The sequence below is a fragment of the Macrobrachium nipponense genome, chromosome 6 (genome assembly GCF_015104395.2).
Source record: "Macrobrachium nipponense isolate FS-2020 chromosome 6, ASM1510439v2, whole genome shotgun sequence".
NCBI lineage: Eukaryota > Metazoa > Arthropoda > Malacostraca > Decapoda > Palaemonidae > Macrobrachium > Macrobrachium nipponense.
In genome coordinates this window covers 117,239,710-117,311,798 of record NC_061108.1, presented here as the reverse complement: position 1 = coordinate 117,311,798, position 72,089 = coordinate 117,239,710, and the positions used below count along the sequence as shown (strand labels likewise).

Below are 72,089 nucleotides of genomic sequence, written 5' to 3'. Positions count from 1 at the left end.
AAAGCATTCGCATCATGTGGGCGAAAGGCGAACCCACTGCATTGCTCGTTAAGTGGTGTAAGGCAGAGTAAGCTCTCTTTCCCACCATTACCCCTTCATTAAGGAGTCGCTTACCTGATGCATCTTCTCCACACCCTTCCTCACAACATCCGGCATGTTTTTATTTTTGTCAAAGGGGTTTTTACGACCACATGCCCTTGCTGTCATCAACCACAGTTTTTGGCGGCGGTGGGCCTCGCCTTTGACTAAAAAGTCCACCTGCAAGGCAGCAGTTTCCACAGTTATTGGCAGCAGGCCAAGCTTTTTGCTAAGAATTAAGACTGCAAGGCAGCAGTTTACACAGTTATTGACGGTGGACCTAGCCTTTTACTAACGAGTAAGACTGCAAGGCAGCAGTTTCCACAGTTATTGGAGGTGGATCTAGCCTTTTACTAACAAGTAAGACTGCAAGACAGCAGCTGTCCTTTTAGTCACCTTTACTACTTGCAGGACCTATGGGTCGTAAGGCAGACTAAACGAGCTCTAAATACTTGAACCTTGACCCGAATAGGCAGAGTCAACTGTAGGTGCTACACAAAACTCAGAGAGCTAAAGGCAAAGATAGGGGCTGGATCTCTTCTCAGTGGAGACGAAACATCGTTCGCCTGACCAAAAAGTCCCCTAAGTCAATTGAGGGAGACAGAGAAGCAAAAATAGTAAACAGGCAAACAAGGCAGACACCAAACCAAAGCTCCGCTCAACAATATGAAAAAGAGAAAAACAAGCGGGTAAAATATAAACTATACAAAAGTTTATACCAGTAAAGGTGAGTTTACACTAGGCTTCACCCCATGCTGCATGCATAAGATTCATCACCAACTCCTCCCATCTTGTTAGCCCTGCCTACTGGACTGTTCATCAAGAGTCACGCCACACCACTAACTCACCTTAATGAGCACTCCAGGGCTAACAAGAATTTGGGAGGAGTTGGTGATGAGTCTTACGCATGCAGTGTGGGGTGAAGCCTAGTTTAAACTCACTTTAAGATGCCCTAAAGTCGATAACTCAGGGGAACTTACTGACACCCCAAGCAGGGGTGTAAGCCAACCTCCTACGACGAGTGACTGCCCACCCCAGCTGGCTAACCCCTCATCTACCCAATTGATCAATTCTTTCATCTCCCATCTTTGTGAGTTACCATGGATACATCAGATATAATCTCTTGGAATATTTTTGGCCTCAAGCAGAACACTCATCTCCTAAATATGTTCTGCAAAAACTTCAAAGGCATCATTGCACTGCAAGAAACGCTCCTCTGGTCACATGACCTTGTCATCTGCGATTCAGTGCATGAAGACTTCCGAGCTTTCTCGATCTCATCGATGCAAGTTACAGATCGAATTGTAGCCCGTCGCCCGAAAGGGGGCCTTTCTTTCCTGTGGCACAGATCGCTAGACAATATGGTAAATGTGATGACCTACAGGAGTGATGCATTGCTGCGGCATTAAGTGACAGTAGGGGACTATAAGATCCTAATAATTAATGTTTATACGCCCTGGGAAAATAACAATAACTTTGATCAATACTGCATGATCGTAGGTGAGTTACACTGTATTATTCACGATTCTCCTGCTGGTCATATTTGTATAATCGGGGACCTTAATTGTCACCCCACAGAACAATTTGATAACGAACTTACTCGCTTCTCTCAAAATCATGCTCTCCAAATTAGCGATGTAAGCTCCTCCCTCACTCCTCATATTCTTATGTACAAAATATGAACCCAGACCAGAAATTCACAACCTGCCCTGGCTGGACCAACTGCATCCACGATCTCCAGCAACCTTCATGATTCCATTGTGACATGCAGCATTCGCTACGATCTTGCAACGAGCTACAATCACATCCCTTTACAGGTGTCATTCAGTACCCCATCCCTCCCTGCCGTGAACCCCCGTAACTGACCGCCCACCTGCTGTAACTGGGATTTTGAAAACCAACAGAAAACCTGATACTTTAGGGGGACCACGGAAACCAGGTTGCGATCTATAATTCAACCAACAGACGCCTGACTTTGTACTAACACAAAATGTAAAAATGACCCCCACAAGAGAGATCTGAATGAATTCTATTCTAACATAATTTCCGATATGCTTGCTTCCGGTAGCCCTACCTTTAGATTTCGTCAAGGTAATTCTCGTAATATACCTGGCTGGAATGACTTGGTTAAAGATCTGTATTCACATTCAGAAATTTAGAGTCCGGTGATTATACTCGTCTTTGGAAAGACATTCAATCCCTAAATCCCACAATTAAAAAGCTATCACAGAGAATAGGAGAAGCAGTCAGAGGCGAGGCTATCGCAAGTACCATGTGGGACGATCACTTCAGCAATATCCTGAATTGCATAAATGATCAAGACTCCCGAAGGAATGTAGATAACCTCCTTACTGATAACATTCAATTTCATTTTGCAGATCGTATTACGCCAGGTAGGTAACATCAGCGATGCCATGAGCAACCTATCTAATAATAAATCGGCCGGCTGCGATGGTCTTCCTGCAGAAGCTTTCAATTTCTGCCACCCGATAATGTACATTTTGCTAGCTGCCCTATTCAGTGCATGTATAATTCACCAGTTTCTTCCAGACTCCCTACTCCTAGTTCACTATATAACTTTAATCAAAAGCAAGCCAAAGGATGCAGCTGACCCTGGCAATTACCGCCCGATTGAAATCACTACGATCGCGTCGAAAGCACATACTTGAGTCTCTCCTTTCTGCACCACTGACAACCAGTTCGGATTTAAAGCAAACCCCTCAACCGACACTTGCATCGGTCTTGACCTGCCACCTCGGTGGCCACAAGTTCGATTCTCGGGCATTCCATTGAGGTGTGTATTTCTGGTGATAGAAGTTTACTCTCGACGTGGTTCGGAAGTCACGTAAAGCCGTTGGTCCCGTTGCTGAATAGTTCCATGCAACGTAAAAACACCCTACAAACAAACAAACTTATCATCAACCTCTCCTGTTTTCCTGTTTTGTAGATGCGAGAAAAGCATTTGACAGAATAAACTACCTGAAGCTCTTCCTGAAGCTGCAAGAAAGAGGCACACCTCTATATTTGATTAGCATTTTATATCGCTGGTTCTCCACACAGCAATTCTGTCAAATGGGATAACGTAATGCCATACACCTTCTGCTCCCTAAACGGGCTTCGGCAAGGGGACATTCTCTCTCCATACCTTTTTAATACGTACCCAGGTGCCCTGAATGTCAAACCGAACTCACTCCCAATCGGGTGCACTGTCAACGAAACTATAAACAACCTCTGTTACGCCGACTATATGGTTCTTATTTCCCCGTCAGTGAAAGGTCTCCAGCGACTCATCGACACTTGCCGCAAATATGCTTTGGAGTTTGATATCCTATATAACGAAACAAGACTAAATACATGTCGCTCCTCCCGAGTTCGCTTAAGCATATTGCAGAACCACAATTTTTCCTCGGAATTCGTACACGAACTTCCGGATTTGGGTCACATTATCACGGACGACCTAAAAGACACGACAGACAAAGAACAGAGGCGTCGTAAACTATTTGCAACTGGCAACATGATTGCAAGGAGGTTTGCCTTCTGTCTCCGAGGCATGAAACTGCTGCTTTTCTGCTCATATTGCCGCAGTATCTATGGGTGTTCCCTCTGGACGAACTATACCCGAGAGTCCATCAGACTTATTACTGTTGTGCACAATGACCTTTTGAGACGCCTCACAAACACTCCCCGCTACCACTCCGCCACACAGATGTTCATAGAAAACCACCTGGACAATTTAAAAATCATTATTAGGCGAACAATGTCCAGTCTGGTAACCCGAGTGAGAAACAGCAGCAACTCGCTCATACAAAGCATCCTAAGAAGTGAAGCAAGAAGATCTAAATTTTGGGAAAGATGGGAAAATGAGGCGTTTGTTCCCTTAATGACTTAATCTCTGTCTTTGGAAAGTGTTATATGCAGAATCTGTCATTATTATTATATTCCTACGGTTACTGTTATTACTGTATTTTACTTTTTCATTATTACTGTGAATATTATCAATTTAAAGTTTTTCTACATTCAGTTTTCTTATTAAGCCCACTGGACTTGACTACTGTAACCGCCGAAGGTCTTTAGCTGGAATTTAATTATATACAATCTGTTTACTAATTATTCTAACTTTTAATTCTTTTTTTAACTATTCTCAATATTATTACTGTTATTGCCATTATTGTGATTACCATCTTTTGTACTACCTCAGCAACTGTGTGTATATTGCCGATTATTATTCTTTTTCTTGTCATGTTATCTCATGTTTCTAGATTGTGTATGTTACTGTCTGTACTTTGTACATTCCATGCATATGGCATTGAGCTGAAAATAAACATTATTATTATTATTATTATTATTATTATTATTATTATATTATATTATTTTAATTATTTTTTGAAAAATTAAGCGTTAGGGCCAGGCCGGGCCGCCAGAAATGAGCCCGTTTCCAGTAATGACTTCACTTACCTCGTATCAAAACCCTTGAAGAAGGGGAAGCAGAAAGAGTCTTCCTAAACCAGTTTCTGTTTGTGGTGACTTACGCAAAAGAAAAGTAAAATTTACTTTACGACAATAATCATGAAATAATCTAAGCAGTTATAACAATATATATATATATATATATATATATATATATATATATGCATATATATATATGCATATATATATATATATATATTGTAACGATCTCCTATGAGTTAGTCTAGGAGTAGGGGAGGAGTCATTACACAAACACCCACAGTCACTTTATATCAAACCAGAATATTAAGGAACGTAAATTAAATATGAAAGAAATGCTAGATATATATATAATTACACAAATAACACAAGTTACTAATAAATAACAGCAGTACAAATCATACAAATGAAATAAGAAAAACTTACGAATACTTAATAATTGTAAATAATCACTTCACAAACACTCTTCAAGTATGTAAAACAAACTAAATGTAGTTACCACCACAGATCAGCTGGAGAGAGGTTAAAGGTCCCGTAGTCTGAAAGCCAATCATATATGCTTTTATAAAGCCAAGGAGGTTAACAGAAAACGAGACTCAGCAAGGAGTCTCGAGACTGAAGGACAGGTGGTAGCATACTTAATGATTATAGCTACAAGAAACAATTATTCCCCGGACATATGATTAATGCAAATCATATTCTACAAAATAAACATAATCGTAACAGCTCCCCCGTGCTAAAAGGCGGCTGAGAGGTTTCACGATGATCATCCATTTATGATGGATGGGAGGGATGCTTGAAGATGCCTAAACGCGAGACAATGCATCTGCTACTTTATTTTCTGCTCCAGGAATATGCTTCACTTTCACGTTGAATTCCTGGAGAATTAAAGACCACCAGAGCAGTTTCTTGTTATGGAGCTTGGCCCTTTCAAGGAAGGCCAATGGCAAGTGGTCTGATAAGACTGTCACAGGAGTATTTCCATGCAGATATACGCCGAAATGTAGAAGTGCAGCTACAACACCCCATAGAGCTCTTGCTCTACAAGTAGACCAACGCTGCTGAGTTGGGAGAACTTCCTGGAAAAGTATGAAACAGGAAGCAATGGGGATTCGTCAGATGGCTCTTCATCCTTTGACTGCAGAAGCACAGCACCAATACCTGTGTTGCAAGCATCAACCTGCAGATAAAAAGGCTTGTACACATTTGGGCATTTTAGGATTGGATGAGAGGTTAACATTAGTTTCAACTGATCAAAAGAAGTTTCGGCATTCTGGGGTGAACAGATGAAATTTGCTTTAGCTGATGTGAGTTCATAGAGAGGTTTTGCAACAATAGCAAAATCTTTACAAAATTTACTGTAATAAGCAGACATCCCAAGGAAAGTCTGTACTTGCTTACGGTTAGAAGGAACTGGGTATTCTAAGACTGCTTTAAGTTACTATATTTAGGTTACAACAGAACCACTACCAATTACATGACCTAAATAGTTAACTTTGGCATTGCCAAACAAGATTTCGAAAGATTAATGGTCAGATTGTTTTGAGTGAAGTTTGTGGAACAATTTTTCCAATGTTCAAAATGTTTTTCCCAGCTGCTTGTTGCAACAACCAAGTCGTCCAAGTAGGCATAAACATCTTCAAGATCTCTGATCAACTCATTCATCACACGCTGGAAGGTTGCAGGTGCATTACACATGCCAAAGGGAAGAACGTTATACTGAAACAAGCCAAAAGGAGTAATGAATGCACCGATTTCTCTAGCCTTTTCAGTTACCTGAATCTGATAATATCCCTTTAAGAGGTCTATTTGAGTTAAATAATTGCAATTTCCTATATTGTCTAAGATATCTTGTATTCTAGGAAGTGGGTAAGAGTCCTTCTCTGTAACACTATTCACTCTTCTATAATCTGTGCACATCCTTACTTTCCCATTAGGTTTGGCAACTAAAATGCAAGGCGAAGCCCAAGGTGAGCAACTAGGGGAAGAACGGCTAATCCATTGTTTAATAAATATTAAACTTCACTTTTCATTAACTGTAGTTTTTCAACCGCCACAATACGATAGTACTGTTGTCGAATAGGAAAGGTATTAGGGAGAAGCTTTATATCATGTTAAAACAATATTACAGTTACCAGGAATATGAAACACACACATTTCATATTACGTAACAGGCTCTGCAATTGTCGCAAGTCACGTGTTCAAAATACTTATCTAAGGAAGCAAGAATATCAGAGTTGGAAAAAATCTGTCCATGAAGTATTCATGTCTAAGTGGCTATCTTTTTCATCGTAGTCTTCAGTACTTCCTCCACAAGGTTGCACACTTACTTCACAGGGTTGCACACTGCTATCAACTAACACTGGGGAAATCTTATGGTAAGGTTTAATTAGGTTGACATGAACTAGCTGGGTAGACTTCTTCCTGTCAGGAGTAGAGACAACATAATTAAGTTTTAATTTCTACTCACTTTTGATACCGTTTATATGGTCCAGAGAACTTATGTTTTAATGGAAGATCCTGAAATTGAAAATTATACAAAAAAAAAAAACTAAGGTTGCGAAAGTTTACAGTTGGTGACAATGTTCTAGTATATTTTCCAATTTCAGGATCTCCATTAAAACATATATTAAGGAACGTAAATTAAATATGAAAGAAATGCTAGATATATATCAATTACACAAATAATAACAAGTTCTAACTAAATAAAACAGCAGTACAAATCATACAAATGAAATAAGAAAAACTTGCAATACTTAATAATTGTAAATAATCACTTCACAAACACTCTTCAAGTATGTTAAAAACAAACTAAATGTAGTTACCACCACAGATCAGCTGGAGAGAGGTTAAAGGTCCCGTAGTCTGAAAAGCCAATCATATATGCTTTATAAAGCCAAGGAGGTTAACAGAAAAACGAGACTCAGCAAGGAGTCTCGAGACTGAAGGGGACAGGTGGTAGCATACTTAATGATTATAGAGTACAGAAACAATTATTCCCCGGACATATGATAATGCAAATCATATTCTACAAATAAACATAATCGTAACAATATATATATATATGTATATAAATATATATATATATATATATATATTATATATATATATAAATACATACATATATATATATATATATATATATATATATATATATATATATATATATATATATATATATATATGCAATATAAAAACACTGTATCGTGCTTCTAAGAAATCAATAGAGGGATCCACAGTAATATCCTTGTATCTAGATATAATATGTTTATACAAAGCTTAAAGCTTTCGTCCATCCTCCTGTGGATTTTGCTTAGTGATCAAGTCCACAGAGGATGGACGAAAGCTTTAAGCTTTGTATAAACATATTATATTTAGATAAACAAGGATATTACTGTGGATCCCTCTATTGATATATATAATTATATATCTATATATATATATATATATATATATCTATATATATAATATATATATATATATAGATATATATATATATATATAATATATATATATATATATATATATTATATATATATATATATATATATATAAAATGCGTTTTTTTTATAAGCTTGTGCAAAATTGCCATAAAGAACGAGACAAAACTTGTATTTTTATTAAAATAACTCCAGCGCGTTTACCATATCCCCATTATTCCGATGTGGGCGTTGACCTGCAAAAGTTTAGTTCTCCGTTAACGAGTAAGTGATGCGCACCATTCATCCGATTTTGAAACTCTACGCAAAGGTTTGAGGACTTACGTAACAGACCTCCTGCACCAGGAAAAAAAAAGGCTTCAAAATTCCAACAAATTATTCGCATTTTAATCTGGGAAAGATTTACAGAAGGTACGATGACTACAAAGATGTGCCATTACGTAACGGTCACTACTGCGCCCCACGTAATAATTTGGAAGGACTCCAAGGAGAAATAAGCCCCGCCTAGTTTGTAGCTACTATATATAAAACCAAAATCCATCGCTTACTCAGACACACTTCTAGCCAGTCCACAAGAAGGCAAAATGAACGGACAGGTGAGTGTTCTCACAGTATATGAGAAGCAATATCATTTCTTGCCAGACAAATAATTTCATCTTGTTCATTTTCTGACGTAATTTTAAGCTTTCAATGTTAACTCGAATACTTTCTTGAGAATATCAGTCTTATCTCCAAAAATGTATGATCTTTTCGTTTAAACCTTTGGCTTAACCTTGTTTACTACAATAGATTAAAAGTACGGTGAAATTTTAAATGTCCCTCATCACAAAAAAACTTCCTATTAACCCCAATTCTTGTCAGGGTGAGACCAGAGGTCTGCACCATGGTCTCTCATTTACTTCCCAATTCACCATCACTTAAAAGCCACCATATTGTTAGGGCATGTGCTGGCATAAGGCTGGTTTAATTCATATCCACCCACCACGCCCCCAAGTTGTTTTTTGATGCTTTAGACTAGGTATTTTTTCCAATCCACGTTTTTATTCATTCACCAACGAGATTTTGTCATTTATCCACCAGATTGTCATCTTGGTCGCTTTGGTGGGCGCGGCTTGCGCAGCCCCAACGGACTACCAGACAGGGGCGGTGCACCATCCGCCGACGGGCGAGTATGGCTATTTGGACTCCCTGGTGGCAGAGACGGTGAACATCCTCCCTGAGATCACTAGCGTGTTCGGCCGTGTGACCGGGGTGGGCCGCTCCACAGACCCCTCCCACGTCCAGAACGTCATGATGGAATTCATTCCTCTGACTCGCAGGGTGATGCTCTCCACCGAGAGAGTCGGAGACAGGCAGTTCAGCCCCGGAGAATGGCAGAGATTCAACGCCGCCGAGGCCGTGATGCCCACAGTCATCACCTTCATGGACAGTCTCAGGAATATGGATTTCTTCGGCGTGGCTCCCGCAGTCAGAACCGTCTCCTCGCAGTAGACGAAGAAAATGGCTTGAATCAACAGTCACCACAAGCCGAATTTATTGTTAAGTGATTCTTTTTTTAACCGATACTGTAAGCGTAAGTTGAAATAAATGTAGTAAATCTAGAAATCGTCTGAACGCCCTTTTTAGCTACCTTTCTCGTCTTCCTGATCTGTGCGGTTGTAAGTAATGTTTGGAGAATTGCAAACCAAAACAGAACTTATACATTTTAGGTACATTGAGTAACAGTTTTTGGTTCAGTTTAAAAAGACTTTTTCAGTCATTTTCAACAAGGCAATCTAAGACTATTAAATAACCTGCTTTATGTTATGGTGGTCCAAATACTTCAGGAAGAGCCACTGTTACATACATATATATATATATATATATATATATATATATATATATATGTGTGTGTGTGTGTGTGTGTGTGTGTGCGCGTGTGTATAGATATGTATGTATATAATAAAAAAAATATAGTATTGACTAGGTACTACATCATCGCGAAAAATACCCAAAGAACAAATACACACAATTATTTAGCTGCTGCCTCATGGAGGTTTCTTGGCTTCAGTACTGTGTCCCACCCATAGTCCACCGCCTTTTTTTTTTTCTTCTTCTTCTCTTTTTTGGTGGGGGGGTCAGTTGTGGTAGACAAGGACAGTATAATTCTCCATTAAAAACAATAATAATAACACTAGATGCAGCTGTAACTGAAAATAAAACATGATTTTTTTATGGATAGGGAATCATTAGACTTGGGAGTCCGAGGAAAAAGAGAGAGAGAGAAGGATCTGATCTTGAGAACCTTTGGTTTCGTACTACCAGGACCCACTGCGTACGTCTTACTTGCTGAGGTTTTATGAGCTGCATTCGAAGTCTCCATACTCTTTATTATTATCAAGGTCGATAACTGAAAGTCAAAATTTTTCATAAATTCCCAAAGAGCAAGAATCAAAATGAAAAATCGAGAGACGATTATATCCCATTGATAACGAAAATACGAACACGCGAACTCACGCCCACACCTAAGACATAGAATCCAAGATGGCGACAGAAGCGAAGAACAAAAGTAATTTTGAGGGTCAGGGCTGTGGGAGGAGCTACTCAGTTGCCAACCAATCAGAACGGTCTCTGATAAGCAGAGCTTCTATTCTCTAAGTTGGAGTTTAGTTCACAAACAAACGAACGTATTAAGAAAAGGAACATGTACCTGATTACCGGGGTATAAACTATTTACCCTTGAGAAGATCCAAGGATATCTAGTTGAATTGGTTAGCGTGATGAATTTGTACTTTGAAAAGTGTTTCTATAGTTTATATAAGAAAGTCGGTAGAACTTGTGAATGTTTGGAGAGCATAAACGTCCAGTATGTTTTAGATTTCATTTTATACTTGATGTTTGTGCTAGGAATTACGGGGCCCAATTAAAAAGTTATAGAACTTACGGCGAATTTCCAAGTGAAAATTTTCTGTTAATATTATATGCATAATAATGTGAGGAATACTGCTTCCTCATTCTTCACTTCATGTAGTGGTTCATTCCTTTTAGAATACAGAAAAGGCTTTAAACGGTAACTCTGGCGTGGCGCCCCCTTAAGGCGCCGAGCCTAATTCGATCCGATTGGGTAAATGGGCTTACAATCAGCCCAGTGTTTTATGTTGAAACGAATAGAATTGTAGAGAAAAGCCTAGGAGGAGAACGTAGGCCAGATCGAATTAAAAATGCAATCGTCAGAAAAGAATAAAGAGGCCCCATCTGACAAACAGCCTCTTAGACCTTAATGGCAAATGTTAATGACGACTTTAAGTAAAGGACAAATGTCAACGGCATCTTCGTGTCATTTTTGTTCTTCCTTTCCCAAAACGCGTGGAAAGAACGGAACGATCATGATCTGAAAACTTATATATCTAAGTTTTTATTTTTTCCTCATATGTCCGTTTATTCCTCTCGATTAAAAGTTAGCTCTAGAACATTTATAAGGAGTTTTAGTATCAAAAATTCATACAAACCCTTTTATTGTCTTTAGGTTGTAGAATAATTCGGAAGTCTGTCGGATTTAAGTATTTACGTAGTTACTTGGTAATAAACAGCACCCACTTTACTAGGGAAAAGTAATTATTTGGCGTCCGTAGTGAAGTTGAATAACTACAACGCAAGAGCAAAGAAGCGGCGGAGAGAAAAAATGGCTTTTAAAAAGGTTTTAGACGCTGGGCATTACTTGGACACTGAAACAGTAAATCTGCCTCTTTTGCGTAATGTCTACAGGTTAATGAGGACAACACTTCCGCATTTGTATCATGGTTACGTAACTGTCACAGAAAATGAAGAGCGTGGCTAAGTAGCAAAGTTATATCGGCTTACGCTGACCAAGTGGCTTACGCAATGCGGCCTCATGTTATCTCTCCGACCAGCTGATTGCGTAAATGATATTATCGTAATGTAGCTTGACAAGAACACAGAAACGCTTTTCTAGACTCATAAGGATGGCCTGCAAGATTCATTCTCTAATTCAGGTGGCAAATTCAAGCAAGTCAAAGTTGAAGAAGATGGACAGCCAGATTGGAAGAGGTCAAAGGATCCGCTGCGAAGTCGGAGAACGAAAACCAAACAGCTGAGTGGGAGGAACACTGCAAAAAAAACTTCAAGAACCACCTACATTGTGACTGCCAGCCAGGCTGCTATCAGTTACCCCCATAAGGAAAAAGTTCATCAAAAGCGCGCTAAATATAGCTGGTGGTTTTCTTCGTCATGTAACACACCATCATGTGAATGTCACATTGTCAGCTTAATATTTCAGAACCACTTCTTCGCTTTTTCTCTTATTTTCTGTTTCACTGACGACCATTCTGCGGAAGCTCAACGAGTTAATCACTTCTGAGGCCCGAGCTCCATCTCATTTTTTTATAAGGGTGGTGATAATGGCAGTGATTGACGTCTTCTTGGGACTAGTGGGAGATTAAATAATTTCTAATGGTCGCAATTTGTTTTCGACAATGCTTTAATGGCGGCTTAATTGGCATCAAATGCCAGTCTGTTGATCATCAGAATGACGGTTTGGTAAACCAGCTTTCCTTTCTTTTTATTTTTTTTTTTTTTTCTCTTTTTTCGGGGCTTGGGTCGTGTGTGAAGTCTTAAAAATAGACGTCTCGGCTAATTCTCCAAAACGATTAGAGTGTGAAATCGGATGCTCACAAGACCACCAGGATACTGGACCTTTTGATATTTTCTTTGAGGTAGTTGAACCCATCAGGTGGAAGATGCTTTTAGATGCCATAACTTTACGCATAGAATACTGCAAGAGAGAGAGAGTAGAGAGAGAGAGAGAGAGAGAGAGAGAGAGAGAGAGAGAGAGAGAGAGGGGGGGGGGGGGGGGGGGGGGGGGGGGGGGGGGGTGATTATGCATTGCTTAAGAAGTTGTTTTCAGATTTGGGTATGGGCATTCCTCTTCACTTAAAAAATGGAGATTCCAAAGTATACTTTCATATCTTCTGAAACATCAAGTGCTCGTATTCTTTATTTGGTAGAACACCTGTGCATTCATTTTCCTTTTAGATGAGAGAGTTCTTGACCAAACTCCCAGGTTGATAATTCATTGCTTACGTCAGCATACGCGCATGGGATTTAACGAGGGTCATCCTATCGGCTTTCATCTGTCATTTAGTTATAACCTCCGTATTTGTCAAAAGTTTGCCTTCTACCTCTTTGTTGCAATCTTTCTAAATTAACTAGTATTCACTCATTACCTTACCTGTAAGTTTAAACACCAAAGCTATGTGACACGAGGTCTAATAAGCATCCCCATTTCATTCGCTTTACAACAGTGTTATTCAAAACATTTTTTAGGTATTTCTCTTTTATTCACAGCCGGTGAGGGTCGGCTGTACAAGCGGTGCCATGTTGCGAGAGGTCCATTCATTCTCAATTTAAAAACATTATTAAATCATACATATCAATTTTTAATACGTCACATGGCAGCTAAGGTCATGAAGTCTTTTTATTACATAATTATTCATGACCATTTCTAAAGCAACTATGTTTAAATATCCGTATGAAAAAGAAAGATACATTTATCCGATGCTACGGTAGTTTCACACCATATGGTATCTGACCTTTAAAGTTCAGGCAATCATCAATTATTATTGTTCATGGGTCTTTCATTGCTACCTCTGCCCACGCAATTTAAATATGCCCCTGTTTTGCCCTCGTTGAAGTCTGTCTTTTTTTAATCTTGAACCCTTTTCGTCCTTCATCATGGCAATTCCCTTGCACCTGACATCCTCTTTGTCGTCAGAAGGCTATACAGATCTACCCACTTTCAAGAAAAACAAAAAATATACGACGTACTTCAGAGCTCCTGATTGTTCTAAAGTTTATGGGTTGAATATTGTTGGTTATCATGCACGTACTATATATATATGCATATATATATATTATATATATTTTATAAATATATATTATATTTATATTATTTTTATCTATTATATATATATATATATATATTATATATATATATATTTATATATATACTTATACTTCTAGGGCCAACAAGTTTTTTCACGGATACAACATTCATTGAATAGAAGGGCTTTCTCACTGTTAACAAGCTTTTTTGAAATTGCTTCATATTTTCTAATTATTTTATTTATTTCATTGTTCAGGTTACTAATGGACACATAATGAGTTCTTCCATTTACTCCAGTATTTTTACACGCGACAGCTGTTTCGTCAACCTATACGTATTGACGTTATCAAGCGTACTGATACAAATATGTTGTTGTTTAAGATTAAGCTGGCCTTGTGCCAGCACGGGCTCTTGCTCGTAGAGCAGCCCGTATGAGAGTACAAATATGAGCGTACATGCGTTTTGTGACGTCATGAGGACGTAAAGGTAGTACAATTGCCAGATACCTAGTTTTAAGTATTTACAAAAGACTATGGTGAAACATAAAATAAGACAAATAAATAAATATGTTAATAACAGAAATTATATAAAAAGTTGAAAGCAAGTTATTATATACACATTATACATGAATATATATTAATTACATTATATGTTTAATTCACTGACTGTCAGTGTGCGCTCCTGTCCGCGTGTGGTGGTTTTGTTCCACGCGGTTGAAGGGCTGCCTCCTACACGAGGGCAAGGATCGGTCTGCCATGCAACGCCCCAACCTTAACATCCAACGTGAGGCAGACCGATCCTTGCCCTCGTGTAGGAGGCAGCCCTTCAACCGCGTGGAACAAAACCACCACACGCGGACAGGAGCGCACACTGACATTCCGTGAATTAAACATATATGTAATTAATATATATTTATGTATAATGTGTATATAATAACTTACTTTCAACTTTTTATATAATTTCTGTTATTAACATATTTATTTATTTGTCTTATTTTATGTTTCACCATAGTCTTTTGTAAATACTTAAAACTAGGTATCTGGCAATTGTACTACCTTTCCGTCCTCATGACGTCACAAAACGCATGTACGCTCATATTTGTATCTATACGGGCTGCTCTGTGAGCAAGAGCCCGTGCTGGCACAAGGCCAGCTTAATCTTAAACAACAACATATTTGTATCAGTACGCTTGATAACGTCAATACGTATAGGTTGACGAAACAGCTGTCGAGTGTAAAAATACTGGAGTAAATGGAAGAACCCCATTATGTGTCCATTAGTAACCTGAACAATGAAGTAAAGAGAAATATTAGAAACTATGAAGCAATTTCAAAAAAAAGCTGGTTAACAGTGAGAAACCCATTCTATTCAATGAATATATATATATATATATATATATATATATATATATATATATATATATGTGTGTGTGTGTGTGTGTGTGTGTATGTGTATAAAAATCAGAGGGCAGTGGAAACAGGCTATTACATAAATGCATCTTTATTGGTGCAGACGTTTCAAGACAACTAGTCTCATTTTCAAGGGTGTAATAAAAGAATAAATATTGTAATTGTAAAAGCAAATAGATTATACAAAAACCTCTTCAAAACCAAATTTACATAAGGATAGATTCATCATCGACTGATTAGCTGTATACCTGTATCCTATATATATATATATATATATATATATATATATATATATATATATATATATATATATATATATATATATATCTATGTATGTATGTATGTATGTACATAGATATATATCTTTTTTGGAAAATACCATTAATGTCAACATAACGATTGCAGGATATATAGGTGTGAAAGTTTTAAGCTATTTTCCCTTTAATCTTTTTATTGGCTATATTAAAATTCATTCAGTCTTATTTTTTATTTATTTATTGACTAAGATAAGGAACCACAGCTTAATACTTTCCATATCTAAACACATCTAGTTGTTCATCAGTAAATTGAAGTTGCTAACATTTATTGGATGAGGTTCTTCAGACGTACCTTCTAAAAGGTAGCGTTGAATGTGAAAGGTAAGTGTGGGTTATATTGTGATAATATATTACCTGTCAAAAGTCGTTACATATCTGATATGAAACTGCTGCATAAAGAAGAGCATGATTTCATTTGTTATAACTTGATGCTTCGTGGTCCCTCTCAAATTGCGATGAAACATCTCAAAACATATATTAACAAGTATCATTTCAATGGCGTGGGTAAGTGATAATTTCATCAGCTAGGGTAATCAAAATAAGCAAATGGAAAAAAAGTGTAAATCAACGTAACAGCGGGAGATTATTACCCTGCAACGGTTGATGCCAAAGCCGTAAGATTTATCATTGGGATGATATAATTAGGGGTGTTTTCCCCTGAATTTTCCTGGGGCAGGAGACCAGCGTGGTAAGCAATTTACAGACCACTCAGAACCGTCCTGTCGTCCATAAAGGTGATGATATAGTTAAAGACATATGATACGTAATTAGCTGACGTGCCTGAACTGTATTCTGGTTTAAGACTTCATATCCCGGAAGAACCCACCCGTTACGTAACAGCGTTCTCGTCTAATTCTCTTTGTGCCTGAAGCTAAGCTATCACTTTTTGATCAAAGATTTTTTTCTTTCACATCTCCATCGGCGACCTATTTTTTTTGATAGGTGCACAATAAGGAAAGCCAACAAGTAATTGCTGCGTGAAGGTCTTGTTTCACATATAGTCAAGAAATCTTATGAGACAAATTATAATAATAAGGAAATACAGTTTGTATATAATTATTTTTCATGTAGTAAGGATGGAGACTGAAGTTCTTTCGCTCTTGCCATACCCTGCCAACAAATTTAACTGGTTTGGTACAAAGTATATTAATAATTGGTATTAATATTATTATTATTCTATGATGATGCGCGTTTATAATTCACTATATACAAAGTTCTTTAAGCTTTAGTATTTTCAAAGCTTAGTTTATAGGTATAATCTTCTTTAGAAGATAAAAAGAAACTGGAATAAAATATGGCCAAAAGAAGGCAGACTTTCCAACAATACCCTTGTAGTACAATCCGGTAGACATAAGAAACTCTTGGAGGTATTAGTCGGAATCAGACGTGTATTTTCAGAACCCAAATCAAGACATTATCTATGCTAACTTCGAAAGCCAAATCTAACATATCTCTGACCCTTAAATTCTTATTCTCTTGCATATTTTGTCATTAGTAGTACACGTGCTCCCATTCCATTTTACCCTTGCAAAACGGAGAGGTTTAAGCATAAACACGTTTATTTCAGTTCGGCTACAAATCAGCTAAATAATAATTGCATATAGATGCAGATCAAAAAAGCGATTGTTATACCATGAATTGGTATCATAACTGATTTTAGATTTACTCGAAATACTGACAATATAATGGTTGACGGTAGTTTAGCAGTAAAGCACAAAATTCTAATACCTTAGTTAATGTGTTTGTTCAGACCGGGCAAGGTGTGGAGAGAGGGAGATTTATATTTTAACTTGCACTTCTCTGCTTCGGATACGGTTGGTTGGTTGGTTATGATTTAGCTGGCTTTGTGCCTGCACGGGCTCTTGCTCCTAGAGCAGCCTATAAGCTTCGGATACCTATTGTCATATTTGTTGTTACTCTTTGTTCCCTTAAAAAGAAATTATAGATGAGAGAGACTTATGCATGTCCTTCATTCTTTATGCATGTTTTCTTACCAATATAAAAAAAATGCGGAGACTCAAAGGATTTTAGTACAAAATGAATTATATCTCAGTTAACAGTTAAGCCCCTACAGTGTCATTTTTAAGTTAAAACAAAAATGTATTGTAACTGTCAACTTTTTAGAAATAAGTGTTTTGAAGGATTTCTCGATTAAAGTATATTGAGGTATACATTTATATGTATTTTGATAGTTTCATCATTATTTCCTTCTTATTTTCATTAGTGGATTGTTTTCATAACATTTTGTTTCTTTGTCGCTTTTTTGTTGGAAACTTGCTTTGTAAGTCCGTAACTTTTTTACTTTTTGTTTTTCTCATTTGTAATAATAATAATGATTAAGTAAAAATAACTGATTTGTAGCGGTGAATTCCGACAAAATTTGGAAGGCTTTAGGGAAGAGAAATACGAACATGACGGTCAGTATTTTTACTTCTTATAATCAAACATGGTTACTGATTTCTTGGTAAAACTACTCGGACGAACTAACTGTAAGAGAGCGACTATTGAGTAAAGCTTTGTTCCTCTGGATCCACTTTATTTCACTAACTAGATCCTTCGGTTGTTCCGATGCCGAAGAAATCCATATCCCTCAGGCTGTCCATGAAGGTCAGTACAGAGGGCATGACGGCTTCGGCGGCATTGAACCTGTCCCACTGGCCCCGGCTGAATTTCTTTCCGTCCACCCTCTCGGTAGACTTCATGACCTTGCGAGTGAGCGGCATAAACTCCATCATGACCTCCTGCACGCGCGTGTGGTCGGTCGACCGATCCTCGGTGATGCGATCGAAGACGCCGGTGATCTCGGGAAGAATGTTGACGGTCTCAGCCACCAGGGTGTCTAAGTAGCCGGAGTTGCCCGATGCCTTTGGGTGCACCACATTGCCGGCTTCGTAGACTTGAGGGGCGGCGAAGGAAGCAGTGGCAAACAGGCCAACCAGGAGGACCACCTGAAAGAAGGACATCTGGCTTTATGTCTCGCTGGGATTCATTCCTGCTCTGTTATGGGAACCCAATTCTAATAAACATTCCTCTTGTTAAACATGAGGATAGGCATTCTGTAGGAGTTTCTAATAAACAAGCGTTTAGAATGTAACATTTCTCTACATATTTCTTATTAACAGGGGAGTAAAACGTTATCATATACTAAAGAAACCTTTGAAATATGCATTCATGTTTTAAGTACGATCGCTAAGCGCTTATTCAATGCCTTATGGAAATGAGATACGAACCTTCATACTCATGATGCTTCGAGGAAGGGCAGTTCGATTATGCCCGACTAAGGCAAGTGCCATGGTATGTATACCAGAGGTAGAGTGGGGCGTGGCTTCTTCTCCGCAGTGTACTTCGGTCTCAAACTGCACCTCTCTCTCCGTCTCTCTCTCTCTCTCTCTCTCTCTCTCTCTCTCTCGTAAGGGAACCTGAATAAGGTTTTATAAATAGATTCCTTCGTTATTTCGTAAGTGCCCGTCAGTCTTTACTGAAGCGTCTAACCACCCGCCACCGGTCCCATACTCCCCCCCCCCCACTCTCTCTCTCTCTCTCTCTCTCTCTCTCTCTCTCTCATAACCTAATCTTGGCTTCCTCCAGTTTTCCTTATGGACCTCCAGGCTTTTACTGAAGCTGCCCTCTCTCTCTCTCTCTCTCTCTCTCTCTCTCTCTCTCTCTCTCTCTCTCTAACTATATATATATATATATATATATATATATATATATGTATGTATAGAGAGAGAGAGAGAGAGAGAGAGAGACGACCAGCGAGAGAGAGAGAGAAAGAAAGAGAGAGGGCAGTTTCAGTAAAAGCTTTGCGAGTTCCATATATATATATATATATATATATATATATATATATATATATATATATATATATATATATATATATATATAAAGGTATGGAAAGATACGCATGTGTGGCGAGTTGGTCTTTTGTGCTTATGAAATTAATTTCAGGCGTTCGAATTAGATTGATCTTTATATTTATTATGTTCTCTTCCTTCTGGACGTTAACGTTTGGAGTAGGGTATTGAATAGACATTGAAAATTAGGTTGGTGCTCTTGTCATTGCTACTGAAAAATACAGGAAAGGTTGCTTGTGTCTTTTCAAGCTTTTTCATGCAGTATTTTTTTCGTGAACTTTCATGGCTAGTTCTATAAAAGAATCATTTACTCTGGCCTTTCAAAGGTCTCTCTTACCCTAACAAATGATCCTTGACAAGAGAACAAGTAAAATAATTTTGGAAACTTCAGTTTTGGTGGTACAGACCCTAATATAACTCAGGATGGTAATATTCATCATATAAGAAACAACTAGAACCACTTTCTCTGGTATTGAGGGGAACTAAGAGGAAACATATGTTGCTTTAGATGTCTGGAATTATTTTTTCCTACAGCTGAAACTTTCCCAGATCTAAGTGTAAAGTTTCCTTTAGGTGGCAGTCATCAGTACGAGTCTGTTTTAACAATATCTTTCGGTGAAAGTACTGATTTTAAATATTTTTTCTTGTTTTAACAAAAACTTTCAGTGAAAGTACTGAAATTGAATATTTATCTTATAGTCAGCCAGATAAAATGGTTGACGTACTTTAGGACCAGCATTTACCTAGAAGGGTAACAAAATTAGTGAAAGAGAGGCAGAGTACAAAATCTCAAAGAACTATCCATTAAAAACATAATTGCCAAAAAATGACAAGGCGCTTGGCCAAAGAACGTGAGGACATAACTCGGTTGGTATGCCCCTTGCAAAGAAACTACTACACCCCCTGCACATTCTGTAAGCTCCATTCATGTTACAGAGTAAAATGATTAAACTTGTTTTCTCACTCAGAGTATATACCACCCCAGTCTACTCAGGAAGAGGCTATAGTTTACCTGGGATCCATGAAGTGTTTATCTAGAGCTGTTGCTTGCGACTGCGCTCTTGCTCTTTGATGGTCTGACAGTGTTCTACAAGGGAAGTGAATTTAGTGCTGGCGAGCACTGATGCAGCACATTTCATAATCAAACATTTATAAATAAATACATTTTCTTTAAACTGTTAGGGTGCGGTAAACAAAAATACCCAACACGTAACATACCACTGAAAAGTAAAACTCCTTTCTGTTTGCTCCCAAATGACCGTTGAGTGCACACATACAGCCATTATATATATATATATATATATATATATATATATATATATATATATATATATATATATATATATATATATATATATATATATATATATATTATATAAAGTAGAAAATCTTTTTAGACAAATAAAATTATAACTATGTTGGCTATGTTTTTTTACATTTATAATTACATTATCATGCAGCATAATCTTACTAAGAAAATGGAAAATGGAAAAAAAAGAAACCTACAAAGAAATACTTTCCTCCTTTATATTTACACGTTTTCGTGAACACAAAATATGACATCTGATATCAAAATTCATATTAGTCCTAAAATTTTAGTGTTCGGTACTTAAAAGGATTAGTTATAATATAATGGCAATATAAACTAACTATATTAATCTACTATTTAAAAATGACTACGAAAAAAGGATATTTGTTGCTCTCGTTTGGAAAAAGAAACAATTGGTTGCTCTTGCTGCTTAAAAGGTTCTAGAGGCTACCTCGAAGTTTTTACACCTTCAGTGCCACATGCGAGATGATGTCACTGATCAAGTGTACAGTGAGCTTATGCACTTTGCTGCCTTTCTGTATCGAAGAACAATAGAACAGACTCCAATAAATATAATTAAACAGGTACATAAGGAAGCAGAGAAACAGTCTCCTCATTTTTATAGTTACTTCAACAATATTAAATAAGTCGCATATCAGACTATCTGACTAAGGGGTCAAGGACACATGGCACAATCAGAAGTTCTACACCAGGAAATTTGGTTGAAAGTAACCGAAAGATAGATGGAAGTCTTTATGGTTGCGTCCTTTTGAGGTTTGCAAAGCAGTTGCACTAGCGTTGTAAATGCTCTTTTAAAAATATACTGTGTTTAGCATTGTGTATCAGCTTGCAACTTTGTTGCGCCAAACTAATATCCCAAAAAGTCATTAATATCTTTTCATTTCATCGTTTTACTACATAATGTGTATTGTACTTCTTGTTATATGCTCTAGGACACGCTGAGTTGAAATTTAAGTGGCATTGAATACAAGAAATATTATTGCAACAATTATTAAGGTGCCTTGTAATCAGATATTGATAACAATTTTCCTTATAATTGATGAAGGAATTAATTAGCATTTGCTTTTAGTATAAGGCGTTAATACTGAGATTATAATGGGCTATTTTAGAAAAGATATTAAAGCAGGAATTTTTTTAATAGCCTTTTAGCAACTGGTCATGTATGAACCGAGTGAGTTGTTGTGACTACATTTTTATAATTATTTTTTCCTCAGAAATTTAATATCAGTATAACTGATATCGTCATCCATTTAGACACCTACAGATCTGTACATTTCACATTAGTCCAGGTCGTTCTCTTTCAATATAGAAGAGGCTTCGGTAAGAACCTCCTGGTTTTACTCTACGTTTATTCATCATTTAACCAAATTTAACATTTCATGAGTAAACCTCAGGGATTGAGGCATCCCCTTAAACGAGATTTATACTATTTATACAAATAAGCTAAATGCCGCTTAAGATTTAAGTTTTGATTGAAACTGCAAAACTTAAGAATTGCTTATAGAGGCCTTGTTTGTATTCTTATGTTTACTCCAAGAGTAGGTCGAATGTTGCATCTCAGTAAATAAGTATTTTTAAGAAGACCCAAACATAATTGAGATGGAGAGCTGCCGTAAACGTTGTATAAAAAAATGCGCAGTGATGACAACTGTAACACTGGAACTGGATTTGCAAGTTGGGCTAGGTTAGGAGAGATAAACGCTCTCACAACTCCGACTGTAATCTCGTAAGTTTATAAAAAAAAATGTTGAAACGGGTGCTGTATAGTGTGGGATGACGGGGAAGTTTTGTGATCTTTACGCTCATTAAGACGCATAAAAACATTATGCGTTTGATGGCCAGTAAAACGTGAGTTAAAAAAAACTTCCTCCAGAAGCGATAAATCATGTTTAAATGCTAAAATTCCGAGTTACCTGATCTGAGTGCTCGCTAATGTTTTTCACTTGCAACAAATTTAAAACTGCAGATGTGGTTGGCAAAGGGTAGTAGGCTGTAATTTAGGATAGAGTATGTGACTGAATTGTTACTGTTATTATTAAGGTTCTGATGAGCTTCTAACAAAGATTATGTAAGCATACATATCAGTGAATCGTTTTTTCATTCATAATCGGTAACTTTTAACGGTCATCTGCTATCGTGAATAAATAAGAAGAGATGAGAAGGGCGTTTGCATGCATCCTCTTGCAAAGAACTGCTACTCAAGCGTGACGGGGACCCAGTTTTCCAGAATTAGTGTCATGAAGTTCAACCGAGAATTTGGTGTTATCCTATGCAAGAGCTTTTGGGATTTATGTGTTTGAAGCTACTGTCATGTAACATCATGAAGAAAACTAATAATTTATTGACAAAATATATAAAATAACACTTTCAACATTATATGTATTGAAAATGCATTAGGACATGCGTTGTTGCAAGTTACGGTAATTTTCTTTTTTTATAATTGGTTGACCCACTTTCCTCAAGCCCTTGGGAAGGAGTGGTAATCCGGAATCCTTTTCCTGCTCTCACACAGAAAAAACATCACTAGCCCCCGACCCCCCCATTTTTTTTCTTTTTTTTTCTCCGGAGCGGGGTCGTTGGCGGGTATAGACCATCACACCACTTCCCTTATTAATGACTTCTAATTTCAGCGAGCAGATGAAACCTTGAAATTTAGCCACATAGAGCCTTGAATTGGAAGAGGTGCAGTAGAAATAGTTGTTCTCTTTTCATTTCCCAGACATCATTTTTTTGTGTACCTTTACTCCAGGTAATGTTAATTAGTGATTTGTCCATATGTTATTGTACTTATCGACTGTATTTTTAAATGCAAGAAGTATGTACGATGAAAGTGTTGCAAATATTATTATTAGGCTTCAGTTCAACACGAATAATCCCTTATTTTTTTGCCAAGATTATTTATATCTTTTTTTATTTGTGTTTCTTTGTTTTACCGCAAAATAAGATTTTCTGGTATTAGACAAATATATATTTTCCAAAACTCGGTAATATTTGCCCTGGTGTTTATATAAAAAATAAATAAAAAAAAAACAACAAACAAACAAACTATAAGCTTTGCTCAGGCCACTTTGAAGAAGTGCCGCCTGCTCTGGATCTTGAACTGATGACTTCCGTATTACATGAAAAAAAAAAAAAAAAAACTTCGTATCTTGTCATTTGTTAGTTTGATTATGGCCACTTTCGACTTCATCATGGGAGACTCTTTACCTACCTTTACCTAAATCGGATTGTAACAAAACTTCGTGAAATCTTGCTTAGCTGTGTACATGACTTCTTTCAGTGATGTTAATCTGGTTCCTGTCTTGGAATGTCCAGCGCTGGTATCTCAGATACCTTCAAGTCAGTTTCATTTGCTTCCATAAGTACTGAGGGTGATAGACAATTATCCTCGGTGTAGCGTTTGATATGCACTCCCCCGGAATATGCATTTCTCAGTCATTATTATACGTATGCTTTACACTCACCCAGTCGTTATTATGCGTAAAATATAGACTCCCAGTCATTATTATACATGTCATTCCCACTCCCCTCCCACCCGTTAATGCTATAAAGTATTATGTACTCTGCATTCTATAGTTGCTTTTATACATAGGGTTTAGACGTAATTGTATACTTGTTTATATATTATATTTAGAGAGCTTGGCATGGGCATGGTATGGCTAGGCTTTTAAAGTTCTTGGCATATCATGGCTTCGCTTCGCTTGACTTTTAGAGTTCTTGGCTTGGCTTGGTTTGGGTTGGCTTGGCTTTTAGAATGGTTGGCATTGCATGGTTAGACTTCGCTTGGCTGGGGTTTGCTTGCCTTTTAGAGTGCTTGGCATGACATGGTTTGGCTTTGCTTGCCTTTTAGAGTGCTTGGTTTGGCATGGCTTGGCTTGACTTGGCTTGACTTTTAAAGTGCTTGACATTGCATGGTTTGGCTTGGCTTGCCTGGCTTTTAGAGTGTTTGGCATGGCATGGTTTGGCTTGGCTTGACGTTTAGAGCGCCTAGCATGGCATGGTTTGGCTTGGCTTAGGCTTGGCTTTGCTTGCCTTTTAGAGTGCTTGGCATGGCATGGTTTGGCTTGGATTGGCTTTGCTTTGCTTGCCTTATAGAGTGCTTGGCATGGCATGGTTTGGTTTTGATTGGCTTGACTTTGCTTGCCTTTTAGAGTGTTTGACATGACATGGTTTGGCTTGGCTTGGCTTGGCTTTTAGAGCGCTTAGCATGGCATGGTTTGGCTTGGCTTGGATTGGCTTTGCTTGCCTTTTAGAGCGCTTGGCAGGGCATGGTTTGGCTTGGCTTGGCTTTTAGAGCACAGGGCATGGCATGGTTTGGCTTGGCTTTACTTGGATTTGCTTGCCTTTTAGAGCGCTTTGCAGGGCATGGCTTGGCTTGGCTTGGACTGTTGCTTTGGGCGTTAAAGGGGCTTTTTGCCTTTGCCTTTTAAGAGTGCTTAACCATGCATGGTTTTTGGCGCTTGGCTTGGCTTGCCTTTTAGAGTGCCTTTAGCATGGGCATGGTTTGGTTGGCTAGGCTTGGCTTGGCTTGGCTTTGGCTTTGGCTTGGCTTGCCCTTTTAGAGAGCTTGGCAGGGGCATGGTTGGCTTGGTGGACTTGGCCCTTGGGACCAGAGTGGTTTAGCTGGCTGGTTTGTTTGGCCCTTGCCTGGCTTTGCTTGCCTTTCAGATTTGCTTAGCATGGCATTGGGTTGGTTGGGCTTTTGGTTCTTGGCTTGGACTTGGCTTGCTTTCACGAGCATGCTTAGGTATGGCATGGTTTGGTTTGGCTTGGCTTGGCTTTCCAGTGGCTTAGCATGGCATGGTTTGGCTTTGGGCTTGGCCTTTTGACTTTTGAGATGTTTCTTGGCGGGTTCTTTTAGGTGGCATTGCTTTTAGTTGTTGGCTTGGCTTTGGCCTTCCTTTTCAGAAGTGGCTTACATGGTCTTGGTTTTTGGCTTGGCTTGGCTTGCCTTTTAGAGTCCTTGGCAGGGTTATTTTGGTTTTGGCTTGGCCTTTTAGGAGTGCTTAGATGGCATGGTTTGGCTTGAGTTGGCTGCTTTTAAGGGAGTGCTTAGGCATCGGCATTGGTTTGCCTTGGCTTGCGGTGCCTTAGATTTGCTTAGCATGACATGTTTGTTGGCTTGGCTTGGCTCGCCTTTTAACAACGCAGGGCATGCATGGCATGGTTGGCTTGGCTTTGGCTTGGCTTGCCCTTTTCAGAGAGCTTAGCATTGCTATGGTTTTGCTTGGCTTGGCTTGCTTGGCTTGCCTTCAGAATTGGCTTAGCATGGCATTTGGTTTGGCCTTTGGTTGTTTGCCTTTTAGGATGCTTTAGGCATGGCATGGTTTGGCCTTTGCTTGGCTTTCGCTTGGCTTCTATTTAGAAGTGCTAACATAGCACATGGTTTGCTGGCTTGCGGTGCTTTTTAGTGCTTAGCATGGATGGGTTTGGCTTGGCTTGCTTTGGCCGCCTTACAACGCAGGGCATGGGCATGGTTTGGCTTGACTTAGGCTTGTTTGCTTTTAGAGCTGCTGGCATGGCATGTTTGCTAGGTGGCTTGGCTTTGGCTCTATTTAGAGTTTATTAGCATGCATGGTTTTGCGGCTTTGGGGAGGGGCTTTTGGGGGGGGGCTTTTAACTTGTCTTTTGAGGCTTAGCAGGGCAATGGCTTGCTTGGCTTGCCTTTTAGAGTGCTTAGCATGGCATGGATTGGCTTGGCTTGGCTTAGCTTGGCTTGCCTTTTAGAGAGCTTGGCAGGGCATGGTTTGGCTTGGCTTGGCTTCCCTTTTAGAGTGCTTAGCATGGCGTGGTTTAGCTTGGCTTGGCTTGGCTTTGCTTGCCTTTTAGAGAGCTTGGCAGGGCATGGTTTGGCTTGGGTTGGCTTGGTTTTGCTTGCTTTTTAAAGTGCTTTGCAGGGCATGGTTTGGCTTGGCTTGGCTTTGCTTGCCTTTTAGAGCACTTGGCATGGCTTGGCTTGTTTCCTTTTGCCTTTTAGGGAGGAAGCTTTGGCATTCTTTTAGAGCGCTTTGGCAGGTGGCATGGTTTGGCTTGGCTTGGCTTGGTTTGGCTTGCCTTTTAGAGCGCTTGGCATGGGATGTTTTGGCTTGGCTTGGTTTGGCTTGGCTTGGTTTGGCTTGGCTTGGCTTGTCTTTTAGAGCGCTTTGCAGGGCATGGCTTGGCTTGGCTTGGTCTTGGTTAGTTTGCCCGGCTTTGCAAGGGCAATGGCTTGGCTTTGGCTTGTCTTTAGAGCGGCTAGTGGCATGGGCATTTGGTTTGGCTTTGGCCTTGGCTTGGCTTTTAGAGCGCTTCGCAGGGCATGGCTTGGCTTGACTTGCCTTTTTATAGAGCGCTTGGCAGGGCATGGTTTGGCTTGTCTTGGCTTGGATTTGCTTGCCTTTTAAGGCACGTGGTACGGTTTGGCTTGGCTTAGCTCCGCTTTGCTTGCCTTTTAGAGTGGTTTGAATGGCTTGGTTTGCCTTGCTTATGCTTGACTTGGCTTGGCTTTTAGAGCGGTTAGCAGGGCATGATTTGCCTTGGCTTGTCTTGTCTTTGCTTACCTTTTAGAGCACTTGGCAGGGCATGGTTTGGCTTGGCTTGGCTTTGCTTGCCTTTTAGAGCACTTGGTAGGGCATGGTTTGGCTTGGCTTGGCTTGCCTTTTAGAGCGGTGCAGGGCATGGTTTGGCTTAGGCTTGGCTTGGCTTGGCTTTGCTTGCCTTTTAGAGGGCTTGACATGGCATGGTTTGGCTTGGCTTGACTTGTCTTGGCTTTTAGAGCGGTTGGCAGGGCATTATTTATTGCGGCTTGGCTTGGCTTTTAGAGTTCTTTGCATGGTATGACATGGCTTGGCATTGCCTGGCTTTTAGATTGGCTGGCATGCAATGGTTTTTCTTGGTTTGGCTTTTGGAGTTCTTTGCATTGCATGGCTTGGCTTGGTTTGGAATTACCTGGCTTTTAGATTGGCTGGCATGCCTTGGTTTGGCTCGGCTTGGCCTTTAGAATTATTTGCATGGCATGGCTTGGCTTAGCTTGGAATTGCCTGGCTTTTACATTTGCTGGCATGCCTTTGTTTGGCTTGGGTTGGCTTTTTTACAGTTCTTTGCATGGCATGGCTTGGTTTGGCATTGCCTGGCTTTTAGACTGGCTGACATGGCATGGTTTGGCTTGGCTTGGCTTTTAGAGTTCTTGGCATTACGTGGCTTGGCTTTGCTTTGCTTGCCTTTTGCAGCACATGGCATGGCATGGTTTGTCTTGACTTGCCTTTGTTCTGCTTGCCTTTTAGAGCGCTTGACATGGCATAGTTTGACTTGACTTGGCTTGGCTTGGCTTTTAGAGTTCTTGACATGGCCTGGCTTGGCTTGGCATTGCCTTGATTTTAGACTGGCTGGCATGCCATGGTTTGGCTTGGCTTGGCTTGGCTTGGCTTGGCTTTTAGAGTTCCTGGCATATCATGGTTTAGCTTGACTTGGCTTTTAGAGTTCTTGGCAAGGATTGGCTTGGCTTGGTTTTGCTTTTAGAGTTTTTGGCATATAATGGCTTGGGTTGGCTTGGCTTTTGGAGTTCTTGACATGGCTTGGCTTGGCTTTTAGAGTTCTTGGCATGGCTTTGCTTTGCTTGCCTGTTAAAGTGTTTGACATGGCGTGGCATGGCTTGGCTTGTCTTTTAGTGTGCTCGGTATGGCATGGCTGGGCTTGGTTTGACTTGGCTGGTCTTTCAGAGTGTTTGGCATTTCATGGCTTGGCTTGGATTTTAGAGTGCTTGGCATGGCATGGTTTGGCTTGGCTTGGCTTGGCTTATAGAGTTCTTGGCATATCATGGCTTGGCTTGGCTTGGCTTTTAGTGCTCTTGGCATGGCTTGGTTTGGCTTGGCATGGGTTTGCTTGGCTTTAAGAGTGCTTGGCTTTAAGAGTGCCTGGCATGGCATGGTTTTTCTTTGCTTGGCTTTTAGAGTGCTTGGCATGGAATGGTTTGGCTTGGCTTGGCGTGGCTTGGGTTTTAGAGTTCTTGGCATGGCATGACTTGGCTTGGCTTGGCTTGGCTTTTAGAGTCCTCGGCATACTTACAATTCACATAAAAACTAGGGGTGTGTTTATTATACAAAGGGAGTGTTTATTGCACGTATAATATGGACTGGGGAGTGCAAAACATACTTTTCGTAACGAATTGGGGTTTACTCTTATACGTATTATAATGACTGGGGAGTCCAAATTCAAGCGAGTGCAAATTATATGTGACACCGGCACCAGTATAGAATCGGCACAAAATATGACACACTTTTTCGAGCCAAGGCCTAATAGAAGCATTGAGTTTGCTGTTTTCATTCTGTTTACACATTAGGTTATAGATGTAATCAGAATCGCAGGATATTTGGCTTTCCTTATTTCGGGAAAAGTTGTGTGGTTAATGTGAGAGTTTTTTTCTAATTTCAAGAAAAGCTCTGTAATTTATGATAGGTTTTTAAGGAATGTAGACTTCATTGTAGAAATCTTGTAACCTAATCACATATATAAGTAGGTTTCGATTACACTGCATTCAGTGGAACAACTTTTAATAGGATCAAAAGATTCCATCATGCAGATCTAATATGGCATCCGGCAACCATCTAGAAATTAGAGCCTTTTCCAGTGTAGAATAAATGCGTAGATTCCTGAGAGCCCTGTTCGCTCGGACCAGTTGTTATCACCGTTTCCAAAACAGTTATTATTATTATCAGTAGTTTTTTTTTTTTTTTTTTTTTTTTTTTTTTTTTTTTTTTTTTTGCTCTATCAAAATCCTCCAATTCGACTGGGTGCTATTTATAATGTGGGGTTCCGGGTTGCATCCTGCCTCCTTAGGAGTCCATCACTTTTCTTACTATGTGCGCCGTTTCTAGGATCACACTCTTCTACATGAGTCCTGGAGTTACTTCAGCCTCTAGTTTTTCTAGATTCCTTTTCAGGGATCTTGGGATCGTGCCTAGTGCTCCTATGATTATGGGTACAATTTCCACTGGCATATCCCATATCCTTCTTATTTCTATTTTCAGATCTTGATATCCATTTTTTCCCTCTCTTTCTCTTCAACTCTGGTGTCCCATGGTATTGCAACATCAATGAGTGATACTTTCTTCTTGACTTTGTCAATCAACGTCACGTCTGGTCTATTTGCACGTATCACCCTATCCGTTCTGATACCATAGGATCTTTGCCTGGTCGTTTTCTATCACTCCCTCAGGTTTGTGCTCATACCACTTATTACTGCAAGGTAGCTGATGTTTATTGCACAGGCTCCAGTGGAGGGCTTTTGCCACTGAATCATGCCTCTTTTTGTACTGGTTCTGTGCAAGTGCCGGGCATTCGCTTGCTATGTGGTTTATGGTTTCATTTTTCGTATTGCACTTCCTACTTATGGGAGAGATGTTATTTTCGTCTATCGTTCTTTGAACATATCTGGTTCTTAGGGTCTGAGCTTGTGCCGCTGTTATCATTCCTTCAGTTTCCTTCTTTAACTCTCCCCTCTGTAGCCGTTGCCATGTGTCATTGCTGGCTAGTTCTTTAGTCTGTGTCATGTATTGTCCGTGTATTGGTTTGTTGTGCCAGTCCTCTGTTCTGTTTGTTATTGTCCTGTCTCTGTATATTTTTGGGTCTTCGTCTACTTTTATTAGTCCTTCTTCCCATGCACTCTTTAGCCACTCGTCTTCACTGGTTTTCAGATATTGCCCCAGTGCTCTGTTCTCGATGTTGACGCAGTCCTCTATACTTAGTAGTCCTCTCCCTCCTTCCTTTTGCGTTATTATTATTACTATTATTATTATTATTATGCATGCACACCTATTTTCATTACACAGTCTCAGAAAGCCATTAACTTGCGCAAAGCAAGCTTCCTTAAGGGGGGACTGATCACAATAAAAATGGAAAATAAAATTAACAGAAGTTGCTACAGCAAAAGGAACTGAAGGCACGGAGAACAGAGAGGGTTAAAAAAATTATTTCTGAATTAAGTTAAAAAAAAAAAAAAAAAAGTCCACCTTCTTGTTTTTTAGTAAAAAAAAAAAAGTATTGTCTGAATGGATTATGAAGAGAAAAAATAACGCATACAAAGACATATCTAAATAAAGTATGGTATTGGTGCAAAATTGTTTAAGACAGTTGCAATTTCCCTTAAATTAGCAACTATAGCACAGCCGTAAAGTCGGTTAGGCTATTAAGAACACTGAAACTGATTTGCAAGTTATCTTGGCGCCTCAACGAAAAGTTAGCTGATGTCCTGCAACATAATAACATTAGTCTCGTTAACAAAAAACATTTACTATTATCCTGCAGAGGGGGGAGAGTCACCTACTAAGATAAAAGAGTCATCAGACAAGAAAGATGCTGATTTCCTGCAAGATGGGCAAAAAGTCCCATTTATGTGTTTCAGTCGACAAAATAAGATTCTGGGACTTCAAAGTCCTATCGAAAGAATAAAGACACTGATGCTATGAAGAGATTCAAGTAACTTGCGAGTCGATACAGTGGTCAGGGCCGAGGGCAACCCTCCTTGCCTGGGGCACCTTAACCTTCGGTACATCTCCCTACCTGTTTAGTCCCTTCTCTAATAGTGGGGGAGTTATTTCTCCAACACCACTTTTTTCAGTGTTCCAGATACAAGGACCCCCCGACTGGTCGAGTGAAGGAGTCAGTCTGTTCTTACCTCTAGAAAGCAATAATTACCAGATCTATGAAAAAGCGTAACAGCTCAACCCTTAATTTCCTGATGAAACTTTCTGTTGTAGCTAAATGCTGTATCTTTATTTACTTATTTATTTTTTTCATTTACCAGGAAAGAAAATTTTTGGAATCTTTACGTCTAAAAAACATGAATATCCTTCTGATCGCTACACTTTCTGCTTTTGTTTCTTCCTTTTATACAAAATTACAAAAGTGATTCTTGTTCCAATGGTAATTGAATTTCTTTTTAAATCTGCAGTGGCTTGTCCTTCTCCTCTACAGCTAATTGATGATATAAACTTTCATACCCACTGAAAGTGTTAAAGGCAATACCCATTTAAATTCTGTGGTTTAATACAAGATTCCAACCACTTTTGCTACAAGATGAGGTTGGCCATTTTGAGGCTTAATAGATGGATTCTTTGTATAAAGGTTTTTCCCCACACCATTTAATGCATGTTCAGTGGAACAAGATGCGTACCAGTATATTGTAATAATTTACCTTTCCCAGTAACTTGGCCATAAATGAACTCTGTCGTCACTTCACCAGTCTTCCAAAACTTTCCCAGGAAGATATGTTGATCAACGCCTTTTGCGCTAGAACCCAGCTGAATTTTGAGAAGTTTCTTTGTAATGTGAGCTGCGCAATATCAAGTGCCCATGAATTTGACGACTGTACAGGTTTTTTTTCTATATTCAAGGTGACTGAGGGTAATTGTAGGTTTTTTCCGTTTATTTATTAGCTGGACCTGTGACAGTTATAAAGGCAAGATTCGTCTCATCTTCATTGTTGTCGTCTTACCGCTTATTTGGATGGATTATGGGGAAATTAGTTATGAATTTCCGCGGTATTTTATGTTTTTCTTTGTATTTTTATTTCATTATTTTTTTCGCCTTTTCAGAACACTTTAGACACAAGTAGACTCAGATATGTTATTTATATTCTCATTAGGAACTCAAGTCCTAAAGATCAATAATGTCCTAACTGTCATAGCTTTTATAAAAAAAATTACTTCTAGAGTAGTTACAAGGGTGGGTCAGGGCAAAGTGCAACTTGTGTTGCAGGAGTTGATTCATCCTCCCGCTCGTCTTCTCAACCAGACTAGAAATCCTCCTTTTTCTAATGGGGGATATATTTCCTAAACACCTTCGGATGGACAGCGTACAGTGCAAGGACGTAATAATAATAATAATAATAATAATAATAATAATAATAAAATAATAATAATAATAATAATAATAATAATAATAATAATAATAATAATAATAATAATTAAAATACCAACAACGTTTATCAATAAAATTTTCGATGATAGTAGGTAACCCATAATTGCAGTTTTGTCTATCATGTATGCGAATGATTTCAAAGAAGCATAAACAACACAAAGTTGATTTGGATAAATTATGTTGACGACTTTCCATGCAGTCATTCCTGCTGGCTTTGATTTAAACATCTCTTTACTAACATTAAGTATAATAAACCAGAATAGAATTTCAGCATAGTAGAAACAGAGAAAAGAACCTTGGAATGATGTGCATGTGGTAGTACTAAAGTGATTTCTAAATAAACTTTTTCTAAGAAGATGTATTTAAACTATGTACGTAAAAAAAATATCGCCTTTTTAAAAAAATGAGCAAACGACTGCACTGCTATGACTGTAAGATTTAGTTAATGTAGAAGTTAGTAAAATAAAAAAATAAATAAAAATACTGCCCTGTTAGAAAAACAAGCAAATGGTAGAAAAAGGGGAATTCTGGCAAGGGAGATTTTGTCCTAGGGGGGATTTTTGTCCCACGGAGGATTTTGTCCTCAGGGGATTTTGTCCTACGGGGGATTTTGTCTTCCGGGGGATTTTGTCCTGAGACCATGTGAAACAAACCGATGGATAGATATAAAAGAGGAAATATTTGTTGTCATAGATGAACAGCCTTGCACAGTGTATCAGAAAATTCTGATAAAATTATAGTTACGTGTATAATTTCATTGTAGTTCGAACTAATGCTGAAGTAGAGAGAGATTGAAGCACCTAAGATTTCATGGAATGATGACATTTCAACATAGCGTCTATCATTCTATCACTTTCTAATCAATTTAATATGTCTGGTTTTAGTATATCAGTAATGATAAGTATTTATGATTAATTTCAAATTTACAAATGAGTAGCTGACTGAACAGATTTTTAAAACTTATTACCCACCTTCATGTTCTTAATGATAATTATGATGGTATTGTTTCCGCTATTTAATGCTGCAAGTTTTTTTTTTTTTTGCTTAATTTTCAAATCTAAATTTTTGGCGCATCTTTCTTTTCTACGGTGTCTTTTCTCTTGTTCCAGCTGGGATGTGTGTTTCTCTGAGCTCAAGGGCATAATAATAATAATAATAATAATAATAATAATAATAATAATAATAATAATAATAATAATAATATAATAATAATAATAATAATAATAATAATAATGTCGAATAAAATGGCAGAGTTCAGCGAATTAATCATATATATTATCTTTTCTATTTTTCTTATTACTCGCTTCTCTGCATCAGCGATACTTCTTAATAATTGGCCAATATTCATATTGGGAGAAATCTAAATAATGCTTAATGTCATATTTTATTTAAAACAGGATTATGCTGTCAATACCGGTAGTATCAGTATATTGGTGTACTGGAATGGCGTATCCCAGGTCCAGGTCCAGCAGTGGTTGTCGTCGGTGTTGGCATTATTCCATAAACGAGGTCAATGTCAGGCTGGGGTCGTCTCTGGTGTTCGGCTGGTATTATTGCTGGTGTAGCGGGCTTATCCGCCATTCCAGTACACCAAAATGCTGATAATACCAGTATTGACAGCAAAATCCTGATCTAGATAAAATACCACATTCAGCAATATTTAGAAGTATCGCTGAACCATAGAAGTGAGTAATAAGAAAAATAGAAAAGCTAATATATAAGATTAATTTGCTGAATTCTACCATTTTATTCAACAGAATTTGTTTAAAAGAGTGTCTTCTTCCAAAATAATAATAATAATAATAATAATAATAATAATAATAATAATAATAATAATAATAATAATAATAATAATAATAATAATAATAATAATAATATATTATTATTATTATTATGATGATGATGATGATGATGATGATGATGATGATGATTATTCACCAACAAACAGTGTGTTAAGTATAGCTATCGCATTATTGCTGTGCTGATGTAACATTTTTATGAATAGCACAAAGGTTTTCATGTAAACATCTCTTTAAAAACACAAAGTGGATCAAAACAGAACAGAATGTCGACATAACATCGGTAAAGGATGAAAAACAAAGATGAAATGATTAAATTGTTTGCAAATGACAGTGCCTGTTCAATGAATATATAAAAAAGAAAATATAAGTAATTATTGGCATAAATAAACACCCTTGTGCAACGTGGTAGCAAAGTCAGATAAAATTACATGTAACTATATACTGTTATTTCAGTTAGAAGTAATGCAAAAGTAGAGAAACTGAAGACAACATCACACAAAGCACCTATACGCGGAAGCGTTCGAAATCTCATTTGCAATTCCCATACTGTTGAGACACGCACGTGAATCTACACTTAGCAACTAAGTTTTGTAGAGGGCAAGGGTATTGCATCATATATATATCCAGTATTAACTCCTTTTATCACATATACGATTGTTGCGAAGACTATATACGAGAACCGATGATGATCTCTGTTATTCTGTATGGTTTTTCGACTTTAGTATTGCTTCTTAAGGATCTAGAGCCACGTTATCGTGGAATGTTTGTTATAAAAAGGTTCTTATTTTACCCATATTTGTGATGTGGGGGAGGAGATGGTTCGCCTTGAGGGGCCTTGGGAAACCTTCTGCTGTCGAGTTCACCCCTTCAGTTTTTTTATACCACAAAGGAATTCTCGTTTATTTGTTTGTATGGATAGCTTTATTATTTCTCATTTTTGTACCTTAGGACTTGCTTTCTGAGATTTTTTCATGTATCCTAAATCATAGATATCCTTCATGGAAAACCTTTTTCTGAAGAGGCATGTGGAATTCTTCAAAATCTTTCGAGATTTTTCGTACATAGTCTTTTACCTTACCCTATTCGATCTCGCCCTAAACCACACATTCTTAGTGTTCTGTACGTGATAATTAGTGCCTTGCAAGAATGAAGGACAGGTCAAATGAAGGACGGGTCTCGGGGAATACCCTCGCAGTGGATCTCCATTTACTGCTGTGCCGGAGGCTAAGAAGAAGAGGCGATTCTAAGAATTCCCATCGTCTTGGGGCCTGTATCTAAGGACATAAAAGGGGTAACCCCTACCAGGGGGTGTCCTGTTCCTCCCGTGCTCAAGGTAATAGGAATAGGTGATTATAACCATTTGCACTTCGCAGGGTTTCGTATATAAGGTGAACCAAGCCTTGCAGGTGACGGTTCATTTTTCAAAGTTCTGCGGTGAAGATGTTCCAGGAGGTAAGTCTATCTTGTTGTCATGTAGGGTAATGTAGCTTTTCGCCCGTTCTCATTGATCGTCACTCGAGTTAAGCAGTTTATTTTTATGCGTGGCTTTTCCAGTGTCGTTCAAATTAGTCTTATGAGTTTGATTGTATCAAAAGACCATATGTCATGTAAAAGAAGTGCAGTGAAAAAGGATTTTTTATTCCTCAAGAGAATGGAATTCCTCGTAACTACAAGAAAACGAGTTCATGTCAGTGATGATTAATTTTAAGAACCTTAACATTCGCATTGGGATCATGACAAAAATTACTTTTATTTACTTTACAACTTTTAACAGAAAAGAATACTGGATACAACAGAGATAAGTGGTTATAGATATTAGCAAAGGCGAATAAGCGGATTGAAACAAAGGAATTCTTCTTATTGATTAATGAAGAGTCCTAAAGTACTTTTAATGGCTCCCTCGAATTATTCATTCCGAAATGCGAGGTAGAAATTGAAGGAAGGCAAAGTTGAGAAAGTTGAACAGCCTGGTAGGAAGAAACCGAATGTAACAAATAAAAAGTAAAAACCTTCATGTAAAGGGATATCTGTCTAGATGGGAGAAAGCCATGACCAAATCTGAAGAAATTTTTCTTAGGAGGTGGCAATATTGCAGGGATGAAAGCATTCAGTTAATTTACTCTTTATGTGGTTGAAGGATATTTTAGTCATGTGATTGAATAATGTGGGTAATGTTCACTTAATCAAAGCTAGTCTGAAGCAAAACTAAATCAAGACTTTGGTAGACTTTGATCAGACTTTTTCCTAATGATAATGAAATACATATGACTGTCAAAGCCGGAGCCTAGAAGAAATGTCAAATAATTATTTTTATGTCAACAATCACGAATTTTATATTGACATCTTCCTCTTATTGTGCATATTGACAAAATTAGAAATTGCTTTTATTTCCACTAAATTGACAACCATCCTAATATACCTTGTTCTCATGGTATAGGAACTTTATCAAGTATATTATGATAATAATAAACACTCCAGGTCATGATTATCTTAAATGATAAAGTGCCTAAACCATGGTGGCATATAGCTGATTAACTAATTTACAAACGTTTTTTTATCATATCCTTATTCTCCTATCTCATTCGACTTGTTGACTCTAAACATGCCATAGGGGTCACACCTGTGTTTCCTGACCTATGTTTTTAAATTTTTAAATTAGCAGTTCGTAATAACTACTCTTGTAGTAACGAGTGATACTCACCTGCAACGAAAATAGAATTATCGACTTAATTTTGAATAACAGTACATACCTCATTCCCATTTCAGGTTATTATCTATTTAGCGTGCATCACAACATGCCTGACACTTCCTGCTCCATCTCCGGGAAGACTGAATCAGAACGGTTTTCATAGCAGAGGATTTACTGCAGCAACTAGCTCACAGGGTGCATCCATCGGTAGATATTCCTCACTACCAACGTCACCTTTGCATGCTGCCAGTACCAGTTTCTCTGAGAAGCCACATCAGAGCTCTGTAACATTCTTGCAATCTAGTACATTGCCCAGAGATGTGAATCCATCATTTCCTAGTGCACAGACCCGTATTGCCACTTCCAATGTCTTTGAGAGGCCAAATGTGGCTAGTGCTTTTCCACCAAAATTCTCAACTTCACCCAGCAGAACTAATCCCTCTGGTCTAGGAGTACGGACAAATATTGCCACTGGGAGTCACTTTCAGAGACCGAATGAAGCCAGTGCTCTTCCACCAAAATTCTCAACTTCACCCAGTAGGACTAATCCCTCTAGTGCAGGAGTACGGACGAGTATTGCCAGTGCCAGTCTCTTTGAGAGGCCGAATGAAGCCAATACACTTCTACCAAAATTTCCAACCGCAGCTACCAGAACTAATCCCTCTGGTCTAGGAGTACGGACAAATATTGCCACTGGCAGTCACTTTCAGAGACCGAATGAAGCCAGTGCTCTTCCACCAAAATTCTCAACTTCACCCAGTAGGACTAATCCCTCTAGTGCAGGAGTACGGACGAGTATTGCCAGTGCCAGTCTCTTTGAGAGGCCGAATGAAGCCAATACACTTCTACCAAAATTTCCAACCGCAGCTACCAGAACTAATCCCTCTGGTCCAGCAGTAACGACAAATATTGTTACTGCAAGTCTCTTCGAGAGGCCAAATGAAGCCAATGCACTTCTACCAAAATTTTCATCACCCAGTGGAGCTAATCCCTCTGGTCCAGGGAGACAGACAAGCATTGCCAGTGCCAGTCTATTTGAGAGGCCGAATGAAGCCAATGCACTTCTACCAAAATTTTCATCACCCAGTGGAGCTAATCCCTCTGGTCCAGGGGGACGGACAAGCATAGTCAGTGCCAGTCTCTTTGAGAGGCCGAATGAAGCCAATTCACTTCTACCGAAATTCTCAAATTCACCCAGCAGAACTATTCCCTCTGGTCCAGGAGCACAGATACGTACTTCTAGTGCCAGTCTCTTTAAGAGGCCAAACGAACCCAATGCACTTAGGCCAAAATTCTCAACTTCACCCAGTAGAACTAATCCCTTGGATGTAAGACAAAATCCTGTTGCCCCCTCCAGCTCTATTACGTCACAGTTTGCACCATCATCTATTGGAACTTCTCAGTCATTACCAGGTATTCCATTACTGTCAGCTAACAGGAACAATTTTCAAACTCAAGGAAGTGTAAACCCAACAGAATTTAGATCATCAGTGCCTTTGATGTCACAGCCTGGCTCGACATTCAGTGGAACGAACTCTGCAATACCTGTGCTTCCAAGTGGTCAAATTAACAGGAACACATTTCAAAATCATGGCCGCATTACCTCACAAAAACTCCAGTCATCAAGTCCTGCAAGGTCAGAGACTGGGTCAACATTGATTACCTCAAATCCACAACTGCCATTGCTCCCTGTGCAATCAGCTAATAAAATTACAGTTCACAATCAGGTTCGTGCAACGCCACCTAGATTTCAAGCATCAAGCGCAGTGCCTTCACAGCCTAGGCCAACATCAACCCCACAATTTCCAATACATTCATTTAACAGAAACTCATTCCAAAACCAAGGGCGTGTTACACCTCTTACAATCCAAGCATCAAGAACTTCAGTGCCTACTCTTCACACAGCAAGTCAGCCACACAGCCTGCCAGAATCTCGCACGCAAGGTGTTCCTGGGCTCTCTGGGGTCTTTATACCTGATGCCCTCCCAGCTTTTCCTACGGGATCAACAGTGATTCTAGGTGAGGTTACGAAACTAAAAGCGCATTTTAATAATATATAAAAACTAAGCTGTAAATTTTCATTTTCTTCACTGTTAACGAAATTCTACAGCGTAAATTATCCTCAAAACTTTTGTCAGAAGTCCAAACTTCTGGGTATACTGCCTGTTTGTTAGTGTTATGTAATTTTGGTTATATCAGTTTATCAAATTTCTGTATGCTACTTTGACTTGCAAAATATATTATGAACGCATAACGTACTGTCGTAAGATTTGTTAGAAAGCTTAAGGAAAATTATTCTAATGGTGGGCGTGGTTTACAGTCAGTATTCGAACTGCAAAATGGAAATTCTTATTTAAAGTATGAATACTTATATAACGAAATAGTACAATTGAGGATATGTTGTTAATGTTCTGAAAGTGAAGCCTAACAAACTTGTCTTACTACATTGCAGGTTTTGCTGGAGAGATTGAAACTTCATCTTCAGAGTCTGAAGAAGATTATTAGAAGATATTCTTATATAACTTGAGATTGAAATTACGAACTGGATTGACTCAGATTGACCTAGTGTAACTAAATGATTGCTTGGCCAATTTATAAATAGAAATTCTAATTGAATGATAAGTACAGGATTATTAGATATTACAGGACTACATGTTACTGTACGGGAGAATTGATAAGTAGAGATCTGGCATATTCAATAAAAAAACATTTCTTTATGAATGAGATATAGTTATTTGCTGGAGAAATAAGTGTATTCGAGCAGGTCTATATATATATATATATATATATATATATATAGATATATATATATATATATATCTATATTTATTTCTATATATATCGTGTGTGTGTGTGTGATTGTGTGTGTTTGTTTGTAAAGTTGAAACCAGCACTGGATTAAGGTACCTTAATTCCATTCTTTTCCATTTTTCTAAAAAGGTTTAATTTGTTCTTTGGATACAATTGATAAAGAATGATTAACATCAGGTTTTTCATTAAATCAATCATTATATATATATAATAATATATATATATATATATATATATATATATATATATTATATATGTTATATAATAATAACCATAATGCCCTCTCAACCTCTGGATTTTTTCACCCTCTGGATACACTTGCTACTAAACCTGAGATTGGTGGTATGCCTTGTTCTGATATTCTGGGTTCAAATCATTCTTGGGTGTCAGATTTTCTTGCTTTGGTTCTTTAGCTTGATCATAGGCTTAGTAATGGCAAGCATATCCAAAGTGTGGAGAATTCGAAAAGTCAAAAGGGCATTTAGGTTATTACAGTTTCTTATGTATCTGGTATATATATATATATATATATATATATATATATATATATATATATATATATATATATATATATATAGTATGTATGTATATATAATATATATATATATATATATATATATATATGTATATATATATATATATATATATATATATATATATACATACATACTATATATATAATATATATATATATATATATATATATATATATATATATATATATATATATAGTGGTGTATATACACATAATGTAATATATATATATATATATATATATATATATATATATATATATATATATATATATATATATATATGTCTGTGTGTGTGTGTGTGTGTGTGTTTGTATGTGTGTGTGTGCTTGTACGTATGTATATTATGTGTATGTATTTTTTTACAAAATAGAAAATTAAAACTTTTGCAGTGATTACAGAAACAATGAGCACAATTATTGCAAAATAGGATTTCAATATGGGTTTGCCTGCCCTTGCTATTAGGTCCTAGTTTCGTGAGATATTTTTATAAATCACTTCGATGATATCCACCAATTTATGGAGCAGTTGTTATCTGTGGTAATCTTTTGTAAAATGGTCGAGCTCTACCTTGGGATCTATGGTAGCTGATCCTCTTCTTTGATTAGATGATTTCAATCAATGAGAGAGGCTCAAATTCCCAATCAACGGATGATGGGTGAGCAGAGAACTGAACATTATTCCTTTATCGAAGGTTTCATATCTTTGTAAATCTTTGTAAATTGCTAGTTCCCGGATCTGATACCATCTCAAGGTTACATATTATGGAAGAAGAAAGAGGTCGTTTCCAGATAAAGGCTTGGAGGTGAAGGTACACATGGAGCACCAGGCTGATCCTACGGCAAAAAAAAAATATATATATAAAAATAAGTATATGGGATTAAATGCATGCTGATACATGAAGGGAAGAATAAGAGTTGGTGGAGGTGTCAGATGGCGAGGAGTGAGGGCTAAAGCTAACCTTGTTTATCAAAGGGGTAGAATTTTGAGAAAAGAGAAACAAAGCGAGATCGGAAAATTGGGCTAAAAATATTTCTTGGTTAACACTTTCGACTTTCTGTTGTATACCATGAAAGTAGGGTAACAAAATATTAACAACGAACGAAAGACGACCCGCCATTGAGAATGTTGAGTGCCTGGAAAAGGGTAAATGTTTACGTTGATAAAATCTTCAGGAGTGATGCTGGTAATAAACATTCCGGTTAAAATTCAAGAACATAATAAGGAGTGACGGGAGTTGAGACACGGCGAGATGTAAAGAAAGGTGAAGAATACAAAATCTAATAAAAGTGAGAAAAGTATTAAAAGTTAACAGTAGAAATTAAATCACAATTTGTAAAGAAACTGATCTTAAAAGTGTGAAGACAGTTTAGTGGTCTACAGTTAATTTACAGCTGTTGCTTTTGAAGCAGCAAAAAATTGTCAAATGCAAAAAAAAGCAAGGGCCTGATATATCCAGAATATAAACAGATCGATAGATATCTTGATAACCCCTGGAAGGCAGGTCTGAAGGCAATAGTGCAAGAGGATTAAGGAGGTAATCAGCGTTTAGACGGCTCGGAATCCGAGAAAGGCGCTGGTGAATAAGGAGGCTTATTACTCAAGATGGGATCGGCTGGACACTGACGGACCCCTGCGAGGTCTTTTCTGGAGCAGAAAACCCGAGAAGAAGAGCTGACGACTTCATCTGTAAGGGATGGATGTACAGAGACTGGCTGAGACCAAGGTTTAGGATGCGAAGATGAGACTTAGTCTTGAGGATGGAGTGCGGTTTTCGAGTACAGTGTTTATCCTTGAAATGGAAATGCTGGCTTCTTGGGCGTGATTGCCGCTCATTTCAAACTCATAAAATTAGTTGTGATTTTTCTAGTTAATGTATTTCGGCATGAAGATGCAAGCCATATTGTTGACAGCGTCTGGCACCACTTTGGGTCGCATCAACCGTGCATTTGATATCTAGCCATCAAATGTACGGTTGATGTGTCCAGACCGCATTACAAGGCAGATGGAAAAATGTGCGGTACTCTGTATGTAATAAACTTCATTAGTGAAAGAGTGATATTAATCATATATAAGCATGTGTAAGAAGACAGCCGTTATGAATAGCAAATGAAAACGATAAAGGACTACTGCGATAAGAGCAGTAGACAAAGTTGTCTTTATGATATTTATTTAAATTCCAACAGCACTTCTTGCACACATTAACAGGAAACTTAATTACCATCAAAGAATGTTCCAAGTACCGATACGAGAGAGAGAGAGAGAGAGAGAGAGTGAGAGAGAGAGAGACAGAGAGAGAGAGAGACAGAGAGAGAGAGAGAGAACATTGGCGTTCAGTTGGTAATAAATTTAGTCATTAATTGAGGGCCTGACCCTTCGATTACTGCTGAAGGTACCGGCGTAACTTACGCCATGTACACGCCTCTTGTCCTCTCACCGCCTCCACCTTGCCCACCAACACCAAAGCCTTCCACACGTCCCTGAAGAAATACTTGCAAGTATTATAATCAACTGCCATTGTGAAGGTAACCGTATGGAAAGCATCTCTCTAAGGAGTCTCTTATAAATAAAAAGTATTCATTCCCACGAAGGATAATGCAATCCTAAAGAAGGCTCATTCGCTTACAAGAACCTCACACTTATGTCTGTGTTACCCCCAAGTTTATCCTCTATAGACAGACGGTGAGTGTATGGCCTAACAAGAAGTGGGACTTTGAGAAGTGGTGAGGTAATAGAGCGAGTTATTGCGACAGAGACCGTTAGACTTGTAAATGACCTCTTTTAGATTATTCTTACTCTCCCAGTGCAAGACAGGGATAGAAAAGAACATTGCTTGGTTTAGAAGCGAATCGGCATACTGAGGAGGTGTCTGAGAATCAAGGTCTGGATTGATCAAGAGGCGGATTCAATGAATCAACGTCTGGGACGATCCAAAGAGGGAGCTAGAAAGGAATGTGATGGACAGCTGCTTGTCTGATGAGGTTTTCACTGGGAGTTACTTCCCTGGATTCGTTTTATTAGAAAAACCCGGCAACCAAAATAAGAGCGACAATACAAACAATAATCGTCATGAATTCGGCACGTAATTATAAAATCACATTCATGAAATCTGCCTAAAATTAACCAAATCTATCAGTGGTCTGTTAATCACGTTTTAAAGCACATATTCCTCCTATACCGTGCAACAAATCTCAATTGTAACAGGCCATTTTTATGAGCCTGATGCTAATGTGAATTAATCATGCCAAAGAAGGTTTTTGAATGAAATACATCTTCCGATTTGTCGAGTGTCCTTGGAGTGATATTATTACCAAGGAAGAAATTACCCGAAGAAAAATCATTCTTCTGAAATATAATAATGATCATCATCTCTGTTCGTGTTCCTCTGCTCATTGCGATTAAGAACCAAGTGATAACCTATTCTTCATTATCAACAGATCAACAAGGTTATTGCAATGTAACAGTACCTCAATTCACTCATTTGCGATGATACGTTGTCTGTTCGATCCCCTTTTTTAACAGAAAAAAAAAATATCTAACAAAATCTTGAAAGACATAAGTTACTTGGCAACACCACCCAAGGAAGTAAAAAATACGCGCACCTTCAGTCTTCCTGGAAATGCTCCGCGTTTTAGTGGAATCAAGACAGGCGGTTGAACCAGGATCATGATGGAATGTGAAGTTTGCTCTCTCTCTCTCTCTCTCTCTCTCTCTCTCTCTCTCTCTCTCAAAACCTGTTATTTGTTCAGGTGGTTATTAGAATGAATTAGTGATCCTGAGCTTGACCAGTGAAACAACTATCCTACTTAGAGTTCAGTATGCGAGAGAAATCTTCAACCTGAATTTTGGAGGGGAAAAAAACACACAAACACAATTATGATATAACGTGAAGTACTTGCATAATTCAGATCTTGAAGCAAACTTTAATATCTCCACCTGGCATCATTTACTCATACCTCATCGGAAATTTTGGATGTCTCATAGGTATAAACACACTCCAGTTACAAAAGGACTGAGCAACAACCTGCGCAACTATTGCATAATCTCGGCCTCTGAAGTATGGGAGCTATATTCAGAATTAACAGATCGAAATGGTTCGTTATTCTTTTTCAGTGACTTAATAAAAAGAAGGGTAGCTTTATCATAATGCATTAAGGCTTATTACTTTAAAAAAACGAATTAATGAAAGAATAAATTGTGTAAGGTTAAGTAACAGTGAGGCGCTAAAACCCATCAGATGAAACATGAATGTATGTCGAAGGACAACGTAAAACTCAAGAATTATTACGATAAGAAAAATCGCTTGTGTAATATCTCATCAAGGCCTTCATAACATTCTCATACAAGAATAACAAAATGTCATTACTAATACTCCCAGTTATCATAAATTTTTAATGTACCGAACAACTTTGGGAATCTTACCTCTACCCCGATTTTGAAGCGAAGTGAATATGTCAGCAAAAAAAACAATAAAAAACAAACGAAAAACTATGACATACACAGTGAAAATGACAAATTCTTGAACTAACCTAGAAAAACAAATAGATCACAAAACTCAGAAACAAAATCACCAATAACCATATCACCAATAAGTTATTAAAGAACAACCTGACTAGCATACGACTATATTTGCGGAGTGTCTAAAGAAAGAGAACATTTCCAGTGAGAATTTCTCTGAGGAGGAGCACAATAAGGCTTGTGAATAAGTAGTAGTGAAGTGCCAATAGAAAGATAAGATTCATAAAGTCAGCTGACATTTTTTGCGGTTATAAGGAAAATGAGACTAAAATAATGTGGTTGCATCACAAGATATGGAAGTAGAAATGTCCCAGGTCAGATTTTTGGGTAAGTATGGGCAGAAAATCGCGATCCATTTTATCTCGGATGACCTGAGACTTGAGATAGGTACTGCGTGTTGCATAAAAAAAAAAAAAAAAAAAAAACTTGCTGACAACAACAGCTTCTGACACTAAGCCCTTTAGGTGGAGACGCATATGGAAATATACACACTATATATAACTATTTGTTCAGAATGTAGCTGGCAAGAGACCAGAAAACGTGGCTGTGCGCTACTTGAAACTGGCATCCCATGGTTACGAAAGAGTTGTTATGTCATCCCACCATGATCAGTCTTATCCCATTAAGGAATGCGATAAGCGAAGTGATAAATATATGACAGGAACATCATTTGTAGACAAAAACTTGTCCCACTTAGTTTCATTTGGGAAACATATATTCACGTTGGCTTTGTTTTAGAAACAAATACTTCATTAGCATGCAATAGATGGAAAAAAGGTTCCTTAACAGCAGAACATTTTCTTCCTCTAACGGTTAATTTTGGTTTGATTTCTATCAACTGTTTATTAGTGGAAAATGTAAGAATATACATATTACACATGCCATAATTACATCGGTTCAAGAGAAAATGAGAGTTCAATAATTCTAGACTTTGTGTTAAATGTGCAAAATACATAGTAAACGTTCATCCTCTGTAATTCTTTTAATTTTATATTGCTAGTCAGTTGACAGAGAAGATGTCCCCTCTAGGTTTTCTCACGATAACTTTCTATTTGTGTTGCAACCTGTGTAGGCCTGTAACTCATTGCTGCTCACACCAGATAACCAAGGCGCGTTGAGAGTTTATTAGAGACTGGCTTTTGGGACGAGGTCACACGACCTTCGTTGCTGGCGGTATTCTGCTCTGTGTTTGTATCCCTGTCTTCTGGTTACATAATGCCCCGAAAAGTCTGCTCCTAACGATGGATTCTCTCACTGAATTTCAAATGTTTTGGCAATGTCATCTGAAATGCCCAGGCCTCTACTCATAATAAGATCTTACGTTTCTAATCATCGGTTTTGTCTGAAGATTATCTTATTTAGTTTAAACTTTTTGAAATCATTAACTTATTTGAAAAGCCTGTATGGTCAAGGCATTTAAAATTCTGCATTCCAATTCCGTCATTTACATGTTGCAACAATGTCGACATATGTCCCTTGAATTCGAGGACATCCACATCATGTCTCTAACATTTTATGCTTAGTGGTACACAATAAAAAAGTAACAATTTGCTTTAAACCATCGCGTGGAAAAATTACAATATATAAAGTTAGACTTCATATAAAAAGAGTAAACCTATTTCTTTTTCAACATGTGCAATAATTGAGAATAAAGAAACATGCCTGAAGTCAATGTCACCCGTCAAGATTTTTTTTTTTTTTACATTTTTTTTGCATCACTAAATTTTCCATAGCAAAAAAAAAAAAAAAAAAAAAAAAATGGGCGCCAAATTCAACTTTGCCAATGTTCGTGCTGCTGTGATATCTGACCGACCATGTAAATCTTCAGTTTTGTTAAAAATCTAAATGAAATTCGAGAAAAGTGGAGCAAAGTTTGAAGGCAATATGCTAAAAGGCTCCAGAAACTAATACTTGCCCAATCAACACCACAATATATAGATACGACCAAGAGACTATGGAGATAAAATGACACTGAAAGTTCACATGCACTGGATACTAAGGGTACACCATGATGACAGCACTAAAATGTCAACAATCAGACCGGCATCGAAGGTCTGGTGTAAGCGGAAGCGGGCTACAATAAGACAGGAGGGCCAAAGATATAAGAGGAAAGAGGGCAAAATGCTGAAATTTGGGAGAGGCATTTGTTCTGATTTATAAACTCATATAATCGAAATAGAGAGAGAGAGAGAGAGAGAGAGAGAGAGAGAGAGAGAGAGAGTCATAGTTGTATTGTAAGAATTATTAGTAGTCCAAAGGAAAACATTTGAGGGTGATATACTGTGCAGATTAAAGGTTCCAGAAAAATGTCCTCCTTCAAACAACTTTACCACGACATAAGAATTGTAGAAATGGTACTGGCTTGAATCGTTATTTCTCCGAGGCAGAAATACAATTAAGAACACTTATAGTAACAGAGGAAGAGGTGTGCAATTATAATGTATGCAACATAGTCAGTTAGCAGAAAAACATCAAGATAAAGTAATATCATCGAATAAAATACTAAAGTGGAAGGTAGGGTAAGTTAGATGTTACATTCTGATGCTTAATCATAAGTGTTTGTCACCATAAAAACACACACACACACACACATGTAAATAAATCATGAAATAATATGAGTCATTTAGGAAGAAAAGGTGTTTATAGGTAAGCTTTTACGTTCTACAGATCTGGTAAAGGAGTTTAGTGAAGTCCTCCCAGGATATACGAGACCGCCAATAGAAGAAAATTGAGTAGACGTTAGGACCCTTTAGTTCAAGGACACCTAAGGAATACATATAAGCTGGTAGAGTAAGACTGCGCTAATGGCAGAAAGAGGAAAAAAGAGCTGGGAGAGAAATAAAATGGAAACGAAATGCAATGGATACACAACTGAGTTGTATTTCTGCAATAAATCTGACACCGTTACTTGCTGGTATCAAAATGAGACCAGTTAGAAATGACCTTGCCTACACACCCACAACCCCCGCCCCGTTTTCTTTCTCCTTAAAGAGAAGTTACAGTTCTTTTTGAATTTTTATTCCCTGTAAACCTAAATAATTTCTTTTTAGCAAGAAGAATATAAAATTTTTTCAACTTTCAACTTTTGAGAACTGAATTTAAAAAGTGAGAGAAAACGACTTTATATCCCTAATAATCTTCCACCTTCCAGGCCACTCAACCTCCACGCTTTCTTTCAACTTTACAGAATGCAGAAATATTTTCTCGCGTTCTAATTCTTTTCGTGCTCAGCAGAGCACAAACGCTCCGTCCGGGCCGCTGCCCCTGGAAGAACCACGTATTCTGAGGGTCTCAGCTTTGTTGTTGCTAAGAAATCGAGATGGCCCTCTACCAAGCGTTCCGCACTGATTGCCACCAAGAAATTAGCGAGCTAAACTTCTCAATTACTTGAAATCTCTAAGATTTCAAGAAATAATTACATCGGTTCAAGATGAAAATGAGAGTTCAATAATTCTAGACTTTGTGTTAAATGTGCAAAATACATAGTAACGTTCATCCTCTGTAATTCTTTTAATTTTATATTGCTAGTCAGTTGACAGAGAAGATGTCCCCTCTAGGTTTTCTCACGATAACTTTCTATTTGTGTTGCAACCTGTGTAGGCCTGTAACTCATTGCTGCTCACACCAGATAAACCAAAGGCGCGGTTGAGAGTTTATTAGAGACTGCTTTTGGGACGAGTCACACGACCTTCGTTGCTGGCGGTATTCTGCTCTGTGTTTGTATCCCTGTCTTCGGTTACATAATGCCCCGAAAAGTCTGCTCCTAACGATGGATTCTCTCACTGAATTTCAAATGTTTTGGCAATGTCATCTGAAATGCCCAGGCCTCTACTCATAATAAGATCTTACGTTTCTAATCATCGGTTTTGTCTGAAGATTATCTTATTTAGTTTAAACTTTTTGAAATCATTAACTTATTTGAAAAGCCTGTATGGTCAAGGCATTTAAAATTCTGCATTCCAATTCCGTCATTTACATGTTGCAACAATGTCGACATATGTCCCTTGAATTCGAGGACATCCACATCATGTCTCTAACATTTTATGCTTAGTGGTACACAATAAAAAAGTAACAATTTGCTTTAAACCATCGCGTGGAAAAATTACAATATATAAAGTTAGACTTCATATAAAAAGAGTAACCTATTTCTTTTTCAACATGTGCAATAATTGAGAATAAAGAAACATGCCTGAAGTCAATGTCACCCGTCAAGATTTTTTTTTTTTTTACATTTTTTTTGCATCACTAAATTTTCCATAGCAAAAAAAAAAAAAAAAAAAAAAAATGGGCGCCAAATTCAACTTTCCAATGTTCGTGCTGCTGTGATATCTGACCGACCATGTAAATCTTCAGTTTTGTTAAAAATCTAAATGAAATTCGAGAAAAGTGGAGCAAAGTTTGAAGGCAATATGCTAAAAGGCTCCAGAAACTAATACTTGCCCAATCAACACCACAATATATAGATACGACCAAGAGACTATGGAGATAAAATGACACTGAAAGTTCACATGCACTGGATACTAAGGGTACACCATGATGACAGCACTAAAATGTCAACAATCAGACCGGCATCGAAAGGTCTGGTGTAAGCGGAAGCGGGCTACAATAAGACAGGAGGGCCAAAGATATAAGAGGAAAGAGGGCAAAATGCTGAAATTTGGGAGAGGCATTTGTTCTGATTTATAAACTCATATAATCGAAATAGAGAGAGAGAGAGAGAGAGAGAGAGAGAGAGAGAGAGAGAGAGAGAGAGAGAGAGAGAGTCATAGTTGTATTGTAAGAATTATTAGTAGTCCAAAGGAAAACATTTGAGGGTGATATACTGTGCAGATTAAGGTTCCAGAAAAATGTCCTCCTTCAAACACTTTACCACGACATAAGAATTGTAGAAATGGTACTGGCTTGAATCGTTATTTCTCCGAAGCAGAAATACAATTAAGAACACTTATAGTAACAGAGGAAGAGGTGTGCAATTATAATGTATGCAACATAGTCAGTTAGCAGAAAAACATCAAGATAAAGTAATATCATCGAATAAAATACTAAAGTGGAAGGTAGGGTAAGTTAGATGTTACATTCTGATGCTTAATCATAAGTGTTTGTCACCATAAAAACACACACACACACACACATGTAAATAAATCATGAAATAATATGAGTCATTTAGGAAGAAAAAGGTGTTTATAGGTAAGCTTTTACGTTCTACAGATCTGGTAAAGGAGTTTAGTGAAGTCCTCCCAGGATATACGAGACCGCCAATAGAAGAAAATTGAGTAGACGTTAGGACCCTTTAGTTCAAGGACACCTAAGGAATACATATAAGCTGGTAGAGTAAGACTGCGCTAATGGCAGAAAGAGGAAAAAAGAGCTGGGGGAGAAATAAAATGGAAACGAATTGCAATGGATACACAACTGAGTTGTATTTCTGCAATAAATCTGACACCGTTACTTGCTGGTATCAAAATGAGACCAGTTAGAAATGACCTTGCCTACACACCCACAACCCCCGCCCCGTTTTCTTTCTCCTTAAAGAGAAGTTACAGTTCTTTTGAATTTTATTCCCTGTAAACCTAAATAATTTCTTTTAGCAAGAAGAATATAAAATTTTTTTCAACTTTCAACTTTTGAGAACTGAATTTAAAAGTGAGAGAAAACGACTTTATATCCCTAATAATCTTCCACCTTCCAGGCCACTCAACCTCCACGCTTTCTTTCAACTTTACAGAATGCAGAAATATTTTCTCGCGTTCTAATTCTTTTCGTGCTCAGCAGAGCACAAACGCTCCGTCCGGGCCGCTGCCCCTGGAAGAACCACGTATTCTGAGGGTCTCAGCTTTGTTGTTGCTAAGAAATCGAGATGGCCCTCTACCAAGCGTTCCGCACTGATTGCCACCAAGAAATTAGCGAGCTAAACTTCTCAATTACTTGAAATCTCTAAGAGCCATTCAACTGTAGTCAGATTTTGTTGTCAAAAGTGAAGGGTAAGGGAATCATTATTCAGGAGGTGAAAGTATAATTACCGGTACCTCTGCCTCTTTTGATTCTCTACAATCTACATGATCAGATCAAACCAACTATGAGAAGAGGCGTTTCCAAGGATACTTTATTTTCTTTATTATTTTTTTTCAAGTTTTAGTGAAGGTGATAAAGGAGCAACGAAAACCTGTAATCTGAAATGGATGCTTGAAATTTTCAAAGACAAATGCTTTTGAAAAGCCCTTCAGTTGTAATAATTGGAATAATTATTAATGTATCAGCGTACAAGGGCTACTAAAGTTAAAGTTAAATATATGAAAGAGCAACGATATTGATTTAACAATAAGACATGCAATTAGTCAACAGTACTTATTAGGAGAACATAAAATACAATGAAATAAGTGAAAAAACAGACAAATGAAAAAGTTAACCACTTACGATTACAAACTATGTTGACGTTGTGATGCTGAAAAGCATGCGCATGACCGCCTCTTTCAGTAAATGATCGAAATGTTTACAGTTTTAATATACTGATCTTAAAAACCCACGGCCATAACGCGTATCTTACACCTCTGGCATTCGAATTATTGAGGTACCCACCAATAAATCTGAAGCGTTATGCCGTGGCTGCACCTTGACGTTCCATGAAATTAGTATATATAATATGTTAAATAATAATATCTTATTAGAAATAAAAAAAGATTGTCGCTTTCTTGTTCTTTGGATGAGATTTAACAACACTTTCTGAAATGTTTACATTTTACAAATTTCTTTTGGAATAAACGGACTAAGACTAAAAATAGTTACGTTACTTATCTCTATACAGCTGGATCTGAGTGACTAGACCAATTTTTAATTAAGCATCTTTCCGGTTAACAGCACGACTCTCCTCTAACGTAAATAAAAACTGCACCGCCATCTTGCGCATATCTTATACAATGTTTCGTGTCGTTCTCACTTCCAGTGATTTACCAATTTGAACAACTTAGAATTTCTCACATCAGTGCTTTTTGCATTGCACTTTTTGTCGTTAATGTCACATTAAATTTAGTTTTAAGCAGATAGGTAAAATCTTAGAAATTATTAACTTATGGTAAACAAATTTTTTTTGTGTGATCTCTTTCTCTTTAGTTCTTACTGGAAAGTCTTTGCCGTTTTCACTGCATCGTTATATAGAATATTATGAAATGTCAATTTGTTACCTTTATTACTGATAACATCTATTTTATCCTTCACAGACTCAGGGCTTCGTGGCTTTATGCACGCATGGTCTTGAAAAACGCAGATGTATTGTTGAAGCCCCACTAAAACTGAACGTATGCGGAAATATTTTTCTCAAGCTAAATTTAAACTCAACTTACTTCTGTGAATACGACAATCCATAAAAGGAATGATAAAATAATTTTTAATCGCCATGGTATACTTTTTGATAACAAGAATGTGTATACATTTTCGTTCTGGCCTTTGATGGATTACAGTTTATACTAGAGTTTTAGACATCCCATTTTGGACCACTGTATTCGCAGAAGTAATAATGAACTTAAATCTAGCATATACAAAAGCCCTGTAATATTTTTGCAAATTATTTTCATTGGTCCCATGATAACACAGTTAAAATAAGTGTTCACATCAATTATTTATATCCATACGTGTCTGTAACCCGCGCACAATGGCCATAAAAGAGAATACAAACCTATTTCAGCTCATAAACAATTCTGTCGAATTCAGATGCATTTATCTACAGCCAGGGCAGACCCAACCATGCCATCGTAGCTTTTGCTCTACCATTAATTGCCTCTTTAGGCTGAAATATATAAACATTCAAATCCGTTCGGCCATTCGTGGCAGTGTGTTTGCTTAACCTCATTCCCGCAAGGATAATGGCGGGGGTAGGGGAGGAGGGGAGGGGAATGTTAAATGTTCTTACAGAAGTTGAGGTTTCTTCATCTGTTTCTCATTCGAATTTAGGAGTTCATATGGATACTAGCGTATCAACAAAGTTTGGTTAAATGGAATAAAGTTACGAGGTCATTGTTAGTATTACATTCACATGCACCCAGAAATTATATATATTATATATATATATATATATATATATATATATATATATATATATATATATTATATATACATTAAGCCATAAATGTCCTTTAATATCGAATTCGTTTTACCTCGGAATTAATATATTTTCATATATGTTAACAGAAGGGGGATTTTTTAGTTGATAAAAAATTCGTCGCCTCATGAACTCGAACCATGGAACTAAGAATTCAGGACATACAGTGACAGCGTTTTACAAGTCAGCCTCCCACTAAGGTGAACGGAAAAGACTACCGAATAAGGATCCTTGTCTGTTATTACTTTCGCCGTTATTATTAATCATACATAGTTAGTCTTATGGCACTGAAGCTAACACTATGTTATAAACTTCCCTTTTGAAGCCAGTCGAGTTCATTGTACTTATATGTGTGTATGTGGAACAAAGAGCAAAGTAAAAGACAAGGCGTGATCCGACCTCCACCTTACTCGGGGCGCGTGCCAAAATCTACTTTCAAATAGAGCGTTGTTTCAACAACGAAAATTAAAATTAAAACGTTATATTTTATTAGAAATAATTTTTCTGTACTGTTTAACATGCACATTATTTATTTTTTACATTTTCATTCTAAACAATAAATCATAAACATCCTGTCCTTGAATTCCTGTATCTTTAACCCAACGCGAAACACCTTTTTCAGATCTTTTTATGCTTTCCTAACACCCCGCCCCCCACCAAACAAGAACAACAACGACAGCAACAACAAAGTAGTTTATAGGCTTACTTCTTGAGTAAGCGAAAATTTCTGATACCCTCTAGTGAGGGACACCAGGAAACATTTTTCCAGCCGAACAAAGGAGCGTTTGATAAAGAACGTTTGCATCTCAGCACTCCGCTCTCCCGGAAGCCAAATAATACATATTAAGTAAACCCCAACTTCAAATATCATGTAAACATTTTTCCATTTGAGCGAACAACTCATGAAATTTATTTTTTATTTTTTTGTATTTATTTATTTATTTATTTACTTTGCTTCAGTGATGTAGTACGGAGCAATGTTCACAAGTGTTTTTTTTATTTATTTATTTTTATTTTTCTTTTGCTTCAGTGATGCAGTGCAAGGCATTTTACTTTTATTTTAAACATTTACTCCTTTAGTTCTAGTGGACTTGTTACTAAACGCCCACATAGAAGGTGAAAAGTGGGGATGGGGGCCGGTTGTTAGTTCAAGGACAAGCGCGAGTGTGGGTCCTGCGTAGCGATGACACTGATTACAATAATGAATATGTGAATATTGATAATGATAGTTCTGCTGCAATAATAATAATAATAATAACAATAATTGAAAAGCAATCCAAGGCGTACATTCTAGGCAATCATCAAAACGGGAATTGAGCTGACAAAACACATTAAGAAGTTTAAAAAGGTGGTTTGAAATTACAGACAGGAAGAAGACAATAATGCTGTTAGCACAATGCCTCTGGGTCAAGCGCGAACTGCATGGAATTTTTTAGAGTTAAAAAAAAAACCACGCGCGCGCAAACGCACAAAAAGATCTTCATAACTAAAATGTATAAAAACAAACGAATAATAGTTGAACTTGATACCAAACAACCGAATTCATCACTAATGCCGGAAATTTTAACCTAAAGATGTAAAGTATGGGAGAGTGGGATGTGTGAAAATAAAAGACAAATTTGGACGAATCGGAGCAAAAGCCGCAAAACGTCCACACGCGATTGCAATTCCTTTACTGTCCGTCTCCTTTCATGCACGTGCCTTTCGTTTAGTCATGCTTGGTCGCTAATCGGCGATTACTGCGCTCCTTTCATTCGTTGCTCCGTTTCCCTCCGAGGTTTATGGAAAGAGCTGTAATTTTCCTTGATAGATGAAGCTGACGAATGCTGCAGCTGTCCGTTAGCCTTGATATGTTCATTATTGTTATACACTACTCTAGATGTGTCCCGAAGTTATGGATGAGTAAATGCAGGGGCAAAGGATTCTTTGGCCTCTTTGTAGGTAAGTATAAAGCCCGAGTTTACACGGTACTTTTACAGGAATAGAAATGTGGATAGGAACACTTGCCAGCTCGCTAATTTTCTCAGAGGAAATTATCCATATTAAAATAACTGCAATAAAAAATTGCCATTATGTAAAGCTTATTAAGTATATAAATATATATATATATATATATATATATATATATATATATATATATATATTTATATATATAGATATATTATATAACTATATCTATGAATTTTATCTCATCACCGTGATTTATATGCACGTATTAAGCAACAAATGTCCTTTAATATCTTTTCTATCTCGGAATTAATATATTTTCATGTATGTTAATCAAAGGGGAATTTTGGTTTTTGGGTTGATAAGAAATTCGTCGACTCATGGGCTCGAACAACGGAACCAGGAATCCATGACGTACAGTGACGGCGTTTTACCTCCAAGCTTATCACGTGAGGGTAAAACGCTGTCACTGTATGTCCTGAATTCTTAGTTCCATGGTTCGAGTTCATGAGGCGACGAATTTTTTATCAACTAAAAAATCCCCCTTCTGTTAACATATATGAAAATATATTAATTCCGAGGTAAAACGAATTCGATATTAAAAGGACATTTGTGGCTTAATGTATATATATATATATATAATATATATATATATATATATATATATATATACTATATATATATATATATATACATATATAGATATTATATATATATATATATATACTATCTATATATATATATATATATATATATAATTTCTGGGTGCATGTGAATGTAATACTAACAATGACCTCGTAACTTTATTCCATTTAACCAAACTTTGTTGATACGCTAGCATCCATATGAACTCCTAAATTCGAATGAGAAACAGATGAAGAAACCTCAACTTCTGTAAGAACATTTAACATTCCCCCTCCCCTCCTCCCCCTACCCCCGCCATTATCCTTGGGAATGAGGTTAAGCAAAACCACACTGCCACGAATGGCCGAACGGATTTGAATGTTTATATATTTCAGCCTAAAGAGGCAATTAATGGTAGAGCAAAAGCTACGATGGCATGGTTGGGTCTGCCCTGGCTGTAGATAAATGCATCTGAATTCGACAGAATTGTTTATGAGCTGAAATAGGTTTGTATTCTCTTTTATGGCCATTGTGCGCGGGTTACAGACACGTATGGATATAAATAATTGATGTGAACACTTATTTTAACTGTGTATCATGGGACCAATGAAAATAATTTGCAAAAATATACAGGGCTTTTTGTATATGCTAGATTTAAGTTCATTATTACTTCTGCGAATACAGTGGTCCAAAATGGGATGTCTAAAACTCTAGTATAAACTGTAATCCATCAAAGGCCAGAACGAAAATGTATACACATTCTTGTTATCAAAAAGTATACCATGGCGATTAAAAATTATTTTATCATTCCTTTTATGGATTGTCGTATTCACAGAAGTAAGTTGAGTTTAAATTTAGCTTGAGAAAAATATTTCCGCATACGTTCAGTTTTAGTGGGGCTTCAACAATACATCTGCGTTTTTCAAGACCATGCGTGCATAAAGCCACGAAGCCCTGAGTCTGTGAAGGATAAAATAGATGTTATCAGTAATAAAGGTAACAAATTGACATTTCATAATATTCTATATAACGATGCAGTGAAAACGGCAAAGACTTTCCAGTAAGAACTAAAGAGAAAGAGATCACACAAAAAAAATTTGTTTACCATAAGTTAATAATTTCTAAGATTTTACCTATCTGCTTAAAACTAAATTTAATGTGACATTAACGACAAAAAGTGCAATGCAAAAAGCACTGATGTGAGAAATTCTAAGTTGTTCATGTGAGAAATTCTAAGTTGTTCAAATTGGTAAATCACTGGAAGTGAGAACGACACGAAACATTGTATAAGATATGCGCAAGATGGCGGTGCAGTTTTTATTTACGTTAGAGGAGAGAGTCGTGCTGTTAACCGGAAAGATGCTTAATTAAAAATTGGTCTAGTCACTCAGGTCCAGCTGTATAGAGATAAGTAACGTAACTATTTTTAGTCTTAGTCCGTTTATTCCAAAAGAAATTTGTAAAATGTAAACATTTCAGAAAGTGTTGTTAAATCTCATCCAAAGAACAAGAAAGCGACAATCTTTTTTTTATTTCTAATAAGATATTATTATTTAACATATTATATATACTAATTTCATGGAACGTCAAGGTGCAGCCACGGCATAACGCTTCAGATTTATTGGTGGGTACCTCAATAATTCGAATGCCAGAGGTGTAAGATACGCGTTATGGCCGTGGGTTTTTAAGATCAGTATATTAAAACTGTAAACATTTCGATCATTTACTGAAAGAGGCGGTCATGCGCATGCTTTTCAGCATCACAACGTCAACATAGTTTGTAATCGTAAGTGGTTAACTTTTTCATTTGTCTGTTTTTTCACTTATTTCATTGTATTTTATGTTCTCCTAATAAGTACTGTTGACTAATTGCATGTCTTATTGTTAAATCAATATCGTTGCTCTTTCATAATATAAATTTAACTTTAGTAGCCCTTGTACGCTGATACATTAATAATTATTCCAATTATTACAACTGAAGGGCTTTTCAAAAGCATTTGTCTTTGAAAATTTCAAGCATCCATTTCAGATTACAGGTTTTCGTTGCTCCTTTATCACCTTCACTAAAACTTGAAAAAAAATAATAAAGAAAATAAAGTATCCTTGGAAACGCCTCTTCTCATAGTTGTATCTGATCATGTAGATTGTAGAGAATCAAAAGAGGCAGAGGTACCGGTAATTATACTTTCACCTCCTGAATAATGATTACCCTTCACTTTTGACAACAAATCTGACTACAGTTGAATGGCTCTTAGAGATTTCAAGTAATTGAGAAGTTTAGCTCGCTAATTTCTTGGTGGCAATCAGTGCGGAACGCTTGGTAGAGGGCCATCTCGATTTCTTAGCAACAACAAAGCTGAGACCCTCAGAATACGTGGTTCTTCCAGGGGCAGCGGCCCGGACGGAGCGTTTGTGCTCTGCTGAGCACGAAAAGAATTAGAACGCGAGAAAATATTTCTGCATTCTGTAAAGTTGAAAGAAAGCGTGGAGGTTGAGTGGCCTGGAAGGTGGAAGATTATTAGGGATATAAAGTCGTTTTCTCTCACTTTTTAAATTCAGTTCTCAAAAGTTGAAAGTTGAAAAAATTTTATATTCTTCTTGCTAAAAGAAATTATTTAGGTTTACAGGGAATAAAATTCAAAAGAACTGTAACTTCTCTTTAAGGAGAAAGAAAACGGGGCGGGGGTTGTGGGTGTGTAGGCAAGGTCATTTCTAACTGGTCTCATTTTGATACCAGCAAGTAACGGTGTCAGATTTATTGCAGAAATACAACTCAGTTGTGTATCCATTGCAATTCGTTTCCATTTTATTTCTCCCCAGCTCGTTTTTTCCCTCTTTCTGCATTAGCGCAGTCTTACTCTACCAGCTTATATGTATTCCTTAGGTGTCCTTGAACTAAAGGGTCCTAACGTCTACTCAATTTTCTTCTATTGGCGGTCTCGTATATCCTGGGAGGACTTCACTAAACTCCTTTACCAGATCTGTAGAACGTAAAAGCTTACCTATAAACACCTTTTCTTCCTAAATGACTCATATTATTTCATGATTTATTTACATGTGTGTGTGTGTGTGTGTTTTTATGGTGACAAACACTTATGATTAAGCATCAGAATGTAACATCTAACTTACCCTACCTTCCACTTTAGTATTTTATTCGATGATATTACTTTATCTTGATGTTTTTCTGCTAACTGACTATGTTGCATACATTATAATTGCACACCTCTTCCTCTGTTACTATAAGTGTTCTTAATTGTATTTCTGCCTCGGAGAAATAACGATTCAAGCCAGTACCATTTCTACAATTCTTATGTCGTGGTAAAGTTGTTTGAAGGAGGACATTTTTCTGGAACCTTTAATCTGCACAGTATATCACCCTCAAATGTTTTCCTTTGGACTACTAATAATTCTTACAATACAACTATGACTCTCTCTCTCTCTCTCTCTCGTCTCTCTCTCTCTTCTCTCTCTCTCTCTCTCTCTCTCTCTATTTCGATTATATGAGTTTATAAATCAGAACAAATGCCTCTCCCAAATTTCAGCATTTTGCCCTCTTTCCTCTTATATCTTTGGCCCTCCTGTCTTATTGTAGCCCGCTTCCGCTTACACCAGACCTTCGATGCCGGTCTGATTGTTGACATTTTAGTGCTGTCATCATGGTGTACCCTTAGTATCCAGTGCATGTGAACTTTCAGTGTCATTTTATCTCCATAGTCTCTTGGTCGTATCTATATATTGTGGTGTTGATTGGGCAAGTATTAGTTTTCTGGAGCCTTTTAGCATATTGCCTTCAAACTTTGCTCCACTTTTCTCGAATTTCATTTAGATTTTAACAAAACTGAAGATTTACATGGTCGGTCAGATATCACAGCAGCACGAACATTGGAAAGTTGAATTTGGCGCCCATTTTTTTTTTTTTTTTTTTTTTTTTTTTGCTATGGAAAATTTAGTGATGCAAAAAAATGTAAAAAAAAAAAAATCTTGACGGGTGACATTGACTTCAGGCATGTTTCTTTATTCTCAATTATTGCACATGTTGAAAAAGAAATAGGTTTACTCTTTTTATATGAAGTCTAACTTTATATATTGTAATTTTTTCCACGCGATGGTTTAAAGCAAATTGTTACTTTTTTATTGTGTACCACTAAGCATAAAATGTTAGAGACATGATGTGGATGTCCCTCGAATTCAAGGGACATATGTCGACATTGTTGCAACATGTAAATGACGGAATTGGAATGCAGAATTTTAAATGCCTTGACCATACAGGCTTTTCAAATAAGTTAATGATTTCAAAAAGTTTAAACTAAATAAGATAATCTTCAGACAAAACCGATGATTAGAAAACGTCAGATCTTATTATGAGTAGAGGCCTGGGCATTTCAGATGACATTGCCAAAACATTTGAAATTCAGTGAGAGAATCCATCGTTAGGAGCAGACTTTTCGGGGCATTATGTAACCAGAAGACAGGGATACAAACACTGAGCAGAATACCGCCAGCAACGAAGGTCGTGTGACCTCGTCCCAAAAGCCAGTCTCTAATAAACTCTCAACGCGCCTTGGTTATCTGGTGTGAGCAGCAATGAGTTACAGGCCTACACAGGTTGCAACACAAATAGAAAGTTATCGTGAGAAAACCTAGAGGGGACATCTTCTCTGTCAACTGACTAGCAATATAAAATTAAAAGAATTACAGAGGATGAACGTTTACTATGTATTTTGCACATTTAACACAAAGTCTAGAATTATTGAACTCTCATTTTCTCTTGAACCGATGTAATTATGGCATGTGTAATATGTATATTCTTACATTTTCCACTAATAAACAGTTGATAGAAATCAAACCAAAATTAACCGTTAGAGGAAGAAAATGTTCTGCTGTTAAGGAACCTTTTTTCCATCTATTGCATGCTAATGAAGTATTTGTTTCTAAAACAAAGCCAACGTGAATATATGTTTCCCAAATGAAACTAAGTGGGACAAGTTTTTGTCTACAAATGATGTTCCTGTCATATATTTATCACTTCGCTTATCGCATTCCTTAATGGGATAAGACTGATCATGGTGGGATGACATAACAACTCTTTCGTAACCATGAAACTCTCGGCCTTGGGTCTTTCGATGATATTGTGTCTGCGAGCATTGACATTCTGCCGGAGGTTACCGATGTCTTAGACCATTTGTCTGCTACTGCCGCGTCCTCCTCCTCAGTGTCAGACCCTGCTTACATCGAAGAAGTTCTCAACCGTTTCATACCCCTTTCCAAGAAGGTCTACATCTCGAACGCCAAAACAAACGGAATACCTATAAAGCAAGATCAGATATCCAAGCTAAATGCTGCTGAGGTTGTCATTCCGTCAGTCTTTGATTTTATGAAGAAGATGAGGGCAAGTAATTTCTTTGAAAAGGAAGTGGAAAATGAATTAGACTCTAGAACTGGATTCGTTCCTGGAACGTTCGAATTCCAGACTCCAGCCTCAAGAAACATATCGAGACTGCCTTTTGGTAAATACACGTATATGGTTGAGGCTACCAAAAGACTTCTTCCAGAAATGAGTAGTGTTTTCCGTAAAATCACCACTGATGCAGACAGCCCCGACCCAAGTGATCCCGATTTCATCGAGAAAATGATGGTGGCTTTCCTCCCAGCTACTCAGGAGATTCTTGCTGCTGCTGCCAAAGCCGAGGGGCGTGTCCCACGGAAGGAAGAGTTCGACCAGATTGATCAGGCTGAACCTGTGATGCCGAATGTCTTTAATTTCATGGAAAGACTGAGGAAAAGTGATTATTATACACCTGTTTCAGGCGTCAGGAACCCATATGGGCTTGGGTTCTACCGTGGAACTCGCAAAGGTTTTACCCCCGGATCGTTTAAGTTTGACGACAGTGAACAATCTACTCTCATCCGGTCGGAAACGCTACCGTTGCCGGGAACTGGTCAAAACTGGGATGCTTCTAAGTGGGAGACATCAGCTGACGCCCATTTACCTCCCTATGAGTGGACTGTTCCAAAACCAGATGGATATTATGGAGTTTACAAGGGAACAAGTCTAGCAAGGAGGCCTTCAAGGGTAACCATTCCTATCTACAAACACACGTTATAAAAAATGAAAATAAACTAACGTGATAGTTTTTGTAATCATGAACGCATTAACTGTAGCGTTGTTTGCATGCTCGAAATATGAATAGTTTCAAAATTTTGTTTTATTCTCAAAACCACTTTTCTTCACTTATTTTTTTTTTTATACATCAAAGGATATTTTTGCCATTCACGTCTAAACGTGTAAAAAAAACTATTAGATTTTGCAATTTTTACACAATTATGTCAAAATAAAATTTGACTAATTAGGTCAAGACAGTGTTTCTCTCTTCAGTTTTTCAGATCAGTTCTTCTCCATGATTTACTTCAGATGTTACATTTTCCTTCAATTTAACATTTATACTCAAGCACCTGTTTGGGCTTTCTGGTTTCACTTTTTTCCTGACGCATAAGAGCAAATAGTCTCCATTATCTCGACTCTTACTCCATCGCCAGAAAGGCCAAGTACTTTTTAAGGACATCTGTACTAATTACCTGACCAAAGATTATTGAATTGTCAAACCGTACTTGCTAAACCGTCATTTTCTAATTTACAAACACTCACTGTGCTTCAGTATTAAGCAACACTTTCCTCTCATGACCTCTATAATACTGCAAACCCCAAATAATTTTACCATTTTCTGGTAGCTTTCATTTACTGTCAACCGGACACAATAACCATCAAACTACAACGATCCCACCTCTCACAGTCAGAACTGCGGTTTTTCTATGTTTTAAGGGCAAGACTCTTACACATACTTGATCCATCAGTATACGGATAGATTCACTTTTGAAAACTTATGTTCATTTGATATTGCATAACAGAAGCCTTTTTTTTTTTTGTTGACTTCGTTCTCAAAATTGTTAGTAATTTCTTCCTCGCTCTATTTTTCTCGCGAGATTCTATATCTCATAGTTTTACTTAGTAACTTTCCTTAACTTATCTTTAATCCTTGCATCCTTTTATGTTATCTTATTGATATATGCTTTTTTAATGTGTATCTATATTTAGTCCATATTTTCTTAACATCCTCCTTATAAGATTGAAGAATATGATGATTATTACAACATAAATTGCGCAGAAGAGTAGTTAAAAGATAGGAAAAGAAGCAGGTGTACCACCAACATTTATAAAGTGAGATGTATAGTAGATGACTTGGAGAATATTACAAAGAAAAATAAAGCCATAAAAGGAAAGTATGATTAACAAAGGCTCTTATCAGACTGGCAAATGCCTAAGTCATATCAAGAGGGACGGCAAGAGATTCTCTGAGGTCCCACAGCAACAACTAATTATCAGTTAGACAGAACCCATACTGATGACCTGAGTGAAAAGTGCAAGTTTGTTTCGTATACTTTCACAATAAGGAATTTCCAAGCAATAGTAACTGGAAATGTTAAAGTGGTTCCCATTCTTTTGGTGGACTGTATCGAGGCATGTTTCAATGGGTAAATATAGAATTTAATGATTTGGCAAAAAAGATGGTAAATCCCATAAGCCAGTTAGTCCACAAACTCTTAGGTCAGCGCTTCTCAAGCCCTGGCTGATTGTGCACAATCGAGTAATGACATTTTGACTGTGCTAAAATGCCTCTTCAGTAACAACTATTTTTACTCCTTAAATCGTAAATTTATAGCAATGGAATTATTTCAATTTAAATTTTATTAAAAAAAAAGATGTTGCTGTATTATTAAAAAGATAAAGTTTTTATTTAATTTCATTAACTAACTTGGTATGGTTGAGAACCTGCAAGGCCTCAGTGGCCGCAGTTTTGTTTATGTGAATATTGCTGTTCTACGAAATAAATATTGTAGCCTCAGAAGTTAAGGGGTTTTATGAGAAAGGAAAAACTTTGTACTATAATACTGAAGTGTTCTCCTCTGGTTTATTCTTGTTTGACCCATACAACTAATTAAGAAAATTTTAATATGAAGGAGAATCGAGCTACAGCTGGTCATTTGCACTGCACCACCGGGACCAGACTTATAAATATAAAGACTCCAAAATGAGATGGAGAAATGGACACGTAATTATGAAAATAAATCGTTAGTCTTCAACTCTTTTGAGGGAGGATACAAATGACAGACAACGTGGTTACAAGAGATAAATTAATTAACCAAAGCAGGTTTACAGGAACTTAAGTTTCTATAAGTGACAAACCAAATTTTGTGAAAACAATCCAGACAAACAATAAAAACAATGTAACGGAAGGTTAACTAATAGTTGTGGTGCTGATAAGCTTAATTCATTTTGAAGCACCACATTCTTCATTGTTCTAAATTGCTGTGTGATAAATCACATGCCAGACAATAAAATGAGGAACGGTGAAACAAATCGAAATGGAAACATCAATAATTTTTCAGATCCACCTACAAAGGGAGGTAATAAGAGTAAGCAGAATATTCAAACTATGATTATTACAGTCCAATTACGTAGACTAAATAATAGTATACCAATGCAATACCCTGAAATGGATTATTAACTCTTAACACCTATATTCTAATGGCTCCAAACCCCGTGGAACTACAGTTGAACAATTTGCTGCTACTAAATCTTGATTAACCCCGAGTGAATGTGGCATTACCAGTTGCACGGATGAAACAATCAAAGACCATTGGATAATGTTTCCATGCAATTTTGATGACAAAAGACATTATTTAAAGTAATGTGTTGCAATATAGGTACAGTTAATGGTAGTGGCGCATGAGGAGCATCAAGAGAGGTCATTTCCTGTCACATATAGGTCAGGTGCCTCACATGCAAGTCCAGGTGGCTGCGTTGCTTTCCCCATTTAAGTACAATTACAGAGAAGTCTTGTGAGATCGCACATCTCAGACGAGACATCCGATGGGTTGTTCCAGTGCAGAAGGTGGAGTAATGAGGAGGGGTTTACGATTGAAATGGCTATGTATATTGGATCTACTTTACTGAATCAAGGCATGCACTTCCGCAACTAAATGTTCCAAACAGCTTACCATTCATAGGACTTAGTTGCTTTGAACTTTTAAATAACGCAAGTCTTCTATCTACATAATGATGGTGACCGGCAGTGCTGATGATGGAAGGTGTAGTAGCCTACATCTTTGGTAGAAAATCAGCGCTGCTCCCAATCAAGGAGGGACTGTGAACTCAAGCTGGAGTGTTATGCAACTGTTTGCCGAAGAGACCACAGGTGATGAAAAATGCTGGGGTTTTCCCCCGTGGACACATACCACAGCGTGGTCTGACGTTTTACTGTTAGTTCTATCATGTCTTCCCCGGTAGACAAAAACAGACTTCATTACATCATCCAAAGAACATAAAGCAGAGTTCTACTTGCAAATTCCCCCACAGGTGATACTGAACAGTACTGCAGAACGGGAGTTCCTCGTTGGACGAGTGGTTCACGTGCTCCCTTACTGATTCGGTAGTCCGGAGATCGATTCCCCGCTCTGATGATTAGAAATTCATTTCTCGATATAATGTGGTGCGGATCCCATGATAAGCTGTAGGTCCCGTTGCTAGGTAACCAATTGGTTCCTAGCCACGTATAATATCTAATCCTTCGGGCCAGCCCTATAGGAGAACTGTTAATCAGCTCAGTTGTCTGGTTAATTAAACTAAGATAACTTGACTGTAAAACGGGGTGAAAAGGCATTGGGGTTTTAATACAAATGGGAATCAGGGCAGAGTACAAGTTTCAGTGTAGTGCAGACAAACACACAAATAAATAATAATTCCTTTTATCACCCGAACCAATGATGATTGTCCTTTGGGGCTTATTTAAAGCCTGTATGCTGTTTTGCTCGAAAAGGCTTCCCTGGTTAACCTATAACACCAGTTAATAGGTACAGCGGCGCAGAAAAAAAAAATCATACCAGTATACTGTATACATGAAATATGGAACCATTGACACACTTCTCTAGTTCCATTTTGGTGGCCAGGCAATGACGATAACATTTACGCTATTGATATTGAATGCATGCACTGTAATTTCTGTACTGCAGTGTTAATAGCTTATGCAATGCACGCGATCGAATGTAATGAAGTTGTGTGATATGACAAGCATACTCATCTACATATGTAAAAAATGCTAAATCAATTATTTATATGTCAAACATGCTAAAGCAATTATGCATACATGGCCGAATAAACCCTCTACTCGAGTAGCGTAGCTTACGTAACACCTTTAATTTTCAAGCAAGCTAAAAAAAGTCACCCCTCGAGTTTCATACCGGGTACGTTTTTTTATCCCGGCCAAGTGTGTAGAAGTTCGTAGATATTCCAGTTCACGGCGTAGGAGTTGTCGGACTACTGGCAGAACAGAAGTGTGTTGGCCAGCTCGGCCCTTCCTCCTGCCAAAAAAACTGGCTTAAAATGACTTACGCCACTTTTTCAGTGTTTTGCGCATCATGTTTAACATCCGTTCTCATTCTTCTCCTGATGATTAATTTTTTTAAAGGAATGCTTTCGGTTTTTTTAATACTTAGTACCATTGTACTTATCATGTCATGTGGTTTCAGAGTTGGCCTGGTTGCCCATCCGTAATTAACTGTAATTAATAAATATCTCAATATATGCAGGAGAGGGAGGTATGCAACGTAGAGTCAGAACATATGACATTAAAATGATACTTTGTATTGTCGCATAGATTGATATAGATTTAGGTTCTGTTAATAGGATATTGGAGATTAAAAAAATACTTATGCAAAAAGACTAAAAAAATCTCAAACAAAACACTTCCCTCTATATAGTTATTCCTCTATATAATTTGTCATAGTGATAGTCGCGTCTTAAATAGTAGTGACGCTTGTTGGTTATTGCTGAACCACTGATTAACCGACGAAACGAAGTCTAAATGTCATCTTCCGAATAAGTATCGAAGCTGAGCAGCTGCAAAAACTAGAATTTTAGAGGATGTACTGACGCACAATACAATGCCTATCATCTTCATGTAACGAGAGAGAGAGAGCCTAAATTGCTCGAGCGTGTAAGAAAAAGCTGTCGGAGAAGACTGTGTGGGCGTGTTTTTTTTTATATACATGAGTGTTTACACACATACACACACACACACACACATACTAATCTATATATATATATATATATATATATATATATATATATATATATATATATATATATATATATATATATATATATATACTCTCATTTAATTCCTAGATTCATTAATGTCTTATATATATATTATATATATATATATATATATATATATATATATATATATATATATATATATGTATTATATACTATATATATATATATATATATATATATATGTATATATATATATATATATATATACATATATATTATATTATATGTGTATATATATATTATATGCATACACACACATATATATCAATGAAACTGGGAATTAAATGAGAGAATAACTTCCTACTTCAGGTCTCAGGTGGTTTGAACTCATATCCAAGTTGTTTGGGATGACAAGTCAAAACAGCACGGCAGACAACATTCTTTCTTCCGCTCGGAAGTCGGTCCACCACATATTCCTATCCATTGATGTCATATATGACGATGTGCAGGAGAGTTTTTTTTTTTTTTTTTTTTTTTTATATATAAAAGTATGCTTGAATTCATAAACAGACGAGCACTGACACTTCTGTTCCCTTTGGCTGAAAACACCAACTCTCTATTGATGTGAGTGAAGCATTCGGACTAAGTTATTTACTCTGATCTGGTGGCTGTCGAAAGGGCTTCTGTCAGAGGATACATGGGAAGTCCGTAGACTTCTATTACAATAACGTTCCACTGTTTGGGTCTTCCACAAAGGAGGCGTAAGGAGGTATTTGTTTGCCTTAATTAAGGAGAACCCAGTTGAACTTGCCAAGAAATGGTTTTTAACAGCAGAGGGGCCAGAGTTTGTTTCAGAATGTTTCTCCGCCATTGTTGTCATCAGTGATCAGCCAATGTCAAGAACTATGATCTGGGCAACATATGTAAGTGTTACATAATAATAAAATATGGAATGTTATTCCATATATAAAAACTAAAACTATGATTAATTAAAACCAGTGACCCAAGAGGTCAACAAGTTTGCTTGCAGGAATGTGATCAGACCAGATAAGATAAAGTAGGCTAAGATGACGTTTTGTATCAGTCAGTGTCTAGTTTGCCGTCATCTGTGGTCATCAAATCATTTGTTTTGTAAACGGTTGTCCAAGCTTCCTGCTTGAGACCACCACAGCGACCTATAACCCAAACGGCCTACATGACTTGTAATCTATGTCATCTGTGTGTATGTTAGTATGTTTGAGCTACTGTCTGCTCACTTTATGATTTGTAAACTAGATTGTAGTCAGACTTCAATTAGCCATCATCATTGGCAGACCTGTACATTATATCTGATCTGCATCATGTAGACTTCGAGAATACAGATATTTTTGTACTCTGTGTTTCAACTAGAAACCCCACATCAGAAAGAAGATACTGAATGAACTTAGAAATTATCATCATGAGTTTGAAACATCTCCGCCTTCATACCCAAAGAAGATACTGACTTAGAAATCCAAGACACTCCAATGAGGATGGAGAGTCATAACAAACCGACCTTAGCGTAAATTATCGGTCTAAATACCTCACAGGGCGCCTTATTATACAAAGGCATCAGCCCTACACATGTAGGCAGGACCTCAAATTCAAAATGTCAGAGGTTTCATCTCTGGAACTGTCCTCGTCAGGGGAAGGGCATCTGTTGTTGTCATATTATTAAGTTTTCCATGAATCTGTAGGTCTTGGGTCATTTCGGGACTTATCCGTGACACTCTGAAGCAGGACTGAGAGAGAGAGAGAATTTGGGCACTGCGTCGGGTTTTAATTAGTTTCAGGAGATGCGCATTAATTATTTACGGTAATTATTTTTACCTGTTCTGCTTTATCAGTTTCCTTCGTTGGATTTCACATTTCATTGATGTTACACATTTGCTAATATTTGTTCATTTTGATGCAAGGCAAACCTGAATTTTATTAAACAAATAAAATGGACTAGGATCCAAAGTCAAGATAATCAATACAAGGCAGATGCAATTTTTCTGTTGTTGCAAACCTTAAATGTGAGTTTATCATTTTATATGCTTCACGTACGCAAATTTTATAGTTAATTTTTTTTTGCAAGCACACTTATATGAATATATTATATATACATACATACACATATGTATATATATATATATGTATATATATGTATATGTATATACATACAACATACATACATACTATACATAACATAACATACATACATACAACATGACATACATACTACAATACATACACCCGCAAAGCAAAGGGAAACTTCCTGCTCTTGCAAAGCCCAAAAGTGTGTTTAACATTTCATAGGCATTAGTTATGCAGGTTTTAAAACGAAAAATATTTATGAAGCATACACGAGAATAAATATATATATATATATATATATATATATATATATATATATATATATATATTTATATTTATATTATATGTATACGTGTACATATATATTATCAACGCAAACAAATAGAAAAAGTTTCAGCTCTTACAAAGACTTAATGTATAAATCATTCTCAGTTATGTAACTGTTCAATCATTTATCATAATAATATCTGAAATTTGGTTACCCCACCATACCAACATTTATCAAAGTTAACAGAGAGTAACACAGACAGGAAACACGGTAGATAACTCATTCCTAGTCAACTGCTCTGTGTGAGATACACGCTATGGATGGCCAAAGAAGAAGAAGAAGAAAAAAAAAGTCCACTATTTACAAGGACTCAATGCTTGGCTTAGCAACTCCTACGACATGACAACAACAAAAAAAGGATGATACTTATAAGGATTAGATGGTCTACTGCAATTAGTTAAGCATTGCTAAAACTAGGGTAAAGCGTCTGTGTAACTTAGTAGTACTGACATATCTCTAAAAGCAAATTAGTGTTCTGGGTCCAGTTTCTACTTGCATAAATAAACATAAGTCTGCCTGCTGTTGGATAGAAGTTCAACTCTCGCTGGAGAAAAAAAAAAAAATATATATACTTCGAGAACCTGCCCAAGTACGAGGTCCCTCCCTCACTGAGTCACACTTACTCAGAGGATCAGAAGAAGAAGGTTAGAAGATGATCAAGATGATGATATCTAAATAAAAACAGAACAGCATAAAATATGATAAAACAATTTACTATTCTTCTTCTACTGCGTATGAAACTCCGGGAGAATACACCGATGATCGAGGAAAAACTGAAACCTTTATAACTTTTCAATTTGCCCTTTTAAAATTGTAGATTTATGTAGTTCGTTCTCTCTCTCTCTCTCTCTCTCTCTCTCTCTCTCTCTCTCTCTCTCTCGTTTGTCAGACCGAACTAATTTACTGAAACATTTTATAACAATTTAATTTCCACTTTTAAAAATGTAGATTTACGTAGTTCGTTCTCTCTGCTTCTCTGCTCTCTCTCTCGCTCTCTCTCTCTCTCTCTCTCTCTCGGTCTTTGTCAGACCGAACTAATTTACTGAAACATTTTATAACAATTTAATTTCCACTTTTAAAAATGTAGATTTACGTAGTTCGTTCTCTCTCTCTCTCTCTCTCTTCTCTCTCTCTCTCTCTCTCTCTCGTTTGTCAGACCGAACTAGTTTTAGGGACCGACTAACTGTGGGAAGATCACCTTGGAGCACCCGGGAGTGGTTGGTGAGGAATGCTATGAGGAAAGTTGGTCTAAAATCATCGGTCGCTCCATTTTTTTTTTTTTTTTTTTTTTTTTTGTTTTTTTTTTTTTTTTTTTTTTTTTTGCTGTCGGTAAATTGTTGTTCATTTTTTGTTCTTCTATTCGTACTCTTCTTGATTCTGGATTGCTAATCATCATTCTCATCTTCAATGAGGTTTCTCTTTATTTCTTCCGCTTAATTCCTAGTTCATATGCAACTTTTGTTTTAAGTAAGTACACCTACGAGTTTTAAATGCAACACACACACACACACACACACACACACACACAGAAACCTTTTAAGTGTCGTCGTATGACCAGTCGAATCGGTGGAAAAGATAACCCGCCAAGCACACCTTTTAAACGACTGGGAAGAACAGCCGTCGTTTCATAAAATGATTTTATGGGATGATTGATATCGTTTTATTATGAGAAGTCGCGTGAAAACATATTATCTTGTCGTAAAAGTTTTGAATTACAGCTTATTTTTTCATTAATGACTATAGTTATTTATATACATTTGTTTATTTTCATTCGTATTAGGACAAGGAAATGAATTAGGAATTCAGTGACTTGGGGAGGACAGTAAATCTCGGGTCTGGGCATAAGGTAGAATCCTGTAACGAGCCTTATCGGTCAGGTGCAAGAGACGACGGGTCATAATGGAGTCCGGAAGTTCTTGGTCAAAGTGGGAGAATTTTCAAGGGCCATATCTCACACAAAAAAACCTTACTGAGGCTTAAGGGATTAAAAGAAGTGCATGGACTTGGAAATCCCCGGTAGCCCTAACCTAGTCAATCTCCACGTCGCTGTCGACTTGAGTTTCGTGCTGCTTGCATTGCTTTGCTGTTGCTGAGATATGTACTACAATACTAAGGTGGCAAGAAAGAAAAAACCTATCAACTTAGGAATTTTAACTTGAACGTCGGCGCGACCAACGCCTAGATGTAACGTCATGTTCAGAAGGATAACATCTATTCTTGAGGCTGTGTAAATGACGCAGCTGCCAGTGAGTGACCTCTTCAGTCCCGGCAAAGATGCCAGTATACAACTTCTTGCCATTTTTCCTTTAACTTTTCCATAACTTTAATTCGTCTCCTGCAGCACTAACCTTATAATTACCGATACATCTCGATCTGACTACAGTACAGAGGTTCATATGGTTGTGATATTCCTCAGGGCAGAGATAAGAACAAATGACTGAGTAAATGCCCTCCTCACAGGGCACAGGAGTCCTTTGTTGCCCAAGGAATATGGATCAACGATTAGGATCCTATGCTTACGCCCGATTGATGACCTTTACATGTCTTCGTGTCCATGTCATGCTTACTAGACTCATATATTTTCATAAACGCGGCACCTAAAGCATCCCGATTGGATGAGGAATTTGGAAAATTCTACTTATAAACTGTTAGGGTATCATATCATTGATTTGCCTGGAATTCAAGGACAAAAAACCTTGAAAAAAGAGGGCTCTCAAACAGTATTATGTGATTCCTGGTTGTAGTAGCTTATTGATTTTTTATGAAAGTCGAAATTCAAGACCAAAATTTATCGCAGCCAGTTATCACGGGTATAGAAAATAGATAGGTTAGATAAATAAAGGAGAGGATGTTAACACAAAAAGATTCATGTGGCTGTCGTA

The 72,089-nt window shown here is 37.3% G+C and overlaps 3 protein-coding genes across 3 annotated transcripts; 1 reads left to right on the top strand and 2 right to left on the bottom strand.

Annotated features, from left to right (window-relative positions):
• Positions 1 to 17,983: 17,983 nt before the first annotated feature.
• LOC135216666 (uncharacterized) lies at positions 17,984 to 18,895 on the bottom strand. The gene is made up of 2 exons (XM_064252053.1): positions 18,802 to 18,895; positions 17,984 to 18,519 (listed from the first exon to the last, which is right to left on the bottom strand). The coding sequence occupies exons 1-2, from the start codon at positions 18,862 to 18,864 to the stop codon at positions 18,115 to 18,117; spliced, it is 468 nt and encodes a 155-aa protein (XP_064108123.1). The 5' UTR covers positions 18,865 to 18,895; the 3' UTR covers positions 17,984 to 18,114.
• A 7,685-nt stretch (positions 18,896 to 26,580) lies between these two features.
• Positions 26,581 to 27,099, bottom strand: LOC135216616 (probable serine/threonine-protein kinase samkC). Its single transcript, XM_064251997.1, has one exon. It carries the CDS (start codon positions 27,097 to 27,099, stop codon positions 26,581 to 26,583), a length of 519 nt encoding a protein of 172 aa, XP_064108067.1.
• Positions 27,100 to 35,892: 8,793 nt separating this feature from the next.
• On the top strand, positions 35,893 to 39,646 carry LOC135216615 (mucin-3B-like). Its single transcript, XM_064251996.1, has 3 exons — positions 35,893 to 35,904; positions 37,219 to 39,160; positions 39,594 to 39,646. The coding sequence occupies exons 1-3, from the start codon at positions 35,893 to 35,895 to the stop codon at positions 39,644 to 39,646; spliced, it is 2,007 nt and encodes a 668-aa protein (XP_064108066.1).
• The last annotated feature ends 32,443 nt before the right edge of the window (positions 39,647 to 72,089 follow it).

Coding starts and splice junctions, on each gene's coding strand:
- LOC135216666 (XM_064252053.1), bottom strand. CDS start 18,864: ATGGCACTTGCCTTAGTCGGGCATAATCGAACTGCCCTTCCTCGAAGC. Junction 18,520..18,801: donor GAAGCATCATGAGTATGAAG/GTTCGTATCTCA, acceptor TCCTTCTTTCAG/GTGGTCCTCCTGGTTGGCCT.
- LOC135216616 (XM_064251997.1), bottom strand. CDS start 27,099: ATGCCCTGCCAAGCGCTCTATAAAAAGGCAAGTCAAGCCAAGCCATGC.
- LOC135216615 (XM_064251996.1), top strand. Junction 39,161..39,593: donor GGGATCAACAGTGATTCTAG/GTGAGGTTACGA, acceptor ACTACATTGCAG/GTTTTGCTGGAGAGATTGAA.